A 72089-nucleotide genomic window follows, 5' to 3' on the forward strand; every position below is an offset into this window, starting at 1 on the left:
TCATTAGTCATTATCTTCATTGATGACATATTGATCTACTCGTGTAGTAAGGAGGAGAACGAGCAACATTTGAGGTTAGTGCTTCAAACCTTGCGGGAACAGAAGCTATATGCTAAGTTCTCCAAATGCGTGTTCTGGTTAGATTTCATGGTCTTCTTGGGGCATGTTGTATTAGGTGAGGGTATTAAGGTGGATCCTAAGAAGATCGAGGCAGTTCATAGTCGGCCTCGTCTTACCACAACGACCAAGATCAGGAGTTTCTTGGGGTTAACGGGTTATTATCATCTGTTTGAGGAGGGCTTCTCATCTATTCCAGCTCTTTTGACTAGATTGACCTAGAAGGGTGTTCCGGTCAGATAGTCTGATGATTACGAGGCGAGCTTTCGGAAAATTAAGACTGCATTGACTATAGCTTCGGTGTTAATGTTGCCCTCCACATCAGAGATATATATTGTGTATTGTGATACTTTGCGCGTTGTCTTGGGTTGTGTATTGATGTAGGAGGGGCGAGTTATTTCATATATTCACGTCAGCTGAAGCCTCACGAGATGAATTATCTTGTGCACGATTTGAAGTTGGCCGCGATAGTTCATTCCCTCAAGATCTGTGTCTTGCGAGGTTTACACTGATCATCACAGTTTGCAGCATTTGTTTAAGCAGAGGGATCTTAATCTGAGGCAGTGCAGGTGGCTTAAGTTACTGAAGGATTATTATATTACTCCCTCTATTTCAAATTAGATGAGGTAGTTTAACTTGGCACGGAGTTTAAGAAATAAAAGAAGATTTTTGAAACATGTGGTCTTAAAAACTTAAGGGGTAAAAGGTTTATAAGGCCATGATATTTGTATGGTATAAAAGCTTCTCATTAAGGGTAAAATGGGTATAATGAAAAGTTTAAAGTTGAATTATTTCAAAATTTAGAAATGTGTCATTTATTTTGGAATAGACTAAAAAGGAAAGTACATCATTTAATTTGAACAGAGGGAGTACTATCCGCTATCATCCGGGCAAGGCGAACATGGTCGCGGATGCCTTAAGTAGAAAGGCCGAGAGTATGGTTAGTTTGGCATTTATTTCAGCAGAGGAGACGCCATTGGCTTTAGACATCCATTCCTTATCTAATCGACTTGTGAGGTTGGATATTTTGAGCCCAGTCGAGTTCTTGCATGTGTTGTGGCTCAGTCTTCTTTATTCAAGCAGATCAAGTCTTGCTAGTATGATGATCCGCACTTGTTGTTCCTTAGATAGACGGTGCTACGGGGTGATGCCAAGGAGGGTACTATCGGCGATGATGGTGTTTTGTGACTGGAGGGTTGCTTATGTGTTCCTAATGTTGATGGCCTAGGGAGACGATTCTAGAGGAAGCATACAGTTTCATCCAGGTGCTATGAAGATGTATTATGAACTAAAGCAGTATTACTGGTGGCGGCGGATGAAGAAGGACATAGTTCAGTATGTGGTAAGGTGTCTAAATTGCCATCATGTTAAGTAAGAGCACTAGAGACCAGGTGGTTCACTTCAGCAGATGGTTATAACGGAGTGGAAGTAGGAGTGCATCACTATGAATTTTGTAGTTGGGTTGCCGCATACGTTGAGGAAGTTTGATATTGTTTGGGTGATTGTCGATAGACTACCAAGTCTCCACACTTTATTCTGGTGGTGACTACGTACTCTTCAGAGAGGTTGGCCCTGATTTATATTTAAGAGATTGTCCGGTCACATGGTGCGCTTATTTCTATCATTTCAGATAAAGGCCCTCAGTTCACTTCACATTTCTATAGAGCATTTCAGAGTGAGTTGGGTACCAGGGTAGAGCTCAGTACAACCTTTCATCTGCAGACCGATGGGCAGACGGAGTGGACAGTTTATATTCTGGAAGATATGCACAGAGCATGTGTTATTGACTTCGGAGGGTTGGTCGAGTTTGCTTATGATAACAATTATCAGTCCAGCATCGAGATGGCTCCATTTGAGGCTTTATATAGTCGGCGGTGTCGTTCTCCCGTCAATTGGTTTGACCCCGGCGAGGCTAGGTTATATGGTACTGATTTGGTAATGGATGGCTTGGATAAGGTGAAGTTGATTCAGGAGGGACTTCGTATAACACAGTCCGGATAGAAGAGTTACACGGATCAAAAAGTATGTGATTTATCATTTATGGTGGGTGAGAAAGTTCTCTTTAAAGTCTCGCCGATGAAGGGTATCATGAGGTTCTCAGGAATTCTCAGAGATTGGTAGAACTCACTTGGAATTGAAGACAAAAATACTTTTCTTACTTTCCAAGATTTTGCCTTTAATATCAGGATCCTACATGAAGTTTGTTGCGGAGATACTGGCCAAAGACAGGAGAAAATGTGAAGATAACTCTTCCAGATGAAGTGTGTGTCATTCGACAGAAATGACATTGACATGCATTTTCAAAAAATGGCAAAGATACTCTTCGAGATTGGTGGAGACATCAATATAAAGCAAGCCTTTGTCTTTTCCCTTCCAAAATTGTTGGCAAGCCGAACCATAACCATCATTGAAGAAAAGTTTCAGTCTATAACAATCCCGCGAATTGGTTACATCAGGCAAGCTATTTTCATCGCATTGGATGACATTTGTACGAAGCGTTATGCCCTAAAACAAATTATCCAACACAATCCAGCGCTTGACAAAGCATGCCGCAAATCTGATCTAATCACCGGATCAGGATGTTCCTGCCACACATCTAGGCGACGGAGAGAATTCAGGAGGTTCAGATGGCCAAGAATTCCAAACGGGAAATTAAGGTCCAAGAGACGCACAAAATATTTCAGACGTAGAAGGCCAGGAAATTTTGATGAGAGCATGAGTCCGAGGTTTATTGGCCAATTTGAGGTATTGAAGTAGGTTGGGGAGGTTGCTTACGAGCTTGCCTTGTCTCCCAGTCTATCAAGAATTCATCCTATTTTGCATGTGTCTATGCTCCGGAAGTACCATGCCGACAGGTCGCATGTGTTAGATTACAACACAGTTCAGCTATATAAGAGTTTGGGTTATGAGAAGGAGCCAGTTGCCATTGTTGCCAAGCAGGTCCGCTAGTTGAGGTCTAAGAAGATTTCAGCAGTGAAGGTATAATGGAGGGGTCAACTAGTCAAGGAGGAGACTTGGGAGATCGAGGAGGACATGCAAAGAAAATATTCATACTTATTCGGTACTCTAGGTATGATTCTAGACTTGTTCGAGGACGAACGTTTGTTTAAGCGGTGGAGAATGTAACGATCTGACCGGTCGTTTTGCTTTATAGGTCCTTGTTCCCCTATTTAAGACTTCCCATATGTTCTTTTACTATTTTATAACTTTCGGGGATGGTTGGTTTGGTTTTGGAAGGGTTCAGATTGAATTCGGAACACTTAGTTCTATAATATTAGACTAAGGTTGCCAAGTTTGACTTGAGTCAACATTTTTAGTAAACCACCTCGGAATCGGAATTTGAGTCCAATAGGTTCGTATGATGATTTTGGGTTTGGGCTTATGTTCGGATTGAGTTTCGGGTGGACCGGGAGCGTTTCAACGTTTATTATTGAAAGTTGGCATTTTGATGGTTTTAGAATGATAATTCCTTTGAGCTATTTACTGTTACTGTCATCATTATATCTTGTGTTGTCATTGATATTGGTCTCTGACTGTTTTATCTAATCTTGTCATTGTTTTCAGCCCAAGGTTAGATTTGCTACATATTGAGTACATGAGGTCGGTTGTACTCATACTACACTCTGTACTTGGTATGCAGATCCACGTACTCTGGACGTGTTGATTGCTAGAGTTGTGTTGGTACCAATACTTGAGAGACTGCAAGGTAGATGATATTACGTCTGCAGACCTTGAAGTTCTCTTTCGTTTATTTCCTTTGTTAATGTTTTATTGTCCAAACACTTTATTGAGGAATTTGCTTTGTATTTTAATATTTAGTAGCACTCATGTACTCGTTGACACCAGTATTTAGGATGATTATAGCAGTATTGTTGTTGTTCATGAGACATTTCATGAGATTTCCGTTGTTGAGTTTATTAAACCATGTTTTATTCAAATTCGTTGTTATTGTATGGCTATTGGCTTGCCTAGTAAGTAGTATTAGGTGTCGTCGCGGCTCGCGTAGGAGTTGGCTCGTGACAGTGATGGTCGGTGGTAGTTAAGTATGATGGTATTGGGTGGTGCACAGCGGTCGGTGATAATGGTGGGAGATGGTGATGGTTAGTAGTGAATGTTGATGATAGCATCTTAATGAAATTAAATCCTTGTTACAGATCTTAATTATAAAAAATATACTTAATGATTAAAATTTGAATAAAATTCAAAGTTAAAAAATAAAATTAAGAAAACAAATGAGAGCTAAATGGTTAGGACCGAAATGTAGGATAAAATAGACCAATTAGTCAGTCAGCCTTTTGGTCATTGATACTTCCATCTTTTATTGGCTTTCACAGACAATTAGATAAGAGATTAGGTAAGCTTCTTATCTATTGAAAGAATAAAAAGAGAGAAGAAAGAGAGCAAATTGCTTTGTTAGCTGCAGGACACTGGTTTCCGTTTCTAGGGATTTGAGGACTTCCATCACTGTACAAGTTAAATTTCTATCGGTACGAAAGTAAGCTGTAGTAGCAACAGATTTTATTGTTCAGTTTTCTGCAGTAATGGCATTGCACTGTACCTAGTACTGCGATAGTGTATGAATTTTGATCAAACCACAAGTAGATGTTGACTTTGTTCTTTCAATGCTAGGAAAGAGAAAAGTATTGAGTTATTATTATCCTGCAATATTCTCCTTTAGCTGATTAGCATCTTTGGTTCATAGCAACTAGTAAATGGGTCTCATAAATTTAGAAGAAAATAACGATGTTCAACTCTTCTACTTGTTTTTTTCCTAGCAAAAAACGTTTGAAAACAAATAATGAAAGATCAGATGAAAGGAAATAAATTATTTCATTATTTCATTTCAGCCGCCCATCTGTCGTCCATTACAGGAAAAACAGGAAAAAGATGAATTAATATGGTCATTGTTTATTAGTACTACTAACTTTTGTTCTTTCACATGAAAAGAAGTTCAATCAGAAATGAACAAAGAACATTATTAAATGAGGTAGGAAAATACCAATTAATCAGTCTAGCTACCTTTTAATCATTGCTTATATCTCTCACATTGAAAGGAATGCAATCGTTGAGACCATTCAATCCTTGAGAAACTAGGCTAAAGACTAAACTGATCAACTTTCTTCATCACTCCTCCAAACGGTGTGTTCTGATTCTCCTTCTTATAACATTTGCAAAATACATTCTTAGCTTACTTAATTCTTATGCTTTGTTAGTTGCAGGAATAGCTGGTTGGCGTTTGAGGACTTCGTTCACTGTATTAAGGTGTTTGCCGTTGGAGTTTGTTTGAAGTTAGATTTCAACCAATACGAAACTAAGGTGTCCCTCTTTTGTTTTTGTTCGTCTTATTAGTTCTTTTTCATATGTATAGTGATGTTAAAGACTCAAACACCACAATGAAACATCAAATTTTGAACTGAAAAGCTGTTCAAATCAACAGGTTCAGTGATGATAGAATTCAACATCAAACCTAGCAGCATACATGTTTGCAAAGTACGACTAGAGTCTTGAAATTTTGTAAACGCTTTCACATGGTTGAAAATCCAAACCGTACAGTATTTCAAAGTTATAGAAAGAGTTCACGGCTGTGACAACACACTTCTTTGACCATATTTTAGATTCTAATGGAAGTTTCATCCCTCATTAGCTCTTTGGAAATTGGAAAACAGATAACTGTGAAGCTATCCATCTTTGTTTGGTGTATGGTTGCAACATTTAGGTCATTGATGCACTTGTAAAGAATAAGATTGGCGAAACTAGAAATACTGGACTATTCGATGGTTAGGGGGTAATGGAATCAGTAAAATGCCTGAAATATGTTTGAGTCAAGCGCTGATTTAAGATAATAATTTATCACTTGCAGGATTTATTAACTATTAGAGGAAACTGAAAAGGTGGAAAGGAGATGGCCGAGGAGTGTCGCAATGTGATAGGTGCCATAAACCTTGTGAAGGGCCAGCATTTAGGTAGACCGACCATTAATCAATTGGACGATGCTACAAAGCACCTAACGCATGTAGCTGTATTTCTCACGAATCTGGAGAAGTGCTACCCTGGGAATGGGATATCTGGACAACTTAGGTCCCTATTTCTAGAAGCTCGTGATGGCTTTTCTGAGATGTGTTCTCGTTTTCCCCGTTTCAACCTTACCAATAAAATGGGGAACATTGCTGAGAAATTCAAAGCTTCAAAGGCATCAAGATCAACTAGCCAAATGATTTCCGAGGTGCTGACAATAATTGAACATGAGACTATTGCTAAGCGAATCAGAGCTTCAAAGCCATCAAGATCATCTAGTCGAATCACTATGGAGATGGTGGGGTTTGTTGAATCTTTGCTTGGTTCTGTTCATCGCGCTCTGTTCTTTATTAGTGTAGGGCCTGCAGCGTCTTTGCTTGACAAGAAGCTCCGACATCTACGAGTCTTCTTCACATTAATTGCAAAGCGGTGCATTGAGCATGAGAGTATGAAGGATCTCTTCACCCATGTTGAGGATGTAGCTTACACTGCAGCATACCTATGTTTCTTGGGGTCGAACTGCAATATGGATGGTGAGTTCTCTAAATTGCTGGAAAGGGTAAGTCGTCCCTTTAGCCCGAATTGAGGCAGATTTATCAGAGTGCCTTGATAGGGTTAAAGTCATCAAGCTCTGAGACTACTACAATATTGAATGCCAAATATATGCTGGATTTTGTTAGTGCTTTCCGGGAGGATCTAAGACTTAGATGTGATGGTCGAATTAGGTGGCCCCAAAGGGGACTTTCTTACCTTTCTCGATTTTTCAGGGACATAGAATCTTATCCCCTTCCATGTGAAGAAGTGATTTCTCTTCGATTAAATATGGAAGCTCTGGCCATTGGGGCAGCAAATGCTATCTACTCCTCCTATGATGAGGAAATGCACAACACTACTGAAATAGACGATGTGCTTTTTCATTTGCAACTGAAGTTTAATTATGTCAAGGTGGAAGTCGATCTGATTCAGCTACTAACCCGTCAAGTCGCCATCACAATAGGTCCTATGAAATCTCTGATTGACTATGTTTGGAGTGAGCTGATATTCTTTAGAAATTATTTCATGAATGGATTAAAGCAGTGTAAAGAGAAGACTAAGATAACTGTTATTTTGACCTCTATTCAATCTGCGATTAGCCAAGCATGGTCAGTCTGTGATTCTCTTTGTCATGACTTGGAGCAAGAAAACTTTTTTTCTTATGATACGCATCAAGAAGACTCTTTTTCTTATGATACGCATCACGAAGACTCTTTTTCTAATGATACGGAGCAAGAAGACTTGGTCAGAGAAATGATTAATTGCTTGCATTTTCAGTTGCTTCTTAAATTCAAGTTTATTAAGGCAGCGATTAGACAGATGTATCCCAGCATTTCTGCATCATCAACATTAGACCATCCCACAATAAGTCTGCTGAACTTTCTTCCTATGAACTTTGAGGTCATTGATTCCTATTTCAGCATGCTAAAATCCTCCAATACATCATCTTCACATAGGCCCATGATGGATGAGGTTTCATGAATATATTCTCGAAAATCTGCTACTGAAGGATGAAACCAATTTGACGTTTACTATTGCAGATGAGGTCAAAAGGTTTTATGGTGGGTTATTGCTCCTGGTAACATATCTTATTGAACCTCTAGTTCCTCAAATTGAACGTAGGAAGCAAAATAATCTCTCGACGGGATTTGGAACCATCGCAATTGAGGCGCAATCTGCTATGTGTTTATCTTATGAGGATATTATGAATAGCAACAACTGTAGGGAGGTCAATCTTGTTCTTCAATTTTTGACTGTGGCTTTCTGGCTTATCAAATCTGAGGGAAGCTTGATGGATATACTAAAGTACAAAGCCACTTTGGAATATCAAGTTCTGGATCTGATTGAGGGTGCTCGTGAAGAGCTTATTTTCATTAGATCTATTCTCATGGATCTTCTCAGGCCACACAGAACTTAACAGATTGGATGATATCTTAATGCATGCTGAAGTGACTGTGAAAAGGTTAGCAATACTCAGTGATTCTTGTTATGAAATTTTCCAGGACGGAAGCAGCACTGACATAATGAGGCTTTGGTTATCTGATGCTCTACGAGAGATTGAGTCTATCAAGGTAGAGTTCAGAAAAGTATGCTTGCAAGTTCTGGATGTATCACCTTTGACCATGACAGATGGAGAAGGCCTTATTAATTTCTTATTAAACCACCAGGACAAGGTGCCGAACAATGATGCTGCTTCTTTTAACGAAAGTTTCATGGATGGAAGCAGCAGTGAGAATATGGAACTTTCATCATCTAATTTTCTAGGGGAGATTGAATCTGTCAAGGTAGAGGAGGTAAAAAATGCATGCAATCAAGTTGTGGATGCATCACCCTATGAGATGCATAAGACAGATGGAGAAGGCTTTATCAATCTTCTGTTAACCCAACAGGACAAGGTGCTGGACTATGATACTGGTTCAATCTCTTTTCTGCATAATCAAATCTCCGTAGTTAAAGACAAACTATTGGACATGGGATCTTTACTTGTAGATATTGTACAGTACCGCAATATGCATCTTGAACTCAAAGATCTTGCTAAACGCGTTCAAGATAAAAACTACATTTGTTTCTTCTCCATCAAGGGGTATATTCCTGCTTGGTATTACACATTATATCTCTCTGATGTCAAGCAGTTGCTTAAGTTTGTTGAGGCAGAGGTAAAGACGGTTTGTCTGAAAGTTCCAGATTCTTCAAGTTATAGCTTCCCCAAGACAAATGGACTAGGATTTCTCAATTGCTTTTTGGGCAAATTGGAGGAGCTTTCATGTTCTAAGCTTGATTTGGCTGTTGACTTAAATCATCAGATTGGATCAGTCAAGGAGGGCTTACTGTATCTAACATCATTGATTGATCATTTTTCAGAACACTATGATGAGCATGATGAAGTTTATGGTCTTATAACAAGTGTTACTGTAATGGCATACAAGGCCGAGTATGTCATTGACTCGTGCTTGTCCTATTCTTATCCACTCTGGTACAAAGTTCTTTGGATTTCTGAAGTTGTTGAGAATATTAAGATTGTAAATAAAGTTGTTGGGGAGACTTGTGAAAGAAAGAAGATTGAAGTGACAGCGCATGAAGTTGCAAAAACCTCCACTAATCTTGCACCGTCATTTTCGGATAATACTCGAAGAACAAACAAAGAAATGGAGGGTTTCCAGGATACAATGGACGAATTAAAGGAGCAGCTACTTGGAGGATCACCTCAACTAGATGTCATCTCAATCGTTGGCATGCCAGGATTGGGCAAGACTACAATTGCAAAGAAGATTTACAATGATCCAACAGTCACCTCTCACTTTGATGCCCATGCTCAATGTCTTGTGACTCAAATATATTCATGGAGGGAGTTGTTGCTGACCATCTTGAATGATGTTCTTGAGCCTGCTGATCTCAATGTAAAAGAAGATGGTGAATTAGCTGATGAGCTACGCCGATTTTTGTTGACTAAGAGATTCTTGATTCTCATTGATGATGTGTGGGACAACAAAGTGTGGGACAATTTACATCTGTGCTTCAGAGATGTTCGGAGTGGGAGTAGAATTATTCTAACAACCCGGTTGAGTGACATTGCCAATTATGTTAAATGTGAAAGTGATCCCCATCATCTTCATTTGTTCAGAGATGATGAGAGTTGGACATTGTTACAGAAAGAGGTATTTCAAGGGGAGACCTGTCCACCGGAACTTGCAGATGTGGGATCTCGGATAGCAAGGCGTTGTAGAGGGTTGCCTCTCTCAGTGGTGTTAGTAGCTGGTGTTCTGAAACAGAAAAAGAAGAAACTAGATTTGTGGAAAGTAGTAGAAGAAAGTCTAGGTTCCCAGAGCATTGGCAGCTTAGAAGAGAGCATGTCTATAATTGGATTCAGTTACAAGAATTTACCACACTATCTTAAGCCTTGTTTTCTCTATTTTGGAGGATTTTTGCAGGGCAAGGATATTCATGTCTCAAAATTGACTCGGTTGTGGGAAGCCGAAGGGTTTGTACAAGCAAACAAGGAAAAAGGACAGGAAGATGCCGCACAAGGTTTCTTGGAAGATCTTATTCGTAGAAATCTAGTAATGGGCATGGAGAAGAGACCCAATGCCAAGGTAAAAACGTGCCGCATTCATGATTTGTTGCATAAATTCTGCGTGGAAAAGGCCAAACAAGAGAATTTCCTTCTCCAGATCAATAGGTAAAAATAACTATACTAATATAATCGTATTATGTTTTAATGTTTATCCCAACTCTAATTTTCATGTGTTTTCTTTTATTTGGCTCAGTGGAGAGGATGTGTTCCATGAACAGCTGAAGGAATACCGATTGTTCATTCACTCTTACCAAGATGAAATTGATTTGTGGCGGCCATCTCGCTCAAATATCCGCTCTTTACTATTCAATGCAATTGATCTGGATAACTTGTTATGGCCGTGTGATATCTCCTTCATCTTTGACAGTTTCAAACTTGTTAAAGTGTTGGATTTAGAATCTTTCAACATTGGTGGTACTTTTCCCAGTGAAATACAATATCTAATTCAGATGAGGTACTTCGCTGCTCAAACTGATGCAAATTCAATTCCTTCATCTATAGCTAAGCTTGGGAATCTTGAGACTTTTGTGGTTAGAGGATTGGGAGGCGAGATGATTTTACCTTGTTCACTTCTAAAGATGGTGAAATTGAGGCATATACATGTAAACCATCGGGTTTCATTTGGTTTGCATGAGAACATGGATGAATCCCTTTCTCACTCTCAATTAGCTATGTTGGAAACCTTTTCTACTCCACGGCTCTCTTATGGTGAAGATGCAGAGAAGATTTTGAGGAAGATGCCAAAACTGAGAAAGTTGAGTTGCATATTTTCGGGGACATTTGGTTATTCAAGGAAAGTGATGGGTAGGTGCGTTCGTTTTCCCAGATTAGAGTTTCTAAGCCACCTTGAGTCCCTCAAGCTGGTTTCCAACAGCTATCCAGCTAAACTTCCTCACAAGTTCAATTTCCCCTCGCAACTAAGGGAATTGACATTGTCCAAGTTTCGTTTACCTTGGAACCAAATTTCGACCATTGCAGAACTGCCCAACTTGGTGATTCTTAAGTTATCTCTCAGAGCTTTTGAAGGGGATCACTGGGAAGTGAAAGATTCAGACTTCCCTGAACTCAAATATTTAAAACTGGATAACCTCAAAGTTGCACAATGGTCTGTCTCTTATGATGCTTTTCCTAAGCTTGAACATTTGGTTTTAACGAAATGTAAGCATCTTGAGAAAATCCCTTCTCATTTTGATGATGCTGTATCTCTAAAAAGCATTGAGGTAAACTGGTGCAACTGGTCTGTTGCCAATTCAGCCCAAGAAATTCAAACAACACAACGTGAAGATATGGCAAATGATTCATTCACAGTTACCATACAGCCTCCAGATTGGGCTAAAAGATCATCTCCTTGACTCATATCTGGTATGTTCTTGCCGTTTCATCTGAGTACGTTTACACTTATTCATTTTTCTTTTACGCCAGAACATATTTGTTTTGCTAGTATTATGCTTAGTACTAGTATTACTTAATACATGTATCAAATAATTAAGAAATCGAACTCATAACTTCTGATGCAATCTTAACTTTTTCTTGGGCTTATTTGAGATCAAAAGTAGATCTATGGTTCCTGTAACTTTTAATTCACGTTTTGATTCAATTGCCCTGGCACAGTTGTCAAAATGATAATATGTTATCCCTAGCCTAACTTATTATGTTTCCTTTTAAGTGAAAGCGATGTCTATGTTTCTATGAAGTGTTTTTGAAATTTTTGCTATAAAACTGATGAATGGCAGGCTTTGGTTTTTGTCAGCTCAACTCTTGTGTTAACTGCAAGTATGTTTAGGGGACAGTTATATCTTATTCAGACCACAAGTGGCTGAAGGAGAAGCTTAAGTAGTTGAACACATGCACTAGAAGTCGTATTTAGAATTACTGTGGTTCTAGAAAAGAGTTCTGCAGAAATTTTATGCTTTTTCAGAAATCTTAAGTTTCTAGTTTGAAACAGCAGAATGGGAGCAGAAATTTTTGCTCTATGAAACAGGGATGGCAGCATTTTCAAAATGGGAGAGTTTGATCCAAATCTTATGTTGTACGACTACCACACTATCAATGTAAAAAAATGAGATTCTAAGAGTGGTACATGTCAGATTTCTGTGGACACAAGAGGTTCCAAGATTAAGACCATCCATGTCCAAGGCATTGCAGATGCTAGTAAAGAAAGTAGGAAGAGTTACCTGTACCAACTAATCCTCCCTTTATAAATGAGAAAACGGCGGAGAAGGTGATTCAGCTTCAATTTTCCACGATTTCTCACAGTTCTTCTAGACGATGCTTCAGTGGCCTCAAACTGAGACGTAACATAAATCTGTGATAGAGTGAATCTGTGCATCTCAAGTATCTTCTTGCCTCTTGTTCCTCTTTGCACACTCTGGAAGCAGATGTTTCGTTTGCAACAAGTTGCTTTTATCATTGTAATAGTGAAGTGTTTGACAAATCCTTGGGCAGTTTATTGTTGTTACATAAGTAGATGGACATTACCAGGAGAGAAATCAGAGAGAGTAGACTGCACAATTAGAAGATATACAGAGTGCTATTTTTGAAGAATGAAGGTGTTGATTTTTGCTCATTCTGAATCATCTCTGTATAATCTTCTTCTGTAATTGTTGATTCTGGTTTATCCATTAGTCATTTCACTGAGCTTTTTCCTATTTTGATTCATGAAGATTCTTGGAAGTATCTGCTTTTGGCTTGAAAATTACACCAAATCTTTACTAGAACCCCGAAGTTCACTAAAATCCGTTACTGCTTCTCATTCAGTTTTGGATGTTCTATCAAAGAATAAAAAGAAACAAGTGTGGCAAATCAGTTATCACCTAAGCTATTGACCATTTGGTGTTCTGATTCTAATTATGCCATCTTGGTTTAAGAATGAAGCTGCTGTTGTTGTTGCGAGATACATAGGCTTGGGCAATCATAATCCAACTCCACATATGTCTTAATCTAACAACTATATTTTAGTTTCCCAAACAGATACAGAATTCCATGCCAGAAGGAGATGACAGCTCATTGAGTCTGAAGATTGACTAGTGTTCCAAAGCCTAATTGATTTTTTGCATAAACAAAGCACACCACAGGAAATAATGGAGTGTTCTCTGTAGCCTTTTATTAAGAAAAGCTTCAGTGAAAAAGAGAAGCTGATAAACCTGTTAACACCAGCCAACTCGTAATCATGTATGACATCTAGAAGCTACCTGCTCGAGATGCTGTAACTTTTCACGAGTTTCTCCTTGATCATATGCGTCCACCTCTTGTCCATCGTAGAATTGAAGTACCTTCTCAGTCAATTAGGTGCTAAAGTACATGTGCTCGCCCTTCATATTTGGCTTCTATTTTAGTGTTCCTTTATGTGGTATTTCTTTCATATTGATGAAGAAGAAGAATCAAAATGTTGCAGGTTTGTAGGATGACTGGAGTGCTGACAGTTGCTAAAAACAAATTCCCATATTAATGGATCCTTGACAAACAAACAAACGTCCAAAAGGATGCAGCTTCACTGTCTCAAACCTATAACTTGTTAGGAGTAACATTTCATGAGAATGGGAAATTATATTTGCACCATTAATACTGTGTAATTGAAAGAGAAAGTATCAAAATAAATTAACCATATTACCGAACTAACTCTGCCATCCCTATTGCCAATTAATGGGAAAAAAGGGAACCAAAGAGGCTTTGATGTTACATTTTACTTTATTTCCCAGCCAGCAATTCTGCAGTATCTCAAACATATAAAACATCCAGAGAAATGTGAGGGCCCATCATCTCAGAAGAGGTATGCAATGCCAACTTCCTTTTGCCTGTTTACAAGAAGAAAATGGATTACCATGCTTTGGTTGCGACATCATGAGGGAACGTTAAAGAATTATGTTATCAGGTCGTCCCGAAGGCTGCAAATTGTTCCATGTTTTTAAAAGACTTTTCAGTGACATAGTATTAATGGAATGACTTCATATGTATGAAGGAATTCTTAGAAACCATATACAACATGTGAAACAACCGGACACACCCAATAAAATGAAAAGAGGATCTACAGAAACTCGCAGACTAAACTGTTATGAAAACAAAAAAATCAATCTTCATATGATACATGAATAGAAGTGGAATTAACAAACACCTAAGGACAGTATGTACCATTTTCACTTAGTTATCTACCGTAGGACTTGACCAATTGCGAGAAAACCCTACTCATCATCAGAAAGATCATCCGAATTTGATGAGATCATCCAGATATTAGAAGCAGAAGCACTGGCATCAATATGACTGAAATCATTGACTTGCGGAGAGAGCTCGCCAATCCGGATGGTACTGTTTTCTTCAGGATTATCATGAATGGTAGCCTCTTGGAGATGAAGTGCATACTCCAGACTCCACAGCACATCACCCATGGATGGCCTATCTTCACCAAACTCAGCTAAGCATTTCTCTGCTGTTTCTCCAAACTTCCTCAGGGAATCTGGTCTTATTTTGCCCGCAAGTTTGGGATCTATGATTTGTTCCAGTTGTCCTTTCTTCTGCCACTTCATTGCCCATTCAGTTAAGTTGACCATCTCCCTCGGAAGAGATGGAGCTATGACAGTCCTAGCACAAAGAACTTCTATAAACAACACCAAAAGAATAAACATCAGATTTTTCTGTCAGCTGTTGCCTTCTAAAATATTCAGGATCAAGGTAGCCAAAAGTGCCTTTCACGACTGTGCTAGTATGGGTTTGATCAAGCTCAAGCCGTGTCTTGGATAGTCCAAAATCAGTAACTTTTGCCACTAAATTCTCATCAAGCAATATGTTTGCGGACTTGACATCACGATGTATAGCTGCATTGGCATAGCCAGTATGAAGGTAGTGCAGACCTCTGGCTGCCCCGATGCATATCTCCAGCCTCTGCTCCCAACCCGTACTGGGTAGATCTGACCCATACAAATGACTCTTGAGGGTCCCATTCTCCATGTACTCAAAAACTAGAATCATCTCGTCGTTTTCATCACAATATCCAATCAATGAAACCAGATGTGGATGGCAGAACCGAGAGAGCATCACAATTTCTGTTTGGAACTCTACAAGACCTTGTTGGGATGCAGAATTAAGCCTTTTCAGGGCCACCTTTGTGCCATCACACAAAACACCCCTGTAAACATTTCCAAAGCCACCTTTTCCAATGACCAAACTCTCATCAAAGTCGTTAGTTGCTTCCTGCAAAGCTGCAAAAGGAACTCGATAATTTTCAATAGGAATGAGATGACTCCAGGTTGAAGCAGCACTTATGGACGTTGTCCCCTTTGAATGCTTGCTTCCCATGGTATGTGTGGACTATGGAGTGCCACCATTAATAGATAAAGGAATCCATGTCTTTGACTGGGCAAGCTACTCCTGTTTTCTTCTTCTATGAATGCAAATAAGTTGCCAACCATCGCAAAGCAATTGGTACACCTACCCTCATACCCAGGGCGGATGCAAATATATGTGTAAATAACATGCAAAAAAGAAAATACAGTACAACTAGAATAAAATGACACCGCTTGTCATCACCCTCCCCTTGGCCTGCGGGTGAAGACCGTCTATCCTCTTAGAGAGGTCGAGTGTTCGATCCTTGGTGTATGACGTGTTTTAACTTTTTGAGCCTTTTGTTTAACTGCATAAAAGAGATGTCAGCGAGGCTTGAAATGCTGACCTCATAGCAAGAGTTAAACAACTAAAACAATGGACCAAGAGCCCCTTTCGTCCGCAAAACTAATATTTGAAAAAAAAAATCAAACTGGGTTAACTTTGAAAAACCAAATCATTCTCCTCTTCAACTTTGCAGTTTTTGGGACCAAGTGTGCTACTTCCTGCCATTTCCATCGTGAGATTTTTTTTTCCTTCTTACTAGTTGGAATGTTTTGAAGACATCCATTGTTCTCTATTAGAGTGGGTTAGAGTCCGACATTGGGTGGGGAATGGACTGGTTGTCTCATTATATAGACTTGGGCAATCCTCCCCTATGAGCTAGCTTCTGGGCCTGAGTTAGGCTCAAGGGCCATATCTATATCAGACCCAAGTCCGTCCCTAGACCCCCATGTTATATTGTCCATGTTCTAGTTGGCAGGTATGGGTGTGCGAGGGATGGAGTGGGTTAGAGTCCCACATTAGTTGGGGAATGAACTGGTTGTCTTCTTATATGGACTTAGGCAATCATTTACTCGTGAACAGCTTTTGAGTTGAACTATGCCCAAAGGCCATATTTTCACATTTTCCTTTGTGGGTTGAACTATATGAAAATTATTTAAGATTTTTCTAAGTTGATATCTTAATTAGTCATTCAACTTAAATATCAACGGAGAGATATTTTTCTAAAGCATCTTCCAAGCTTCCGAATCCAGGTTCAACCTCTCAAAATTCATCCTAACATGGAAGAAGATCAATGAGTTGGAACAATTTCGACAAAGCAAAGGAGTTGACTCAAATTACTAAAAAGCTGAATTTGGGAAAAGATTAGCAATTCGAAAATATCATCCTAATGACCATGATGCAATAAAGAGAGCATATCTTCAAAATGTCATTTTCTACCGCGCAATCACAATATTTTTCAAAGAAAATTGTATGGTCAATTGCCTGGCTTTATTCCTCGATGATTTTGTTGGAGTATAGAGCAACAAGTGATTTGTTCACTTGTCACTTCCTTAAATGTCGAATACTGCTTAGAGAAAAATCTCACGCCACTGCTCACACCCACAATAACTCCGATATTTTTCTTTGCGCTTGAGCTAGGATTAGTAAGAACAGAAGCTACCTGTAAGGCTGCCCCAAGAATTATTCAACTTTCAGAAGTTCCAGTCCATTTAGAAAGGCGTCAAGATTAGCACTCCTTGGAGATGGGCCAAGACTAATGTTAAGCCTATTACTTTTAGAGGGTAGAGCAACATAAATATTATTGTAACAAGCAAAATCGAAAAATCAGAAGTAACATTGAACTCATGATCGGAAGGTTTCAAAGTTCAAAACAGAGATTATAAATAAATTAATAAAAATTAACCCTAAGAAGATGGTTGCAACTATAATTGAAGCTTTGAGATGAAAACGCAAATACGTAAACAAAATAGATGCTTGAGTAAGTGGATTTTACCAGAACAGTCGAGATTGGAGAAGACGAAAGAGTGCGAAGTGTTACTGTGATTGCGTCTCTCTCTCTCTCTCTATAAGAGATCTATGCTCTTTACTTATTAATTCTTACATATTTATACATTTGGAAAAAATCAACTTCGAACTTGTTAATTTTACTTTTATATTCATATATAATTATAGCATATTTAAGATCAAAATTTTAAAAATATTTCTTTCTTTCTTGAACTTCCTATTAATTCAATTTATGCCAAAGAAACAAATTATAACAAAAAGTGTACTCCCTATATGTCTGTAGTTTTTAAAAATAGCCGTCTCAAATTAATTATCATTTTAGAAGTTCAAAATTAAATTAATTATTTTTTCCTATTTTACCCTTAATATTAATTATTCTTGAATATTACAAACATCTCAATTATTAATAAATATTAAATAAAGAGAGATTATATCTTAATACATAAATAAGGGTAAAACAATTAAAAATCTCTCTTATTTAATATTTTCTTAAGGGACGTGTAAAAGAGAAACACAACAGATAATTTGAGATAGCGGGATTAATAACAAATAGAAACCAACAAACAAATAATGATATTAGGAAAAGGTGAAAGGAGTTTTTACCTTCCTATATACTATATGAAACCTTATTACCCTCCCTACTAAAGTTTCAATTTAATTATATGAACATATATAATTTACCAATTATATACATTTTAGGACTTAAATGAGATATCAATTAACTCCTTTAATCTCGCTAATGTACATAACCCACTCCCCCCCCCCCACCCACGTTTCTCTGTCCACAACCCCTCACGATTCTGAAAATCTCCCTACAGTAACGCTTTCTTCTATTTCTGTTCAAAAATCTTTTACAATTTCTCTCTCAAATTTTCTGATTTCTCTCTCAAAATCCATACAAAATCGGTATTGCTTCAAATTTTCCTTTCCTTACGATGAAGAAGAAAGGAACTCCGAAGAAAAGCTCTAAAAAAGCTACTGATAATGATATTCCTACTTTTGATTTGAGTGCTTTCTCACAGGATTCACCCAAAAAAATGGTGAAATCCAGACATGCAACACTAGAGAGAAAGTCCAAGTTTTCTCTTCGTGAAGCTAGGGCAGAGGCGTGAACAAAACTCAAGCATGATAGGGATGTTGTTGAAGCTTCGACATTTGTTAAATCAATAAAACGGAAAGGCAAATAAATTGCTCATGTTGATGATTTTGTCGAAGAAGAAGTTATTCCGAAACCTGCAAAAAAATCAATGTTTCCCCTACTAGCAAACCTTCAAAAAGTAAAAAGGTTCAAAAATCTCCTAAAAACATACCCCAACAGTCACTAGAGAGGGTAAAATTGTAGTGCTTATAATTTTTGTTTTTATTTTTGTTTAAAAGATTGTTTTCATTCTCATCCTTATACCTATTTTTTGTTGTTATGTAATTGTAAAATTTTTGTCTACATTGTGTATATATCTTATTGTTTATCATTTTTTCTACATATTGTCACACCTTCTTTTTCACCTACACCCGCAAGGGTGTAAAGGAGTTTTTCCGTTTAAAGGACAATCAGAACGGGATTTAATTATTAAATATTCAGAGTCGCCACTTGAGAGATTAATGGTGTCCCAGGTCACCGGTTGTATCCCGAACCGAGGAAACATATGACTCTGTTAACAGTCTGCGAACCAAAAATCCGAGTAAGGAATTCTATTAACTTGGGAGAAGGTGTTAGGCATTCCCGAGTTCCGTGATTTTAGCACGGTCGCTTAACTGTTGCATTTGATTTTATCTGATTTTAATACCTGCTAGCTTAGGTTCCTTTTATTCGTAAACCGCTTTTTATCATTATTTATTTTAAAAGAATTGTGACGTCGTGAAAACGCGTTTCGAACCACGTCAATCAATGCACTTGTGGTTGTCAACACATTTCGACTTCGTCGAGATTTGGATTTGGGTCGCATCAATGCGCACCCGAGTTTAAGAAGGTAAATTATTAAAATACGCGCCTAAAGAGACTAACGCATTATTATCTTCGGGGAGGGCCGTGAAATTCACTAAACAACCCTCCCAAATTTTAAGGTTTTTATCACAGATATTTATTGAGGGCCCCGCAATTTATGTATTTTGTTTGACGGGGCTTATCTCATTTATTAATTAAAGGACAAACCTAAAAGTAATTATGATTCTCTACTTTATTTGTCTCTAATAATAAAATAAAGGTCCTAATTGATTAATATTATTTAAGCTACTATTTCTTTTTTAAGATCGCAGGCTTCCACATGGTTCAGACCTTCAGCATTTTTGGGCTTCTGCGTTTGGTCTAGGCAACAAGCGAGTGTGGCCTTCGAGTTTGTCCAAGTTTGGTCCTCTGATATTGTCCTTGGGACCAAACCTCCCATTATGGTATTTGAGGCGTCAAATCAATTAAATTAAAAGGGAAGAAGGCTCAGATACTTTCAGCAGGCCATTGTTGGCCCAAACTTTCAATTTCAACCAATGTGAGTCAAGATTCAAACAATATTCACAGTTAAACAAACTCCGAGAAAGCTAATGAACTAATTCTAGCAAAACGGGACACTAATGGAGCATGCATTACTATTAACGAATCAACTAAGGAATTTAAGACTAAATGGTGATGATCGTCAATTTAAACTACCAATAAACCACTTATTAGTCCTAATTCGATTTCCAACACTGACCTCTAACAGTTCGTCAATTAATAAGGCTTAAGAACAAATTCGAGGTGACTGGAACATTCGGACACAATTGCATCTCAACTATTTTAGTTCCTGATTCGAATTAACCCACAATAATATGAACACTAATCATAATCAGTTTCCAGTTATTAGTACCAATAAGAATCGTGACTTCCTAAATCACTTTTATGTTCTAGTTAGATTCTGATTTCAAAATTACGCTACAAAATGAAACTAAGCTAAGAAGGCTAATGAATAATTGCTATTCTAACAATCCAGTAAGTCCATTATACATTAACAATCCAAACAGTCTACTACAAATAAGCTACAACAGTGAATTCATCAAAAAAAATCCTAGAATTAGTTGTAATGCAATTAGCTAATAGAACAGTGAAAGCCTCAATGAAGATCAACAACAACTGCATTTCCATTTCATGAAGGAATTACATTAAATCAGTCTCGAGCTTGTACCTGGAATTCGAATAAAACGTGAAGGAGAAGAGGTCAAGCTAAGGCAAATAGACGAGCAGCAATAGCAATAACAACTTCCAACAGTATAGAACGACGAGCAGCCCAGGAATGGATTCAGAAATCCAGAAATATTCAACAATCAGACTGAAACTAACAAATCAACCCAAAGACCACTTGAAATGCACTCAAATAAGCTCGAAATGCCCTAGAATACTTCAGCAAATCCAAAACTCATCCAAAACTAGTTCAAACAGACCCAAAATTGCTCGAAATTAAACAGGAGAACATTTGAAGTTTCAAAATCCAAGTATTGAACTAGAAGAATGGTGATCAACAACTAAAAGTCAAAATTAACCTGACTTGTCTAATGGAACAATACTTTTTTGGATTTTTGAAGGTTTTCTATTTATTTTTTTGGGGTTTTTTTTTTCTTTTCTCTTTTGAAGAAAGCTAAGCTAAAGGGGTTTTGGATCTGAAATTCTAAATTTCAGATCTATGAGGCTAGAGGAGTATTTTTGGGGAGGAATTTTTAGAGATCAAAACTTGGGAATGAAGGCATTGAACATGCCCTTTTATAGGCACAAATGAGGTGCAAGTCAGATTTTCAGATTTTAAATTCAGTCCCTAGTTTATTTCAGATTAATCCCTCATTTCTTGACTTCTTTCCCAATCTAGTATCCTAAGTTGGCTGAAATCTACACTAAAGTCCTATTCTAGAAGGCCCTAGGGTGTTCTTCTACCTATACAGTACCTATACTACCCTTGTTATATTTTGAAATTACTGTTCCTAAAGAAACTACCCTTTTCTATGCCTAAAATGCCCTTGAAAACTTCTCAAAGTTACTGGTTCTACCTACATTCTCAACAGCTATAACCAATCCCCTAAATTAATTCAAAACTAACTAGGACTGATTAATTAGAACTCAGAAATTAACTAATTGAACTAACCAATCCCAATTGTTCAATCACCCAAACTCAAACAAACTAGAAAAACCAAGAGACCATGATCAATCAACATTAAATTAAACTAACTTTTAACTAATAAGTTCTCAATTGACCATTCGAACATTAAATTCAGAACTAAAAAGCAATTGAAATCAACCTAAACATCTAGCTAACATTAATGGACAAAATGGTATTGAATCCAAACTAATTAATTATGCCGATTCTGCAATTAAAATTATGATTAACTAATAAATGACACATGCATCAAACTAAACTAAAAATGCGAAGATACTTTACTGATTAAAACAAATGGAACAAGGAACAAGGAACAAGGAACAAAGAAGATTTAAACTATACTAATACACAAAATAAATCGTAAAATTAACAGAACACTTTAATGAAATCAAAACTATAACTAAAACTTCGACTATGCAAGTAAAAAGAAACAAGAAAGCTCACTGAAGCACGAGAAACTCCGGCCAGTTGCTATCGTCCGAATCTTTTCCAGATTTTTGACACATAACATCCCTAACCATGCGTTTTTACAAGAGAACACATGGTTAAGGATATTACGGTCCAAAATCACAAAGATTTTGGGTTAGGGTTTTGGCCAGAAATTCTTAGATCTGAAATTCGAGCCGCTTCCCCGAGATTCGAAGGAAGATGGTCATGGATTTGGGTTGAGGGAAGTCTGGGGATGGTGTGGTATGATTTTGGGCCGGTTTGAATGAGTTATGGTTTTTTACCGGATTTTCGATCTAAGATTCTAGGAGATGGGTTGTGATTCGAAAGAAATTGAGCTTGGATATAGGAAGGGGAGGAGGATAGGAGTATATGGTAAAATTTTGGGTGTATTTGGAGCTCGAACGCCGCCGTAAGGCGATTTCCGGCGGCGGTTTAGGGCAGAGCCGGTGGCCTCGTCTCTGAGGTGAGAGGGTGAGGAAGACGAGGGACTGGGGTGGGCTTCTCCGACCATTTTAAATCAAGAACCTCGTTAGTTCCGGACCGTTGGATTGATGAGATCCGACGGTCCTAATTCGGAGACCACGAAACGACGTCGTTTCGATTAGAAGGGGGAACAGACCGGGTTAGCATTTTTGGGCTCGAACTAGTCCGGATTTGTTTGGGCTATGGAGACTAATGAATTGGGCCAAGCAAATTTGACCAAGAACGGCCCAATTCTGGTTTTTTTTGCACAAGACCCTCTTTTCCCTTGTAACTTCTTTTATTTTCCTCCTTCAATTATTTTCTCTCTTTATTTTGATTTTCCCCCAATTAATTCCTCCTTATTTTCCACCTTAATTTTTTACTAATTTTCTGATTTATAAAGATTGAAAATAAAATATTAAACTAAACTAATTGATGCCTAAAATTACTTTAAAACTATTTTGTGACAATTTCACAATTAAAATAATAAAAATGCTGAAGTGAACTATTTTTGTAATTTTTCATGTTTGGTTCTAAAATAAACCAACCCCTAATTGATCCTAAGAGTATGAAATTATATCCTAAATGCAAATGCATATTTTGTATGAATTAACATGCACACATAAAACGCAACCAATATCAGAAAAATGATGCCAAAATGCACGAAAATTATTTTGTTTGAATTTTTGGGAATTATTCATATATAGGGCAAAAATCACGTGCTCACAACTGCCCCTCTTTGCTCGGAAACACGACGAGTTTTCGTGAAAAGATAAGTGAGAAAATACGAGCGATTTTTTGCCCGTTCAAATATTCCGTTATGAAGCATTTTGAACAGTTTGACCGCACCATGCTTCAGAAGTTGCCTACATATCCTGGGCTAAACAGGAATCAGGTCAGTGTAGTTCGGAAGTGTCCGGTAGCTGGGACTACCGGGAGCTGTGATTTCATTGCGATTGTTGCTGCTGCTACTGCTTTCTAACCTTCCTTATTACACCATGACAAAATAAAAGAAGCTAAATTAAAATATGAACTACGAATTTTCAAAAAAAATCCTATCTAAAGTCTTCAAACTTGCATCTTAAACTTCCTTGTTGCCATGTTGTCTTGTTGTGAAACTCACTATTATTACTTCAAATCGTGAACTGAGATGTTATTCTTTCTCTCCAAACTGCTAAACTTGAATAAACTTGAACCTGAATGTATTCCTCGATTATCCAGGCGGGCTCCTGACTGCTGACCTTGAAATTGAAAGTATTCCTCTACTATCCACGCGGGCTCCTGACTTCATAACTTGAATGTATTCCTCTGTTCTCCAGGTAGGCTCCTGACTCCAAAATAGACAAAAGAAGTTGATTGAAAACTAAAATTTGAATTGTATCACCTCTGTTCTTCAGGCGGGCTCCTGATTGCTTAAAATTTGAATTGTATGTCTCTGTTCTCCAAGCGGACTCCTAACTTCTGAATTTTGAAATTGAATGTCTCTATTCTCCAGGCAGACGCCCTGATTGCTAAAATTTGAAATGCATGTCCCTGTTATCCAGGCGGACTCCTGACTTCTGAATTTTGAATTCTGTACCTCTGTTCTCCAGGCGGGTTCCTGACTCCAAAATGAACAAAGAAATTGATTGAAAACTAAAATTAGAATTGTGTCACCTCTGTTCTTCAGGCGGGCTCCTGATTGCTAAAAATTTGAATTGTATGTCTCTATTCTCCAGGCGGACTCCTGATTGCCGAAATTCGAAATGCGTATCTCTATTCTCCAGGTGGACTCCTAACTTCAACAAAATAATCAACCAACGGAAATTTTTCTGCCCCAGTTTGGAAGCTGGGTGTATGGGTGAGTGTTAAACTGAATCATATTATCACATATTACTAAGAATTGAAAGCTAAATCCTATTATCCAGGGAGGTTCTGACAACTACATCATGTTATCTACAAGGGTTTAAACTACATCCCTTTATCCAGGAAGATCCTGTCAACTCCAAACAATTATGAACCTAAGGTGTTACTTCTCACTATACCATGTTATCTTATCCGGGTATTTGAATTATGTCCTATTATCTATTATCCAGGAAGGTCCTGACAACTTGCATTTTATCCTAAACATGCAAACTTTGCAACCAAATTATATTCCCCTACGCTATTCATGTTTATCTTGTATTTAATCAAACCACACTTTGCGGTCAAACCTGATTACTGCTTGCTTTCCCTTTTATGGAGAATTCCATCTGTACCACCAACTTTCTGCCCCTGTTCCAATCAAAGAAAATTCCGTTAGTTTAAGATGGATGGTTAGTTGATGGCATTTTTGCTAAAAAATCCTTCCCCTGCATTGCTTTGTGTTGACTGACTTCCACGCACCGACCCTGAACCGTTTGATTTTCTGACCAACTTTTAAATTCCCCAACCTCTGGCGACCTAAATGTTTTACACCCGTGTTGTTATTTCACTTTTCTGACCCTTTTGTTTGAACTTTTGCATTTCCCACGATATTTCCTAATCATTCCACCGATGAAATTTCCGTTAATTCCTTGTATTCCGCTTGTCATCATATTATTTTTGACATGTTCTGACCACGTTGTGCTTTTATGATCTCGGAAGCTGGTAGTGAGCCTTGAAATCCTTTCCCACTTGATTTTGAACATAACTGACATTAGAACATTTAGACAAACCAAACCCCCAAAAGAAAATGAAATGTAATGGTTTTACGGGTTAGGGATAAGAAGAATCCAAAACCGGATGACTACTAAAAATGAAGTAAAGAAAAGAAACTTATTTGACCGGAACAGCTGGCACCAATAGTCATGACATGCATTTCGAACTAATCGTCCCAACCGATCCAACTAAACAACTCTCAATTGCCATACCTCATTGCCCAGAACTTCCATCACTTGTTTGATTTACCCAGACCTTAACCTTGTTTTCCTGCGGTATCACGAAACGGTTTCCATCAACAGACCTTTCTCAGTTTGCCATTTCTCATCTCACCTTCGCCTTGAGGTGCATGTGAAGGTTTTCACCAACAAGACTCTCTCATTTATTTTTCTCTCAGCTCCCATCGCCTTACGGTGCCCGTGAGGGTTTTCACCCATAAGACTCTCTCATTTCTATCTTTTGTTCTTCTTGCTTGAACCAGAGTGTTGCCCCTATCGTGAGTTATTCCTACCTGTTCAACTTGGAACTTCTCAAAACTGATCAGAAGGTCTTTCTTTGGACCATAATGTAGGCTTTTGGATTGGGTTAGAAAGAAAGGTATAAAAGGCTCAAAACAATTCAAATGGGTTCCAATTACAACTTTCGGAATCCAACTGTTCACAACAATCACAACTTTTTCCCCAGTTTCTTGCTTGGGGATTTTTGGATTTTTATTTTGGTATGACTGAACCTCGGAGTAAGGCTGCCTACGTACCCTTTCGGGATCAAGTCAAACGTAGTTCACTGTATCATAATTACCTTTGTTGTTGTGTGTTTTTTTTTCTTTCCTTTTTTTCTTTTCTTTTTTTTTTTTCTTTCTTTTCCCCTCTTTTTCTCCTTTTCTTTTCTTCTTTTATTTTCTTCTCTTTCTTTTTCCTTCACTTTTCATTCTTTCTTTTTTTTTCTTCTTTTTCCCTTCTTCTTTCTTTTTTCCTTTTCTTTTATTTTTCCTTTGCTTTTCCTTTCTTTCTTTTATGTTCGGCACCTGTGTTCCTTGATAGTGTCATTGATTCCGAAAGAGGGGTATGAAAAATAAATAGGGCTCAAAGGGGATGACAAGGGATAAAAGAGTTTGGATAGCAGGACAAATGCCTTCGTCATTTCAATCTTTAAGATATGCCAAATACAAACAGATACATTCAGAAATAAAGAAATCATACATAATATCTCTTGACTGCATCGGAATTGATGGCCATTTCTATACATTTTCCTTCTACATCTGTCAAATACAATGCCCCGTTAGACAACACTTTGGTTACTACAAATGGTCCCTACCAGTTTGGGGCAAATTTTCCTTTTGCTTCAGCCCATTGAGGCAAAATTCGCCTTAGTACTAACTGTCCGACTTCGAATTTCCTTGGATGCACTTTCTTGTTGTATGCTCTTGCCATTCTTCATTGGTACAGTTGACCATGACACACTGATGCCAATCTCTTCTCGTCAATCAAACTCAACTGCTCAAGGCGGCTTTTCACCCATTCATCATCATCGATCTCAGCCTCCGCAATAATTCGCAGAGACGGGATTTCCACATCTGCAGGTATTACTGCCTCGGTGCCATACACCAATGAATAAGGAGTCGCCCCCACCGAGGTACGAACGGTGGTGTAGTACCCTAACAATGCAAAAGGTAATTTCTCATGCCACTGTCTAGACCCTTCAACCATCTTCCGGAGTATTTTCTTTATATTCTTATTGGCTGCTTCAACCGTACCATTTGCCTTGGGACGGTATGGAGTAGAATGCCTATGGGTAATCTTGAACTGCTCACATGTCTCCTTCATCAAATGACTATTAAGATTATCCCCATTATCCGTGATGATTACCTTCGAAATCCCAAACCGACAGATGATATTTGAGTGCACGAAGTCGACCACAGCTTTCTTAGTCACAGACTTGAACGTCTTAGCTTCCACCCATTTGGTAAAATAGTCTATAGCTACCAGAATATACCTGTGTCCATTTGATGCTGCTGGATCAATTGGCCCAAGAACATCCATGCCCCATGCAACAAAAGGCCATGGTGCGGACATCGTATGTAGTTCTGATGGTGGAGAATGAATCAAATCTCCATGCACTTGGCACTGATTTACGCACAAAACTGATACAATCCCGCTCCATAGTGAGCCAATAATAATCTGCTCAGAGAATCTTTTTTGCTAGAACGTACCCACTCATATGCGGTCCACAAACTCCGGAATGTACCTCAGTCATGATAGATGTGGCCTGTCTTGCATCCATGCATCTCAACAACCCGAGGTCTGGAGTTCTTTTGTACAACACTCCTCCACTAAAGAAAAACCCGCTTGCCAATCGCCGAATCATTCTTTTCTGATCACTGGTGGCCTGTACCTGATATACTCCCATCCTAATGTACTCTTTGATATCATGGAACCACGGCTCGCCGTCAATTTCCTCTTCTATTATATTATAATAAGCATGCTGATCAAGGACCTGAATCTGCAACGGATCAACATAAGCCTTGTCTGGATGGTGCAACATCGACGCCAAAGTAGTCAAAGCGTCGGAAACCTCATTATGAATCCTTGGAATGTGCTTGAATTCTATAGCCTGAAACCGCTGACAAAGCTCATGCAGACATTGTCGGTACGGTATAAGCTTTAAATCCCGTGTTTCCCATTCTCCTTGAATTTGGTGTATCAATAGGTCCGTGTCACCCATGACCAAGACTTCCCGTACACCCATATATACAGCTAATCTCAATCCCAATATACACGCCTCATATTCTGCCATGTTGTTTGTACAACGAAGCCGAGCTATAACAGGGTAATGCTGACCTGTTTCAGAAATAAGTACTGCTCCTATTCCCACTCCTTTCATATTTGCAGCCCCATCAAAGAAAAGTTTCCATTCCGGCTTCTCAACTTGTTCCAATTCGTCAATGTGCATCACCTCTTCATCAGGGAAATAAGTTTTCAAATGTTCGTAATCTTCATTGACGGGGTTCTTAGCCAAATGATCGGCTAGTGCCTGTGCTTTCATCGCAGTCCGTGTCACATAGATAATGTCAAACTCTGTAAGCATGATCTGCCCCTTTGCAAGCCTCCTTGTGGGCATAGGATTCTGAAAAATATACTTCAGTAGGTCCAAGCGAGATATGAGGTAAGTACTATAGGATGACAAATAATGTTTCAACTTCTATGCTACCCAAGTTAGGGCGCAACATGTCCTCTCCAGATGAGTATACTTAACCTCGTAAGATGTGAACTTCTTGCTGAGATAGTAGATAGCCTGCTCCTTTCTACCCGTAACATCATGCTGCCCCAGTACACAGCCGAATGAATTATCCAAAACCGTCAGATATAGAATCAAAGGCCTCCCTGGTTCTGGCGGGACCAACACAGGTGGGTTGGACAAATACCCCTTTATCTTATCAAAAGCTTCCTGACATTCATCAGTCCATTTGACCGCGGCGTCTTTCTTCAACAATTTGAAAATCGGCTCACAAGTTGTCGTGAGCTGAGCAATGAACCTACTGATATAGTTCAATCTTCCTAACAAACTCATCACCTCAGTTTTGTTTCTTGGAGGTGGCAATTCCTGAATAGCTTTGATCTTCGACGGGTCTAATTCAATACCCCGCCGGCTGACTATAAACCCCAACAACTTCCCAGATGGCACCCCGAAAGCACACTTTGCAGGATTGAGCTTAAGATTGTACCTGCGAATCCTTTGAAAGAACTTTCTCAAATCTCTGACATGGGTTGACTACTGTCTAGACTTCACGATCACATCATCTATGTACACCTCGATTTATTTGTGTATCATATCATGGAATATTGTTGTCATGGCCCTCATATAAGTTGTCCCAGCATTTATCAAACCGAATGGCATGACCCGATAACAATACGTTCCCCACGGCGTGATGAATGCTGACTTTTCCGCATCTTCCTTGTCCATTAAAATTTGATGATAACCCGTGTAACAATCCACAAAAGAACCAATATCATGTTTGGCGCAATTGTCAATAAGTATATGGATGTTGGGCAGTGGGAAATTGTCTTTTGGACTCGCCTTGTTAAGATCTCGATAATCGACACACACCCTGGTCTTGCCATCTTTCTTCGGCACAGGCACAACATTAGCTAACCAAGTGGCATACCGTGTAACCCGAATGACCTTTGCCTCAAACTGCTTGGTAATCTCTTCTTTGATCTTCACACTTATGTCCGTTTTGAACTTTCTCAACTTCTGCTTGACAGGAGGGAGTGCCGAATCAGTGGGTAATTTATGAACCACTAAATCGGTGCTTAGTCCCGACATATCATCATACGACCATGCAAAACATCTTTGTACTTATGCAATACTTTAATTATCTCCTCCTTGAGTTGTGGCTCCAAATGAACACTTATTTTAGTTTCCCGCACATTGTCTTGGTCCCCTAGATTAACTGCTTCTGTGTCATTTAGGTTAGGTTTGGGTTTTTCTTCAAAGTGACTTAATTCTTTACTAATTTCCTCATAAGCCTCATCGTCGTTACAATCCACCCCATTATCATACTCGATTTCTTGTATTATTATTTCTGAGCTAGATTGGCTTTTTAAACTGGGCCGAAGATTCCTCATGCATGTCATATCATTGATATCAACACAAAAAGAACTTTACAAAAGAAAAGAAAAAATGGAAACAAAATTAGGAATGAAGAAAGAATAAAATTGCATTTCATTGAATGTAAAGATAACATGGTTTTAACTCATCCAAACGGACGGAACATAGAAACTGAATTACAAACCCTGGAATAATCCAGGTGACAAAAGGAAAACAAAACCCACTACCACGGCTCCCTCCGAATTGGAAGAGGAGTAGCTTCCCAATTGTTGATGTTAGCATGCGGTCCGATGTACCGTATATCTTCTCCGCTTGACCCTTCCCCGGCCTCAACCATGTTCACTTCAGCAAATACCCTCTCGAACACCTTATCCAAGTTCCCCTATGCACCAATCAGTGGACCCGACACCTTTGCCAATGACTGCTTCTTGCCACCCGGCCTGACGAAGGACCTGGACAAGCGTGGAATCGATTTAGGAAGAACCCAAGCTTTCTTTTTCAATTTACGAGCCCTTCTAACATCTGCCGCTGTTGGTTTGAACCCCAGTCCGAAGGTGTCCAGATTTTTGGGCAGAGAAACAGGTTGAACAATGCCCTGAAGCTCAGCCCCCAGACCTTTTCCTGGCACGAACCCATTACTCAGCATTTCTGACACTACCATGACGGTCGCAGCTGCCACCCTGGGACATGGAATGCTTTTACCCTCGGGCACTCTGTTCACCGGGACCGTGTCAAAAACCTGATAAACCCATGGTCCCTTATCATCTTCGGCTTCTATAAAGGGCACAATGGCATCATTCATGGCGCATGTGGGATCTTCCCCATATAACACGATTTCTTGTCTGTCCCACTCGAACTTGACCATTTGGTGCAGTGTGGAAGGCACTGCTTTGACCGCGTGGATCCATGGTCGACCCAACAAAAGATTGTAGGACACTGCAGCATCCAACACCTGAAATTCCATAGTGAACTCGACTGGGCCAATAGTCAATTCGAGTATAATATCCCCCACTGTGTTTGTTCCCCCTCCGTCGAACCCTCGAACACAAACACTATTTTTGCGGATTCTATCATCATCAATCTTCAACTTGTTCAATGTGGACAACGTACAAATATTAGCACTCGACCCGTTATCGATCAACGCCTGAGTAACCATTGAATCTTCACACTTTACCGTCAAGTAGAGAGCTTTATTGTGTTCTGTGCCTTCCACAGGCAATTCATCATCAGAAAATGTTACCCTGTTTACCTCAAAGATTTTGTTGGCAATTGTCTCCAGATGGTTCACTAAAATTTTGTCGTGAACATGAGCTTCATTCAATATCTTCATCAAAGCTCGGCAATGCTCGTCAGAATGGATCAATAATGACAACAACGAGATCTGGGCCGGTGTTTTTCTAAACTGTTCAACAATGGAATAATCTTGCACTTTCATCTTTTTCAGAAATTCTTTAGCCTCTTCTTCTGTCACAGCTTTTTTGACTAGCATCGGATTGTCTTTAGCGCCCCTAGCCTTTTTCAACTCTTCGGGAGCAAAACAACGTCCCGACCGAGTTAGTCCTTGTGCTTCACAACTCTCTTCCTCAATTTCCTTTCCTTTGTATGTCACCACTACCTTGTCATATTTCCACGGTACGGCTTTGCTATCAACCACGGGTAATTGGACTACCGGCTTTATGACAACTGGTTCTATGTAGGCCCCTTTCACAACACCCACGAGTGCAGATGATGACCCCGATACCACTAACTTGATTGGCTCTGGCTTTTTTGCAGCAACAAATGGTCCTTTTCCCATTACCAACACTGGCTTATCTTTTATCGCTTTTAGCTGAACCGTTGGCCTCGTGCTAACTGTCTTTTCTTTGACCTTGGCTTCCGTAGAACGGATCACCATGACCGTCTGCGAGGGTTTTTTAGGATCTGCTCCCTTATGTATCAGTTCAATCATGTTAGCTTCATAATGCGCTGGTAACGGGTTTTGATTGATGTTTGGGGCCTCTGGAGCCTGTACTTCAATACGGCGATTATCAATGAGTTCTTGTACCGCATTTTTCAACTTCCAACATTTTTCAGTATCGTGCCCTGGCATCCCTGAGCAATACTCTCAGCTAACAGAATGGTCCAGGTTTCTGGGAAGGGGGTTTGGTGCTTTGGACTCAATTGGGGTCAATATTCCCAACTGTTTCAATCTATGGAAGAGAGTGGTGTAAGATTCTCCCAGCGGAGTAAATGTTTTTCTGTTTGGGGCCTTCTCACTTCTAAAAGCTTGGTTTAGGCGGAAGCTAGTTCCTGGTCTGTTTGCCCTGGGGGTGGATAGGTGTTTTGCGGGGGTGGATATGTGTTTTGGGGAGTCGGTGCACGCCATTGCGAGTGCACCGGAGGCTGAGTGTATGTCTGGGCGTGGTGGATATAATAGTGTGGTTCTGGTGGTGGATAGTAGTGTTGCAGCAGGACATATGGGGTATATTGGTAGTTTGGGTGGTGAGGTCTGGGTTGGTTGTAGTAGGGTGGAGGGTTATTGGGCTTGGACCAAGTACTAGTTTCAACCGTAGCAACTTCTTCCTTCTTCTTCTTTCCAAGCACACCACCAGTACCGCTTTGGATGGCCTGGGTGGTTGCTTTTAATGCCGAGTAGCTCAAGATCTTGTTAGACTTCAATCCCTCTTCAATCATGGCTCCCATCTTTACCACTTCATTAAACGACTTTCCGACAGATGTCACTAGATGACCAAAATAGGTAGGCTCCAATGTTTGCAAGAAGTAATCTACCATTTCACTCTCCCTCATCGGAGGATCAACCCTTGCTGCTTGTTCCCTCCAGCGGAAACTAAACTCTCTAAAACTTTCCCCGGGCTTCTTTTCCAACTTCAACAATGACAGACGATCAGAGACTATCTTAAGGTTATACAGAAAATGGCCAATGAATGCTTGTGTCAAATCATCCCATGTATACCATCGGCCGGGGTCCTGTCTCGTATACCATTCTAGCGCGGACCCGCTCAAGCTTTGACCGAAATAGGCTATCAACAATTCGTCCTTCCCCCCAGCACCTCTCATTTTGCTACAAAAGCCACGCAGATGGGCTACTGGGTCACCGTGCCCCTCATACAAGTCAAACTTCGGCATTTTAAACCCCGCAGGCAACTGAACATCAGGGAAAGGGCACAAATCTTTGTATGCGACGCTGACTTGGTTGCCTAAACCATGCATGCTCCTGAAGGATTGCTCCAGGCTTTTGACTTTACGAATCACTTCCTCCTGTTCTGCATTCTTAACCGGTTTCTCAACTTCTCCCGGGATTTCAAAATGGGGAGTATAGGTATATGGCTCAGGTGCTTTGAAAGTGGGTTCGGGAGGGTAATATTGGGTGTCGTGAGCTTGGAATAGCGGCTCACTGGAAGATCTATGTAATGGGGCTGGGGGAGGTGCCACAAAGACTGGAACCATGGGTGGGGGAGGGTTCTGTTTGGGTGGTGGAGCTGGAGGAGCATATGAAGTAGTACCATAGCCCTGGTTGTGATAGGGGAAAGCTAAAGATGCGTGGGGAGTGGTGGGCTCCTGAGCCTGATCCAGAGGTGGGATGTAAGATGGATTAATGGAGTATAGTGGTGTCGGATGTCCCTGAGACCATACCCGACGCATTTCGGCCATTTGCGCTTTTAGTTTCCTCATCTCTTCTTTCATAGCGCCCACATCTGTTACCTCAACTTCATTTGAAGGGTCTACGATGCTGATTTCCGAGTCCTGTCCTGTTCTGTTTACTTTATCTTTCGACCGGGTGTTGTACGGGTGAGTTGCCAGAACTGGCAATCAACTAACCACCTGCCTGGACTCACACATTTAGACAACCACTTTGTTAGCGATTAAGTCTTAACAGATTTGACAACCGCACGTTGGCATGAATGCACTTATACAGTTAATCATTTCTATTATGCGTTTGCTCGATTGCATGCGTCATCCCGACATTTCGTTCCTTGTTTCCTTTTACCTTTCTTTCAAATTTCATCACCTCATCCTTTTCTTGTGCTCTTTTCTTTCTTTTATTTCTTTCTCTTTTGTGTTCTCGCTCATTTCTTGCTTTCTCTTTCTCTTTTTGTTTTTCCGCTCTTTTCTTTCTTTCTCTCTTTCTTTGTTTTTTCTTTTTTTTTCTTATGATTACGGTCGAATCCTATGGAGATTGCCTACGTATCGTGACCCCGCACGAATCAGACCAAGCGTAGTTCGTGACAATAAATGCAAAAATAAAGGGTGGAAATCAGAATTATATATATATATATTGAAATTTTCAATTTTCATTACTAAAACAAACTATTACAAACTAAACATTTTTCGGAATGAAACTAACAGACGCAAATTAAAAGCAAACCCAGACTCTAAGACTGCAAACATACTTGACCTGAAAAGATAACGGACAGACTAAAGACAGACTCAAAAGGTAGAAAACTATAGACACGGACTATGCATACTCTAGTGCTTCAAACTTAGGTGTCCGCGGGGCGTCGTTCGGCCTCGCCGCGAGCCTAGGGTCCAAATCCCTTTCAAGCTGCTCTAATTCATTCATGGTTTGCTTCACATAGATCATTACTACTGAGACAAAAGTAGTAGAGGTCATGTCTTCACAAACCCGGCATCTCCTGAAATGGCATGAGCAATCGCTCTAATCCTGTCTTTTGTTTGCTTCTTTTCTATAAGCAAGCGTCTTATCTGATCGCTGCACATCTTTAAAGCTCGAGAATCCTGCAGGTGTTGATCTTGCAACTGCTGCACTTCTTCCTCCATTTGGGCCAACAAGTCGTAACAATGTCCGCTTTCAATTCCAAAATCTCTAGCCTGTCTAACCGTTTTACCCTCAAGGGCAACCACTTCTGTCTTTAAATCGGCAACAATTTTCTCATGGTCCTTTTTCAACTAATTCAAGTACTAGCGACGCTCCTCTATTCTTGTAGCCCACTGCGCTTTAAGCTCTGCCCTGATATTCTCGGATTTTTCTAATTCATCTCGCCATTCCCTGACTTCATTTTCCAGCCTTTTTATCAGTTGCTCATCTGATCGGCTCCTTGGTTGTTTATCGACGGTTATCCTCAATTGCCAGATTTGGGCCCTAAGCGCTTCATTTTCTCGAGCCAGTCTGTTCTTCTCACCTTGATCCGCAGCAACCTGTACACTGCTCTCGAATTTCAGACTCTCAACTTGCTGCTTCAGTTTACCAATCTCAACTCGATAGCCTTCTTCCTTTGCTAACCAGTCCCACTGCTTTTGGGACGACTCAGCGAAATCTTCGAGATGAGGTCTTTTAGCCGGTCTCCCGCACGCCACATCACCTCTGAACCAATCATGATACCCCGGGGCAACTTTCCCTTTAGCTCTATCTGACACACAAGTATTCGCCATTAAATGTTGACACTCACTCTAGATTTGGCGAACTTCTTCTTCGGGGAACCGACCGTCAGGACTAATTTCGACCACTTGGGTACTCAGATCTTTATCTCTCGGTACTACTTGATACCTCCTGAGCTGCCTCAGAACCCGATATGGCGCATAGGGCTGGATGCTTTTGAGTCCCATCAACAGAAAATGCGGCTTGGCTGCTGGTATATATATGACTTCTTCGACAGGCAACCATCCGAGCACCCACTGTATCTGGCTGGCAGTGAGGGTCCGAAATAATGATGTCCAAGCCGTGACTCCTTCAGGTAGACTAGCCCCTTTGATCCTTGTGTAAAATTCTCCTATACAAGTTTTCTCAAATGAACCATAACTCAAGAGCTGAGAGCGGGGGCACAAATGCTCAGTCATCTACATTTGTAACAACAAGTTACATCCCTCAAAAAAATTGCCCCCAACTTTGCAAGCAGTGAGAGCCCGGAAGATGTCAGCCACGATCATAGGTGCTAAAGTGCTTTTCCCCATGGTTTACAAGGTACTGACGACCCCCGCTACTTTCAAATCAATATTACCATCTTTCCTTGGGAATACTATGAGGCCCAAAAAGGCTATCATAAAAGCCACCCGTCTGTGTTCCTCCCATTTTTGTCGGTTACTTCTACTGCATAGCTTAAAGTCTGGATTATTGAATCCGCCCACGTGGCCATATCTATCATATATGAAGCGGAAACTGCAGAAACCCTTTGCAAAATCTGGATGATGAACTGTTCGGGGTATTTTCAAAGAATCCAAAAACCGGTGTACGGTAATGGCCCTGGGAGCAATTAAGTATTTGAACCGTAACGGAGCTTGATCACTTCCGATGTACCCTGCTATTTCTTCCAATGTCGGGGTGAGCTCAAAGTCCAAGAAATGAAATACATTATGTGTCGAATCCCAATGCACGACCAATGCCCTGATAATATCCCCCCGAGGCTGAATGTCTAATAAATCCGGGAGATCTTTCAAATACTTTTTCACTTCGTCTTAACCTTCTTTGCCTAAATCATTCCACTATAATCGCAACTCAAAAGGGATTTTGGTCATTATTTAAAAGGGTTCATTCAGCATAGTGCTCATCCTGCATATTTATTAAGGCGATTAAACAAAAGAAAAACTTTTATTCGACTCAAAAAAGAACTATCTATATTTTTGACTCAGAATTACCTTTATATTTTCAAATTTTAAAAATGAAGAACTCGATTCTCAAACGTGGCCTTTCAGCACTTCGGGAACAAAGATTTTAAGGCTGCGAAAGTCAACCAGTCAAAAATAAAAAATTGACCAAGATGGTTGTTTTGCAAAGTCAGCCTTCCAGCGTCTTTTTTGGGTATATTCGGCTATTTATGACAAGACGGCCCTACTTGACTTATTTACGACGAAAAATAAAAATTTTGACATTTTCTGGCTATTTTGACAAAAGAAAGGTTGGACCCGATGAGGGTTGCCTATGTATCCCACACCCTGTGAGAATCAAACCGGCATAGTTCGGGCGAATTAACCGAACCATTTTAAAATAAGACTCTTTTTTATTTTCATTTTTCGTGGCAAGACAAACTATTTTCCTTTTCTATTTTTGAAAACAAGACAAAATAACGACGACCTTTTTTTTCATTTTCAACAAACAATAAAACGAACTATTTTTCCAAACTAAAATAAAGACTCTTTTCCATTTTCTTTTCAACAAACAACTGTCTGAAAATAAAAGACTCTTTTTCCTATTTTCCTTTTTTCGTTTTCTCAAAATTTCGCAAGAGTTTCGACAGTACTTGGTTTTTCTGTTTTTTCTCTTCTTTTTTCCCTCGATTTTTCAACTTTCCCGAGATTCAGAAACCGGTCAACATGCAGGTTCGAAACAAATATATGTACAAAGCAAGTAGGATGCATCAGGATGGTCCTTTCATTTCAGGTTGCTAGCCCTAGACGGACCCAACCCCTGTGTTGAGTCCCCTAAGTCAAATGCATCATGATGCAAATAACCTTTCCTACTAGGGATCCGGCATGAAGTCATATTATTCTATGTTCAAATCCTGAGTCGGTGTTCTAGATTGTGTACCCGAGTGGACAACTCAAGTCGAGGAGGGGGCAACTTACCGGGAACCAAAAGGTCATCCGGCTTCGTAACTTGTCCGGCCTCTTTCTTATTTCAAGGTATGACACTAACAGAATAGGGAGTCTCAACCAGTAAGCACATCCCCGGAGGTGAAGAGAGAAGGGTGTCGGCATAGTTTATGTACAGTTCAGATAATATAAAAGCGGTAACATTTAGCACATTCAGCACAAAACATGTAGGAAAATCAGATACAACCAAATACAACAATTTATCTAAGCCCGAATTCTGAACCCAGAACCAGATATTCTGGGTTCGGTCCCCAACAGAGTCGTCAGAGCTGTCACACCTCCTTTTTCACCTACACCCGCAAGGGTGTAAAGGATTTTTTCCGTTTAAAGGAAAATCGGAACGAGATTTAATTATTAAATATTCAGAGTCGCCACTTGAGAGATTAATGGTGCCCCAGGTCACCGGTTGTATCCCGAACCGAGGAAACATATGACTCTGTTAACAGTCTGCGAACTAGAAATCCGAGTAAGGAATTCTGTTAACCCGGGAGAAGGTGTTAGGCATTCCCGGGTTCCGTGGTTTTAGCACGGTCGCTTAACTGTTGCAATTGATTTTATCTGATTTTAATACCTGCTAGCTTAGGTGCCTTTTATTCTTAAACCGCTTTTTATCATTATTTATTTTAAAAGAATTGCGGCGTCGTGAAAACGCGTTTCGAACCACGTCGCAATCAATGCACCCATGGTTGTCAACACATTCGACTTCGTCGAGATTTGGATTTGGGTCGCATCAATGCGCACCCGAGTTTAAGAAGGTAAATTATTAAAATACGCGCCTAAAGAGACTAACGCATTATTATCTTCGGGGAGGGCCGTGAAATTCACTAAACAATCCACCCAAATTTTAAGGTTTTTATCACAGATATTTATTGAGGGCCCCACAATTTATGTATTTTGTTTGACGGGGCTTATCTCATTTATTAATTAAAGGGCAAACCTAAAAGTAATTATGATTCTCTACTTTATTTGTCTCTAATAATAAAATAAAGGTCCTAATTGATTAATATTATTTAAGCTACTATTTCTTTTTTAAGATCGCAGGCTTCCACATGGTTTAGACCTTCAGCATTTTTGGGCTTCTGCGTTCGGTCTAGGCAACAAGCGAGTGTGGCCTTCGAGTTTGTCCAAGTTTGGTCCTCTGATATTGTCCTTGGGCCCAAACCTCCCATTATGGTATTTGAGGCATCAAATCAATTAAATTAAAAGGGAAGAGGGCTCAGATACTTTCAGCAGGCCATTGTTGGCCCAAACTTTCAATTTCAACCAATGTGAGTCAAGATTCAAACAATATTCACAGTTAAACAAACTCCGAGAAAGCTAATGAACTAATTCTAGCAAAACGGGACACTAATGGAGCATGCATTACTATTAACGAATCAACTAAGGTATTTAAGACTAAATGGTGATGATCGTCAATTTAAACTACCAATAAACCACTTATTAGTCCTAATTCGATTTCCAACACTGACCTCTAACAGTTCGTCAATTAATAAGGCTTAAGAACAAATTCGAGGTGACTGGAACATTCGGACACAATTGCATCTCAACTATTTTAGTTCCTGATTCGAATTAACCCACAATAATATGAACACTAATCATAATCAGTTTCCAGTTATTAGTACCAATAAGAATCGTGACTTCCTAAATCACTTTTATGTTCTAGTTAGATTCTGATTTCAAAATTACGCTACAAAATGAAACTAAGCTAAGAAGGCTAATGAATAATTGCTATTCTAACAATCCAGTAAGTCCATTATACATTAACAATCCAAACAGTCTACTACAAATAAGCTACAACAGTGAATTCATCAAAACAAATCCTAGAATTAGTTGTAATGCAATTAGCTAATAAAACAGAGAAAGCCTCAATGAAGATCAACAGCAACTGCATTTCCATTTCATGAAGGAATTACATTAAATCAGTCTCGAGCTTGTACCTGGAATTCGAATAAAAAGTGAAGGAGAAGAGGTTAAGCTAAGGCAAATAGACGAGCAGCAACAGCAATAACAACTTCCAACAGTATAGAATGACGAGCAGCCCAGGAATGGATTTAGAAATCCAGAAATATTCAACAATCAGACTGAAACTAACAAATCAACCCAAAGACCACTTGAAATGCACTCAAATAAGCTCGAAATGCCCCAGAATACTTCAGCAAATCCAAAACTCATCCAAAACCAGTTCAAACAGACTCAAAATTGCTCGAAATTAAACAGGAGAACATTTGAAGTTTCAAAATCCAAGTATTGAACTAGAAGAATGGTGATCAACAACTAAAAGTCAAAATTAACCTGACTTGTCTAATGGAACAATACTTTTTTGGATTTTTGAAGGTTTTCTATTGTTTTTTTTGGTTTTTTTTTCTTTTCTCTTTTGAAGAAAGCTAAGCTAAAGGGGTTTTGGATATGAAATTCTAAATTTCAGATCTGTGAGGCTAGAGGAGTATTTTTGGGGAGGAATTTTTAGAGATCAAAACTTGGGAATGAAGGCATTGAACATGCCCTTTTATAGGCACAAATGAGGTGCAAGTCAGATTTTCAGATTTTAAATTCAGTCCCTAGTTTATTTAAGATTAATCCCTCATTTCTTGACTTGTTTCCCAAGCTAGTATCCTAAGTTGGCTGAAATCTACACTAAAGTCTTATTCTAGAAGGCCCTAGGGTGTTCTTATACCTATACAGTACCTATACTACCCTTGTTATATTCTGAAATTACTGTTCCTAAAGAAACTACCCTTTTCTATGCCTAAAATGCCTTTGAAAACTTCTCAAAGTTACTGGTTCTACCTAGATTCTCAACAGCTATAACCAATCCCCTAAATTAATTCAAAACTAACTAGAACTGATTAATTAGAACTCAAAAATTAACTAATTCAACTAACCAATCACAATTGTTCAATCACCCAAACTCAAACAAACTAGAAAAACCAAGAGACCAGGATCGATCAACATTAAATTAAACTAACTTTTAACTAATAAGCTCTTAATTGACCATTCGAACATTAAATTCAGAACTAAAAAGCAATTGAAATCAACCTAAACATCTAGCTAACATTAATGGACAAAATGGTATTGAATCCAAACTAATTAATTATGCCGATTCTGCAATTAAAATTATGATTAACTAATAAATGACACATGCATCAAACTAAACTAAAAATGCGAAGATGCTTTACTAATTAAAACAGATGGAACAAGGAACAAGGAACAAAGAAGATTTAAACTATACTAATACACAAAATAAATCGTAAAATTAACAGAACACTTTAATGAAATCAAAACTATAACTAAAACTTCAACTATGCAAGTAAAAAGAAACAAGAAAGCTCACTGAAGCATGAGAAACTCCGGCCAGTTGCTATCGTCCGAATCTTTCCAGATTTTTGACACATAACATCCCTAACCATGTGTTTTTACAAGAGAACACATGGTTAAGGATATTACGGTCCAAAATCACAAAGATTTTGGGTTAGGGTTTTGGCCAGAAATTCTTAGATCTGAAATTCGAGCCGCTTCCTCGAGATTCGAAGGAATATGGTCATGGATTTGGGTTGAGGGAAGTCTGGGGATGGTGTGGTATGATTTTGGGCCGGTTTGGATGAGTTATGGTTTTTTTACCGGATTTTCGATCTAAGATTCGAGGAGATGGGTTGTGATTCGAAAGAAATTGAGCTTGGATATAGGAAGGGGAGGAGGAGAGGAGTATATGGTGAAATTTTGGGTATATTTGGAGCTCGAACGCCGTTGTAAGGCGATTTCCGGCGGCGGTTTAGGGCGGAGCCGGTGGCCTCGTCTCTGAGTGAGAGCGTGAGGTGAGAGAGACGATTGAGGGGGTGGGGGGTTTTTCCGACCATTTTAAATCAAGAACCTCATTAGTTTCGGACCGTTGGATTGATGAGATCCAACGGTCCTGATTCGGAGACCACGAAACGACGTCGCTTCGCTTAGAAGGGGGAACGAACCGGGTTAGCATTTTTGGGCTCGAACTAGTCCGAATTTGTTTGGGCTATGGAGACTAATGAATTGGGCCAAGCAAATTTGACCAAGAACAACCCAATTCTGGTTTTTTGGCACAAGACCCTCCTTTCCCGTGTAACTTCTTTTATTTTCCTCCTTCAATTATTTTCTCTCTTCATTTTGATTTTTCCCCAATTAATTCCTCCTTATTTTCCACCTTATTTTGTTACTAATTTTCTGATTTATAAAGATTGAAAATAAAATATTAAACTAAACTAATTGATGCCTAAAATTACTTTAAAACTATTTTGTGACAATTTCACAATTAAAACAATAAAAATGCTGAAGTGAACTATTTTTGTAATTTTTCATATTTGGTTCTAAAATAAACCAACCCCTAATTGATCCTAAGAGTATGAAATTATATTCTAAATGCAAATGCATATTTTGTATGAATTAACATGCACACATAAAACGCAACCAATATCAGAAAAATGATGCCAAAATGCACAAAAATTATTTTGTTTGAATTTTTGGGAATTATTCATATATAGGGCAAAAATCACGTGCTCACAATAAGGAATATATAAAGATTTATTGTATTATATTTGAAATAATTTTGTTAGGGTATGTATTACATGATTTAGTTGATTTTGTTGGTTGATTTTTGCTATATTTGTAGATGTTAATTTCATTTTCTGTAAACAAATTGTATATATTATGTCGAGATGTTAGTTTTTTCCCACATACATTTGTTAGTTTTTCTCCCAATTTTTTAAATGTAGGTTACTTTCTAGTTTCTTGCTCTAAACATAAACTTGTCGGTTTATTTGTAGCTTCACTGTAGTTCAGTTGTTTCATTTGTTTATTAATTTTGTAATTTATTTGTATGCATTGTATTACTGTATTTCTGGCTGTAGATAAAGTGTAGCATAATTGTTATATCTTTTTGTCTTTAAACATGTTTTATTAACTTTTTTTTTGGTGTAGAATCAGATATTTTTTGCACTATATGATGTTGATTATGGCATCACTAGGTTTCGAACATTATCCGACCCTACCGTCCTTACCCCAAATCAAGGTATTATTGTCTGAAAATGGGATAAAATTATTTAAGAAGACAAGTTTGGGGCACTTTCTTCGCATGCCCAAAATATGTATCCAAAATCAGGCAATTCACCTTCTAATGAAGTATGAATTGAACACTGTGAACACGTAATTTTTTCCCTATGAGAATTACTCCCAAAAAAATTCAAAATAAAATGGTTTGGTGTTGTTTGTGATTTATTTGTATTTTTGTCTGTACATGTTTATTTCTACTTTAATTAAGAAAAATACAAAAAAATATGTGTTGCATGTGCATTTTGGATTTAATTTTAAAATTTAGGAATTAATTAAACAAACAAGTTTGTTTTACAAAATGAAAAAAAATAATTTACTTTGCATTTTAGCATTTAATGTCAAATTGTGTGATTTTATTTTTAATTGATTTTCATTTGTGTGTGATAATTATTATTAAGGGTTGATTAGTATTTTCTAGGTTAATTTTGGCTTTACAATTTATTTTAGAATTTTGGGGTAATGAGAAATTAAAGAAAGTAAAAAGGAAAAGAGGAAACAAGAGAGGAAGGGTAAAGAATTTCGGACTGGGCCAGTTTTAAAAGGAAAAGGTCCAGGCCCAATGTCACCCCCAAGTCAGCCCAATGCCCGCCCCAATCCAGCCCGTCTCCAGCCTCAACCAAACGACGTCGTTTCAGGCATTTCAATCGGGCTGTATCGTCTCCAAGTTCAGAGACCAAATCCCCTCCGAAACCCTAGCCGCCCCTCCACTCCTTCGCCGTAAACCCGGCAGCTCCGGCTCCGATGACCGCCAAAATAACACCCCTGAACCTCCTAACCACCCTCAACCTGAATCCCCACTCCGTTTGCCTCGAATCAACCTCCAGCTTCTCGAATCTTCAATCGAAGATTCGAGTAGAACTCGAACCTACCCCAACCAAGACCAAATTCATACTCTGGCACCCCATGACCTCCCTCGTTCCCGAACCACCTTTGGTTTGAATCGAATCTGGCTAGAAACACTCGAACCCCAAATCAAAACGTAAGAACCCTAGAAAACCAAAACTGGTTTATGTCCTAAGTTTAAGGGAATTTGGGTGTTTAACTGACCTTAGTCGAAGTGTTCTCAGTTGAGAACACTCGATTAAGGTCTATTCAACCTCAAAAAGGTTCGAATCAGAGTCCAAGTCAGGATCGTCTAGGGTCTGAATATTTGAGGTATTTTTCCTGTCTTGTTGGTTCCATTTTTTGTATGTGTTTATATATATTTATTTGTTTAGTTTAGTTCTAATGACTTTTCATTTCTTTTGTCAATTAATTTTGTCCGTCTTCAATGACCCTTTATTTGGTCGAACTTTTTCTGGTCATGGTTAATGAATGTGATAAAACTATATAATCGATTTGAATGAGTGTCGTCGATTAGTTAAGTTTTGTTATGAATCCCTGTTTTCTATCAATACAATTCGAATCACCTATGTGCCTGTTCGATTCTTATTTGCTATTGATTGTATGTGTTGTAATTCGTGTAGTTGATTGAATAAGTGTCGTCGATTAGTTTTACATGCTTCAATTCTGATTAAATAACCTGATAACAATGTGATTCGTACTACTTCAATTCTGATTGAATCATTGTTTGAATTTGATTGTGAATTGGTTATAGCTGTAGTACTTTAATGATCAGTTAAAAATCAGTTGTTAGGTTTGTAACTTAGAAAACAGATCGATTGAAGTTTAGGGCATGGCAGTAATACACAGGGGTTAAGGGGGTATTTTGGGGATTGAAAAGTTCAGAAATTGGCTAGTTTAAGTGGGCTGATAGTAGGGTACTAAAATACCATTAAACTAATATAATTGTTTAGTGCTAATGGGGAACAAGACATAATGATGGGGGAAAGGTTTAAAGAAAATGGATTAAGAAATAGGTGCCCATACCTATTTGAATTTAAATAAAGAAAAGACAAATGTAGTGGGGAACAAAACATATACTAGTGGAATTAAAAGGAGATGATGGGCAGAATTAGTGGGAAAATTTTGCCCAAAGTGCTTTTGAAAGTTGAGGGGCAGGGTCAGTGTTTGGTGATAAATAGAGTCACTTAGGATAGATTTGGGGAGGGTTTTTTACACAGGATTAATTCTGAAAATATCTGGAGAGAGGCATTGAGAGGACCTTTTTTTTTTAATGGGCAGTAAGGGTTGAGGGTAAAAAATAAATAGAAAAGTCCAAATATAGGCACACACTGCCTGACTTTGAAAAAGATTGAGAAAACCTACAGTTGCATTAGTTTCCTGAAGTCAAATTAGAATTCAAGTTGATGAGTTGCATGTTTCTAGCTTGATTTCTGATTGTGAGAGTCTCAGAGGTTCCCTAGTTGGTTTTCTAGTGACTTTGGGTTTATTCAGGCTGGTTTTGAGTCAGTTCTGGTAATTCTGTTGGGTTTTAAATACTTCTGGATTTCTGGTTTATCGCTTGGGTCTGCTGCATATGTCACTAGCTGTTGGTACCTGCTGCTTGGTACTCGTAGTGTTTGTTTGATGTTCTGATGTGTTGTATTGCTACTGCTGCTTATCCTCTTCTCCTTCTTCTTGTCCTGTTTTTTCCAATCCAGGTACACTTTTCGAATCGCCTTAATGTAGCTCCTTGAAGTTGAAAAATGGAAATATTTACAGATTTGTGTTCATTTGTAGGCTGCCTGTTGTTTACAATTGGATGAGTTGTTAGTTAATTATATCTAGTCGATATTGATTATGTGTTTAGTATGTGAATAGTGGATACACACGGATTGTAATAAGAGCTACTGAACTGCTATGTTCCTGTTGACATGCTGTTAGTTTACAAATTTGAGCTGCTAGATTGTCAGTTGCTTTACCATAAACAATTAGTACTAGATGAAGTTATTTGAACTCTTGATTTGTTTTGCTATAAGGGATTCATGTCAAAGTGGGCAACTAGTTAGGGACAATAATTTAATTAGAAACGGAAGCATCAGAATGTTCGAATGTGCGCTGGTTTGATTTGGGACTACTTGAATTCATGGTTATCTAGCAACCGCTTTAGTATAGATAGTGCTCACTTTAGTATAGCACTATTCTGTTGAAAAATCAAATTCAGAAACATGATTGGGGTTGAAAAATGTATGATGGGTCATCAAGTTTGATTTCGAGTTAAACCTAATATCAGTAGGCATCAACAGTTTAGGCTAGTAATATCTGTAGGCATCATCAGTAACTTGTTTAAAATAAGCAGGCTCAGTTAGCACTGACTAAACAAATTGGTCATGATAATTGGATATGAATAAGTAATTAATTTGAACGAGCGTACGCCGTAGTATTTTATTACAATTTGGTAAACACACTCTGGAGAGTTGGAGTAATTGTGGTGTGCAAATTCTTATCCCGCGATCTTCTCAGCCTGATCCTATTCATTTGAACTAGGCTAGTCCTAGGCCCACTTTGGGCCACTTAAAAATTCACGGTTGGCCTGCACGAATTTTATGGCTTGGGCTCTTTGGGCCCAAGACTGATATGGCATGTTGGCACTTAAGGATAGAATGGGCTTTTAAGTTAGGTAGTGGATTCACATTAAAAGGTTCGTCCTTTCGTTTGGATCCGGAATTGAACTATGAGGCCCGATTTTGTAATGTTAATTAATTAGGACTTTTCTTATTTTAGAGACAAATAAAGTAGAAAATTATAGATTGCTTTAGGTTTGCCCTTTTAAAATAAGAATGAGATGCGCCTCGCCAAATAAAATACCTAGATTGCGGGGCCCTCGATAATTGTACATATTAAAATACTTAGATTTTGGGAGAGGCCGTTTAGCGAGTTTCACGGCCATTTCTCAAAATAACAACGCGTTAGTCTCTTTAAAGCGCGTACTTTAAATAATATTACCTTCTTAAACCCGGGTGCACATTTATGTGACCCAAATCCAAATCTCAACGAAGTTGACATATGTCGACAATCACGGGTACATTGATTGTGACGTGGTTCGAGATGCATTTCCACGACGCTGAAAATTCCTTTAAAAAAATAATGAAGTAGACGAGCCTCGACAAACAAGAATACACAAACTGCGGGGCCCTCAACGGATAGTTATTTCAAATGCTTAGATTTCGAGACAGGCCGCATAGCGAACTTTATGGCTTTTCTCAAAATAACAACGCGTTAGTATCTTTAGGCACGTATTTAATAATGTTATCTTCCTAAACTCGGGTGCACATTTATGTGACCCAAATCCAAATCTCAATGAATTTGGAACGTATCGAAAATTGCGGGTACATTTATGTGGCGCAGTTCGAGATGCATTCTCACGACATTGCAATTCTTTGAATAAATAATAATAAAAGCGGTAAACAGTTAAAATTCGCACATAGGTTCAACATGTATTAAAATCAGATAAAAAGACGATGACAGTTGAGCGACCGTGCTAGAACCACGGAACTCGGGAATGCCTAACGCCTTCTCCCGGGTTAATAGAATTCCTTACCCGGATTTCTAGTTCGCGGACTGTAATACAGAGTTAATCTTTTTCTCGATTCGGGATTCAACCGGTGACTTGGGACACTATAAATCTCCCAAGTGGCGACTCTGAATTAAATAATAAATCCCGTTTCGATTGTCCTTTAAATGGAAAAACTCCCTCTGCGCCCCTGCGGGCGCGGGCGAAAAGGAGGTGTGACAGCTTTGGCGACTCTGCTGGGGATCGAACCCAGAATCTCTGGTTCAGGGTTCAGAATTCGAGCTTAGATAAATTGTTATATTTGGCTTTTGTTATTATCTGATTTTTACATGTTTGGGCCTAATGTTTAAATGCTGCTTTTACCGCTTTGATACTATCTGAACTGTATATAAACTGTGTTGAAACCCTTCTCTTCTTACCTCCGGGGATGATCTTGTTGGTCGAGACTCCCTATTCTGTTAGTGTCAATACCTGAAATAAGAAAGAGGCCGGACAAGTTACTAAGCCGGATGGCTTTTTGGTTCCCGGTACGTAGCCACCTCCTCGACTCGAGTTGTCCGCTCGGGTACACAGTCTAGAACAAATACCCAAGTTATGAACCTAGAATAACTCAGCTTCATGCCGGATCCCTAGTAGGAACGTTTGTTTGCATCACGTGCATTTGACTTTGGAGGCTCAACACAGGGGTTGGGTATGTCTAGGACAGGTGTACCAAAAATAAAAATGACTATCCTGATGCATCTTACTTGCTTCTACTTGTGCATTTATTTGCTTCGGGCTTGCATGCTGACCGACTTTGGAGGAAAGAGAAATAGCAGTGTGAGGGTTAAAGATAGTTAATCGTTTGTTTTGAAAAAAAAAACAATGTCCAAATAGTGTCGAAACTCTGCCGAATTTTTGAAAAAGCAAAATATATAAGTTTTATTTGCCAATGAAAAGAGTCTGGATTTCAAAAAGAAGTTTGTTTTATCTGCCCGAACTACGCCGGTTTTATTCTCACAAGGTGCGGGATACGTAGGCAACCCTCATCGGGTCCAACCTCCCCTTTACAAAAATAGCCAAAAAAATTGTCAAATTTTAATTGTCAACATAAATAAGTTGGGTGATGCCGTTTTTGGCAAGAATAGTTGAATGTTCCCGAAAGGGATGCCGGAAGGCTGACTTTGCATAAACGGCCACTTTTAGTCATTTTGGATTTTTGACCGGTTGACTCACCCAGCTTCAAAATCTTCGTTCCCGAAGTGCTGAAAAGCCATGTGCGGAGCCCGGTCTTCCTTTTAATCTGTGAAAAATTAAAAAAATAGTCAAATAATCACCTTAATAAATGTGCAGGATGAGCACGATGCAAAATGAACCTTTTTCAATAATGATTAAAATCCCTTTCAAGTTGCGGCTATGGTGGGATGATTTGGGTGGTGAAGGACAAGATGAGGTCAAGAAATATCTAAAAGGTCTTACGAGTTTATTGGGAATCCAGCCTCGGAGGGATATCATAAGAGCTTTGGTCACCTGCTGGGACCCGGCACACAATGTCTTCCACTTCTCCGATTTCGAACTCACTCCGACTTTGGAAGAAATAGCTGGGTACATCGGAAATGTTGAAGTTCCGTTGAGGCAAAAGTACCTGGTTGCTCCAAGAGCTGTCACTGTGCATCGGTTTATAGATTCGTTAAAAATACCCAGGACGGCCCATAACCCAGATTTGGCCGCAGGTTTTTGTAATCCACACTTCATATACGACAGATACGGTCATGTTGGAGGGTTCAACAACCCGGGTAACAAGTTATGCAACAAAAGTAACCGTCAGAAATGGGACGAGCATAGACGAGTAGCTTTTATGATAACCTTTTTGGGCCTTTTGGTATTTCCAAGAAAAGACGGAAACATTGATCTGAAAATAGTCGGAGTCGTCAGTACATTGCTCACTCAAGATAAAAGCACTCTTGCGCCTATGATAGTATCTGATATCTTTTGAGCTCTCACAACCTGCAAAGCCGGAGGGAACTTTTTCGAGGGGTGTAACTTGTTGATACAAATATGGATGACTGAGCATCTCTGCCACCGTTCCCAGCTCTTGAGTTATGGTTCCTCGAAGAAAACTTGCATAGATAAGTTCTACACAAGAATCAAGGGGGTCAGTCTACCCGAGGGAGTTATGGCGTGGACATCATTCTTTCGGACCCTCACCGCTAGCCAAATGCAGTGGACACTAGGATGGTTGCCTGTGGATGGAATCATATATATGCCAGCCACTGGACCCCATTTCCTTTTGATGGGACTCCGGAGTATTCAGCCCTATGCCCCGTATCGAGTCTTGAGACAGTTGGGGAGATGCCAAATAGTTCCGAAAGATGAAGATCTTAGTGGCAAAATAGTCGAGATTGGGCCCAATGGACAATTTCCTGAAGCAACAGTCTGACAAATTTGGAGCGAGTGTCAATACTTAACAGCAATACATGTGTACGCGATCGGGCCAAGGGTGAAGTTTCGCCGGGATACCTTGCTTGGTTTATGAAATAAATCGAGTTTGGGAGACCGGCCAAAAGGCCCCATCTCTAGGAGTTCGTTCAGGCGTCGCAAAAACAGTGGGATTGGTTGGCTGAAGAAGAGAGTTACAGGGCAGAAATAGGCAAGCTGAGGCAACAGATTAGAGACCTGGAATTTGAAAATAGTCTACAAGTTGATACCGATCCGGGAGAAAAGAGCAAATTAGCCCAAGAAAACGAGGCGCTGAAAGCCCAAATCCGACAGATTAGGAGAAATGCTGACAAACAACAAAGGAGTCGGTCGGATGAGCAGTTAATAAAAGGTTTGAAAAAGGAAATCGGTGAGTGTCGGGATGATTTGAAGAAATCTGAGGATACCATAGCACAACTCTGGACACAATGGGCAAAAAGAATGAAAGAGCGCACACAACACTTACAGCAGGCAAGGAAAGATCATGAAAAGACCCTTGTCAGTCTAAAAAGGAAGGTGACTACCCTAGAGAGCGAGGTGGCTAAACAAGCCAAGGCTTTTGAAACCGAGAGTAAACACTGCCATAATCTGATGGCCTCGATGGAAGAGAAAATACAGCAGTTGCGGAAACAACGTCTGCATGATTCTTGGGTTTTGAAGGCTAGAGGAAATCAGATAGGACGCTTACTCCTAGAGAAAGACCGAACCAGGAACAAGATTCTGACTATTGCTCGTGCTATTACCAGGAGATGTCGGGAGTGTGAAAACATGAAGTGCACTACCTTCTTCTCAGCGGTGATGATATTTGTGAAGCAAACCATGTATGAATTGGAATAGTTGGAAAGGAACCTCACACCTAAACCCGTGGCGAGGCCGAATGACGCCCCGCGGACACCCAAATTTAAAACTTTAATGTGTTCATAGTTTGAATCTGCATTTTTCTTTCTTTCCTAGAGTCTGTTGTCTGTTAGAGTCTGTCTTTCTTTCGCGTCAGAGTCTGTCAGTAGTTATCGAGTTCGTACTTGGTTTGGTTTCGAGTCTGTTATTTTCCTTTCCAAAAAGTGTCTGGTTTGTAATAGAATGTTTATTAATGAAAATTCGAAAATTTCCAAAAAATTATCTCTTTGTTTTTCGCACTTATAGGGCAGAACTACACCCGGTCTAATTTATGCGGGGACATGATACGTAGGCAATCTCTATAGGATTCGACCACCACTAAAAAGAAAAAGAAGGGAAAATAAAAATAAATAAAGAAGGATAGAATAAAGGAAGCTTAAAAAAGGGGCACAATTATGAGAGGTCGGAATGACGCACGCAACCGAAGTAAATGCATAATAGAAATGGTTAATTGCCTAGGTGCATTGCATCCCAACATGTAATTGCATATATGTTGAACTCCAAAAATTAACAAGTTTGTTGATTTTCAGAGAATTCAAGCAGTTAGTTTATTTAGAGGATACTGGCACATTACCATTACCAAACCAGATCGAAGGGACCAATACCGAAAATCATGTCTATTCCAGATGTCGACACTAGTGTTGAGGTAGAAGAGTTGGACGTCTACAAAATGAAAGAGGAGATGCTCAAGCTTAAGCAACAAATGGCCAAAATGTACCAAGCCTGGTCCAAAGGGCAATCACCGCCAGCTTACCGTGCTAACCCTGCTTTTACCCCACCATTAGCTCAGTCTCAGGATCATCCCACCACCGATCCAGGTTTTCCTATTTATCAACACTACCATGGCACTACTTCTCATATGCCACGAGCTCCACCACCAAAGTCAATTCCACACCCTCCTCCGCCAATCACCCCTGTCTTTGTGGCATCTCCACTAGCCGCACTCCATAAATCCCCGAGCGAACCTGTGCGCCAAGCTCAGGACAACCAGTATTATCCCCCGGAGCTCACCTTCAAAGCACCCGAAGCCTATCCATATGATCCACATCCTGACCTACCGGAAAAGCAGAAAAAACGGCCAGAAATCCTGAACAGGAAGAGATGTTCAAAAAAATGAAAAGCATAGAGCAATCCTTCAGGGATATGAGAGGTCTAGGAGGTCAGGTAAGCGTGGCTTACAAAGATCTGTGTTTATTCCCGAATGTACAACTACCGGAAGGGTTTAAAATGCCCAAGTTCGACTTGTACAACGGACATGGCGATCCGGTGGCTCATCTGAGAGGTTTTGTAGCAAGATAAGGGGAGCGGGCGGAAGAGATGAATTACTGATGGCGTATTTCAGCCAAAGTTTGAGTGGATCGGCGCTAAAATGGTACACCAGGCAAGATCATAACATGTGGTACAGCTGGGACGATTTGGCCCAAGCATTCGCTTGTCACTTTCAATATAATCTTGAGATCATTCCAGACCGACTGTCCTTGACCAAACTGGAAAAGAAGCACAGTGAAAGTTTTAGAGAGTATGGGTTCCGGTGTAGGGAGCAAACAGCAAGGGTATATCCCCCAATGAAAGAGAGCGAGATGGTTGATTACTCTTTGCAGGATCTGGAGCCAACTTACTTTGGTCATTTGGTGTCCGCAATTGGCAAATCTTTTAATGAGGTTGTAAAAATGGGAGGCATGGTCGATGAGGGGCTTAAGTCCAACAAAATCATGAGCTATTCAGCGATCAAGGCAACCACTCAGGCCATCCAAAGCGGCACTGGAGGTGTACTTGGGAAGAAGAAGAAAGAAGATGTCACGACTGTTGAGTCCGGAGCCTGGTTCGGATCTAGAGGCCTATCACCCTACTATAGCCAATCACGACCCTACCACCAAAATTACCCCCATACTCCATATAGCCCTCCACAACATTACTACCCACCGCCAGATCCCCATTTTTCCGTCCATCATGCACAAACCTATACCCAAACTCCGACACACGCATAATGGTGTGCGCCATCCCTACAAAATCCCTACCCAGCTCAACAAAACACAAATCCACCCCCAAGGGCCTACACAAATCCCCCCAGGACAGGTTTCCGACCAAACCCAGCCCTCGAGAATGAGAGGTCACAGAAGCAAAAGACTTTCACTCCATTGGGGGAATCATATGCCAGTCTTTTTCACAGGTTGAGGTAGTTGGGCATGCTGAATCCAATTGAGCCTAAAATGCCAAATCCCCCCTAGAAATATTGACCATTCGGTGAGTTGTGAGTATTGTTCAGGGGCCCCAGGGCACGATACAGAGAAATGTTGGAAGCTAAAAACAGCCGTGCAAAAGCTTATCGATACTCATCGGATCGAGGTTCAAGCGCTAGAAGCACCAAATATTAATCAGAATCCACTGCCAGCTCACCATGAGACACACACGATTGAGTTGATACACAAAGAGGGGGAGCCCATGAAGCCCTCACAAACGGTAATGATGATCCGTTCCAGCGAAACCAACTCAAAAGAAAAAGTAACCAGTGGGAAATTAGTGGCCCAATTGATAGGGGTAGATGATAAGCCAGTTGTGGTAGCCGAGAGAGGGTCGTCAAACATTGTTGCAGTGAAACCAGAGAAAGCTAAAGTGGTAGTGCCAGGGGTTGCAAGTAAACCTGTTGTGGTTGTGAAGGGTGCTCGCACAGAGCCTGTCATTATAAAACCGGTAACTCAGCTTCCAGTGATCAACAGCAAGGCTGTTCCTTGGAATTATAAACGAGCGACGTTGATTTAAAAAGGGAAAGAAGTCAAAGGAGAAGTGTGTGAAGCCCAAGGGCTAACTCATTCGGGGAGGGTTTTTTCTCCCGCAGAGTTAAGAAGGGCCAATCCAGTAGCAACAAAGAATCCAGTTACCGAGGAAGAGGAGGAAGAATTTTTAAAGAAAATGAAGGTGCAAGATTACTCCATTGTGGAGCAGTTGAGGAAGACCCCATCACAGATCTCATTGTTATCCTTGTTGATCCATTTAGATGAGCATCGCCAGGTATTGATGAAAATTCTGAACGAAGCCCATGTTCCAGATAAGATCTCTGTGAACCATCTGGAGAAAATAGCAAACAAGATTTTTGAGGTCAACAGGGTCACTTTTTCGGACGATGAGTTGCCCGTGGAGGGTACAGAACATAATAGGGCCCTCTATTTAACTATGAAGTGTGAAGACTCGGTAGTCACTCGAGTACTGATTGATAATGGTTCCAGTGCCAATATATGTCCGTTGATCACCTTGAACAAACTGAAGGTCGATGGTGACAGAATTCACAAGAACAACATCTATGTTCGAGGGTTTGATGGTGGTGGTACAGACACAGTGGGTGACATCGTGCTTGAATTAACAATTGGTCCGGTCGAATTCACCATGGAGTTTCAAGTGTTAGACGTGGCAGTGTCATATAATCTTCTGTTGGGGCGACCCTAGATCCACGCCGCCAAAGCAGTGCCTTCTACATTACATCAGATGGTCAAATTCGAATGGGATAGTCAAGAGAGTGTAGTACATGGGGAAGACAATACAAGCACCGTAAGTGATGCCATCGTACCCTTCATAGAGACTGACGATGACAAGGGGCCGTGGGTTTACAAGGTTTTCGATACGGTTTTAGTGGACAAAGTTCCCGAGGGTGAAAGCATCCCACTTCCCAAAATAGCAGCTGCAACTGTCATGGTAGCCTCGGAGATGTTGAAAAACGAGTTTGTGCCAGGTAAAGGTTTAGGGGCTGATCTTCAGGGTATTGTCCAACCGGTTTATTTTCCCAAAAATCTGGATACCTTTGGTTTGGGGTTCAAGCCTATAGTTGCGGATGTAAGACGGGCCCGCGAATTGAAGAAAAGAGTCTGGGTCCTTCCCAAGCCAATCCCACGCCTGTCCAGATCTTTTGCCAGGCCAAGCATCAAAAAGCAATTGATATCCAAAGTTACAGGGCCTTGGATTGGTGCGGATGGAGACTTAAATGAAAGCTTTGAAAGATTATTCACCGAAATCAACATGGTAGAAGCTGGGGAGGGGTCTAGCAAGGCGGATGTGCAGTTTGTGGGGCCAAAGGCAAAAATCAACAATTGGATGGCTACTCATTTTCCCATTCGGAGGGAGTCTTGGTAGTTGGCTCTGATTTTCCTTCCTGTTGTCTCGATTATTCCAAGGTTGTAGTCCAGATTCCTTTCATTTTGTTGTGTTCATCAAAGTGTGAAACCTTGTTATCCCGTAATTCAATAAAATAAAAAAAAGTTTCTTCTTCATTCCTTATTTTATTTTAATTTTGTTTTCTTATTTTCTTTTTGTACAGTTCTCTTTATACTGGTCTTAATGACATGGCGCACATAAGGAACTCTCAGCCCAGTCTTAAAAATCAATCTGATTCTGAAATGATAGTTCAAGAAGTAGATTGTGATTACGAATCAGAATATGATGATGAGAATGAAGCCTTCGAAGAAATTAGTAAGGAGTTAATTCACTTCGAAGAAAAACCCAAACCTAATTTGAATGACACAGAAGCTGTCAATTTAGGGGACACAGATAACGTCCGAGAAACTAAAATAAGTGTCCACCTCGAGCCAAAAATCCGGGAGGAGTTAATCAAAGCACTCATTGAGTACAAAGATGTTTTTGCGTGGTCGTATGACGACATGCCAGGGTTAAGCACTGATTTAATGGTCCATAAATTGCCCACTGATCCAACATTCCCTCCTGTCAAGCAAAAGTTGAGGAAATTCAAAACTGATATGAGTGTGAAGATTAAAGAAGAGGTTCTCAAACAGTTAGATGCAAAGGTTATCCGGGTCACTCGATATCATGTTTGGTTGGCTAACGTTGTGCCTGTGCCGAAAAAGGATGGCAAGATCAGAGTATGCGTCGATTACCGCAATCTCAACAAAGCAAGTCCGAAGGATAACTTCCCACTACCCAACATCCACATTTTGATCGATAATTGTGCCAAGCGTGAGATCGGATCTTTTGTGGATTGCTATGTCGGATATCATCAAATTCTAATGGAAGAAGAGGATGCAGAAAATACGACATTCATCACACCCTGGGGAACTTATTGCTACCGGGTAATGCCATTTGGTTTGAAGAATGTCGGGGCAACTTATATGAGGGCAATGACTACTGCATTTCATGATATGATACACAAGGAGATTGAAGTATATGTAGATGATGTGATCATAAAATCAAAGCATCAGGCCGACCACGTCGAGGATTTGAGGAAATTCTTCCAGAGGCTTCGCAGGTACAACCTCAAGCTTAACCCCGCCAAGTGTGCATTTGGTGTTCCATCCGGAAAGCTGTTAGGATTCATAGTCAGTCGGCGAGGCATCGAGTTGGACCCATCAAAGATCAAAGCCATACAAGATTTGCCCCCTCCGAGGAACAAGACTGAAGTGATGAGTCTGTTAGGAAGGCCGAACTACATCAGCAGGTTTATTTCTCAGCTCACGACAACTTGTGAGCCTATTTTCAAGTTGTTAAGGAAGGACGATGTGATCAAGTGGACTGATGAGTGTCAAGAAGCGTTTGACAAGATAAAAGGTTACTTGACAAACCCACTTGTGCTGGTTCCGCCAGAACCGGGGAGACCTTTGATTCTTTACTTGATAGTCTTGGAAAATTCATTTGGATGTGTACTGGGGCAGCATGACGTCACCGACAGGAAGGAGCAAGCCATCTATTATCTTAGCAAGAAGTTCACAGCTTATGAGGTTAAGTACACTCACCTAGAAAGGACATGTTGCGCCTTAACTTGGGTGGCACAGAAGTTGAAGCATTATTTGTCATCCTACACTACTTACCTTATTTCACGCTTGGATCCATTGAAGTATATCTTTCAAAAGCCTATGCCGACAGGAAGACTTGCAAAATGGCAGATTTTGCTCACAGAGTTTGACATAATCTATGTGACTCGGGCTGCGATGAAAGCCCAGGCATTGGCCGATCATTTGGCCGAGAACCCGGTCGATGAAGAATATGAGCCACTGAGGACTTATTTTCCCGATGAAGAGGTGATGCATATTGATGAACTAGAACAAGCCGAAAAACCAAGCTGGAAACTTTTCTTTGATGGGGCTGCTAACATGAAAGGAGTCGGAATATGAGCTGTGCTTATTTCTGAAACAGGGCATTACTATCCTGTTACGGCTCAATTTCGTTTTTATTGTACCAACAATATGGCTAAATACGAAGCATGCATTTTGGGTTTAAGGTTAGCTGCAGACATGGATGTCCAGAACGTCTTGGTCATGGGAGACTCGGACCTCCTGGTGCATCAAATTCAGGACGAATGGGAAACAAGGGATTTGAAGCTCATACCATACTGACAATGCTTGTTTTGAGTAAACGATTTCGATCAGTGGAGTTTAGACACATCCCAAGAGTTCATAATGAGGTTGTCGATGCTTTGGCCACTTTAGCATCAATGTTGCACCACCCAGACAAAATTCATGTTGATCCATTGCATATCCAGGTTCGTGATCAGCATGCTTATTTCAACATGATAGAGGAAGAAATGGATGGCGAGCCATGGTTTTATGATGTCAAGGCATACCTCAAGATGGAGATATACTTGGAGCAGGCCACCGGAGATCAAAAGAGAGCCATTCGGCGACTGGCAAATGGGTTCTTCCTCAGTGGAGGATTGTTGTACAAAAGAACACCAAATTTGGGATTGCTGAGATGCATAGATGCTAGTCAAGCCACGACAGTTATGACAGAGGTACATGCTGGAGTTTGTGGTCCACATATAAGCGGATATGTATTGGCGAAGAAGATTCTTCGAGCAGGGTACTATTGGCTCACTATGGAGCGTGATTGTATCAGTTTTGTGCGGAAATGACATCAGTGTTAGATACACGGAGATCTGATTCATTCTCCACCGACAAAATTGCATACAATGTCAGCACCATGGCCATTTGTTGCCTGGGGCATGGATGTCATTGGACCTATTGAGCCGGCAGTTACCAACGGTCATAGGTTCATTCTGGTGACCATCGATTATTTCACTAAGTGGGTTGAAGCTAAGACTTTTAAGTCGGTAACCAAGAAGGCAGTGGTAGATTTTGTTCATTCCCATATCATCTGTAGATTTGGGATCCCCAAAGTGATCATCACGGACAATAGCGCTAATCTTAATAGGATTACACACCATAATTCCACCCCGTATCGTCCCAAGGCGAATGGAGCGGTTGAGGCATCCAACAAGAACGTAAAGAATATATTGAGGAAGATGGTAGAAGGTTCCAGTCAATGGTACGAAAAGTTGCCATCTGCATTATTGGGATATCGTACTACTGTTCGCACTTTAGTAGGTGCAACTCCTTATTTGTTGGTATACGGAACTGAAGCAGTGATACTTGTAGAAGTAGAAATTCCGTCCCTCCGGATTATCGCTAAGGCTAGGATTGATGATGATGAATGGGTCAAAGCCCGATTGGAGCAGTTGAGCTTGATTGATGAAAAGAAATTGGCAGCGGTATGTCATGGCCAGTTGTATCAAAAGAGGATGGCAAGAGCATATAATAAGAAGGTGCGTCCCAGGAAATTTGAAGTAGGACAGCAGGTGCTGAAACGCATCCTCCCACATCAGGCTGAGGCAAAGGGAAAGTTCGCCCCGAATTGGCAAGGGTCATTCATTGTAACCAGAGTGTTGTCCAATGGCGCTTTATGTTTAACAGATATCGAAGGGAAATGCATCGACATAGCTATCAATTCGGACGCAGTTAAGAGATATTATGTATGATTTCTTTTGATTGTAATTGTTGTTTGTTTGTACTTGGCATTTATCGGTGAATGAAATGACGGAGGCAATTTTTTCTTCTATCCAAACACTTTAATCTTTGCTTCCCCATTTTGAGCCTTATTTATTCTTTCATACCCCTCTTTTGGAATTAGTGATGAAAATGAAAGAAAAAGAGAAGATAAAAATAATGATAATAAAGACAAAAGAAAAGTCACAAGAAAAACAAAGGAATTGGGAACTACGTTTGACCTGATTCCTCAAAGAAGGATACGTAGGCGCCTCACGGCTCGGTCATAGTGTAGCAAAAAATAAAAATCCCCAAGCACGAAAACTGGGGCAGAAGTTGTGTTATAGTTTTGGGAAAAGAAAGTTGATTCCAAGGGTTGTAATGTTTTACCCATCAAAATTATTTTGAACCTTTTACCCTTTTTCTTTTAGCCATACACAAAAACCTATATTGATGTCCAAAAAAGACCTCCCGATCAGTATCCGAGAAGTTCCAAGTCACGCAAACGGAAGTCGGGAATAACACTCTGATCCCCAACAGAGAAGAGGATCATAAGATGGAAATGAATTGATAGCCAAAAGAATCCCAGTAGAGAGAGTCATATCTGTAGCACTCCAATCCTCAGCTGAAAAAATAAAATAAAATGAGAGAGTATTATCAGTGAAAACCTCCACAGGCACCATAAGGCGACGCAAGTTGAGAGAAATAAAACGAAAGTGTCTTATCGATAAAAACCTTCACAGGTACCATAAGGCAACGAGAGTTGAGAGAAATGAGAGTCTTATTAGTGAAAACCCCTCGATGGGCGCTATGAGGCGACAAGACCAGATTGGCGGAAAGGTCCCACATTTGGCAAAGAGTGAGTGCCTGTTTATCCACAGCAAGATGAGGTCGTCCGAAAGATTGATTGATACAAATAGACTGGGTTGATTAATCCGGAATGCACGACATGATCGTTGGGATCGGTTATATCATTCAGATAAGTTCTTTTCTTTCCTTTTCCCCAGCATTTATTGAGAAAGATTTCTTCTTTTTCTATCTTTTGAAATCATCACTTTGTCATTTCTTGGTCTAAAGACTCTATCTCCCCAGCAATTTGTTTTTGAAAAGGATTTTCAGAGCTTATTACTAGTTGCCAAGATGGTACAAAAACACAATGTGGATAGGATGGGCCAAAGATAAGGCGAATAAGCGAAAAGAAGTTTGTCGCAAGACCAAATGATGAATGGGTCTAGATTCCAAGAGGACCCAATTTCCAGGGAAAGTTGGAGAAAAACAGAAAAACAACAGTTGAAAAGTTATGGATCAAATTCCAAGAGGATCCCCAGCAGATTTGCGAGATGCAGGAATAACTCCGACAGATTATCGACCAAGTTCCGCAATGGTCAGACAACACAGAGCGGGGAAGGAAGAGAAAATAAAACCATCCCCTGCAGGAATATCATCCCCAGCAAATAATATCATCCTCAGCAAGTTTTGTAATAAAGCGCAAAGCATGGAAAGGAAAAAGGGAAAAACCATCCCCAGCAGGAGTGGCACGACCACTCACCACGTTTTAAACTAACAAATTTTTCTTTGATTTGAAGCAGGGAAAATAAATGTTATTGACAGCAGGAAGACATGGCCACAAAGAAGATTATCAAACTGGGGTATAAAATTTTCTCTCATTGCGAAAATTTTCTTGAAATCAGATAACCACTTGGGGGAAGATGGAAGATAACACAAGTTTAGAAGGAAGTGGAATCCCCAGCAGTTTACGGGAGAAGGCAATACAAGTTTTAATGAAAGCAATCTTGGAAGAAGCAAGTAACCCATGTTTTAAGGGTAGTGGTCTTTGAATTAGTATCATCTCCACCATTGTTAAAGGGAGGAAAGTAACTAGTCTTAAAGAAGGAAGATAATTCCCCAGCCGTATTATCCTCGACAGGTTTCAGAGAAGTGAAAGTACCAGCTTTAAAGGAAGTAGTCTTTGAAGAAGGAAAATAACATATTTGTGAATAAAATATTGGTGTTATCCCCAGCAGTTTTAAGAGGAATAAAACACCAGTTTTGAGGGAAGCAGTTCTGGAAAGAGGATGATTCAAGTTAGAAGGAAAATGGTTCGGGAGGTAGGAAGGAACAACAGTAATAAAATGCATTATTTAAGAAGTTATTGAAGTCAGGAGCCCGCCTGGAGAATAGAGGTGTTATTTTTATAAGAAGTTGTTGAAGTTAGGAGCCCGCCTAGAGAATAGAGGTGTTATTTTTAAGAAGTTGTTGAAGTCAGGAGCCCGCCTGGAGAATAGAGGTGTTATATTTTTAAGAAGTTGTTGAAGTCAGGAGCCCGCCTGGAGAATAGAGGTGTTATATTTTTAAGAAGTTGTTGAAGTCAGGAGCCCGCCTGGAGAATAGAGGTGTTATATTTTTAAGAAGTTGTCGAAGTCAGGAGCCCACCTGGAGAATAGAGGTGTTATCTTTAAGAAGTTATATTTTAAGAAGTAATTGGTGTTAAAGTCAGTAAAGCAGAGGAATATAACCAAAATCCCCAGCGGGAAACAACAAAAAATCCCCAGCGGAGGAAGGTAGTTCAAGATTCGATGGAAAAATAATGTGAAGCTAACAAGAAGGAAATAAGCAGTTCGAGATCGGCAATCAAGGGAGAATACAAGACAAATCAGAAGTAAAGAAATACCAGAGGAAACACGAGGCAACAAAGGCAGCAACAGTCACATGACCAAGTTTGAGGATAAATTTTTGTAATTCATGGATCATAGCTTAGTATAACTTCTTTATCTTTCATCAAGGTGTAATAAGGAGGTCAGTAAGCGGTAACATTAGCAGTAACAGCAAAATAACAGCTCCATGGTAGTCTCAGCTACCGAAACTTTCCGAACTACATTAACCTGATTCCCTTCTAGCCAAGGATATGTAGGAAACCTTTGAAGCAAGGGTTCGGTTAAATCTTTTCAAAAAGCTTCACACGGAGTATTCCAACGGGCAAAAATCGCTCGTATCCGCTCACTTTATCTTTGCACGAAAACTCTTTGTGTTTTCGGACAAAGAGGGGCAGCTGTGAGCACGTGATTTTTGCCCTATGAGAATTACTCCCAAAAAATTCAAAATAAAATGGTTTGGTGTTGTTTGTGATTTATTTGTATTTTTGTCTGTACATGTTTATTTCTACTTTAATTAAGAAAAATACAAAAAAAATATGTGTTGCATGTGCATTTAGGATTTAATTTTACAATTTAGGAATTAATTAAACAAACAAGTTTGTTTTACAAAATGAAAAAAAAAATTACTTTGCATTTTAGCATTTAATGTCAAATTGTGTGATTTTATTTTTAATTGATATTCAATTGTGTGATATAATTATTATTAAGGGTTGATTAGTATTTTCTAGGTTAATTTTGGCTTTACAATTTATTTTAGAATTTTGGGGTAATGAGAAATTAAAGAAAGTAAAAGGGAAAAGAGGAAACAAGAGAGGAAGGGTAAAGAATTTCGGACTGGGCCAGATTTAAAAGGAAAAAGTCCAGGCCCAATGTCACCCCCAAGTCAGCCCAATGCCCGCCCCAATCCAGCCCATCTCCAACCTCAACCAAACGACGTTGTTTCAGGAATTTCAATCGGGGCCGTTGAAATTAACTTGATCAACGGTCCTAAAGCCTTGACCCAACCCGACCCCGATGGGGGAAAGGTTTAAAGAAAATGGATTAAGAAATAGGTGTTCATACCTATTTGAATTAAAATAAAGAAAAGACAAGTGTAGTGGGGAACAAAACATATATTAGTGGAATTAAAAGGAGATCATGGGCAGAATTAGTGGAAAAATTCTGCCCAAAGTGGTTTTGAAAGTTGAGGGGCAGGGTCAGTGTTTGGTGATAAATAGAGTCACGTAGGACAAATTTGGGGAGGGTTTTTTACACGGGATTAATTCTGAAAAAATCTGGAGAGAGACATTGAGAGGACCTTTTTTTTGAATGGGCAGTAAGGGTTGAGGGTCAAAAACAAATAGAAAAGTCCAAAGATAGGCACACACTGCCTGACTTTGAAAAATATTGAGAAAACCTACTGTTGCATTAGTTTCCTGAAGTCAAATTAGAATTCCAGTTGATGAGTTGCATGTTTCTAGCTTGATTTCTGATTGTGAGAGTCTCAGAGGTTCCCTGGTTGGTTTTCTAGTGACTTTAGGTTTATTCAGGCTGGTTTTGAGTCAGTTCTGGTAATTCTGTTGGGTTTTAAACACTTCTGGATTTCTGGTTTATCGCTTGGGTCTGTTGCATATGTCACTAGCTGTTGGTACCTGTTGCTTGGTACTCGCAATGTTTGTTTGATGTTCTACTGTGTTGTATTGCTACTGTTGCTGATCCTCTTCTCCTTCTTCTTGTCCTGTTTTTTCCAATCCATGTACACTTTTTGAATCGCCTTGATGTAGCTCCTTGAAGTTGAAAAATGGAAATATTCACAGATTTGTGTTCATTTGTAGGTTGCCTGTTGTTTACAATTGGATGAGTTGTTAGTTAATTATATCTAGTCGATATTGATTATGTGTTTAGTATGTGAATAGTGGATACACAGAGATTGTAATTAAGAGCTATTGAACTGTTATGTTCCTGTTGACATGCTGTTAGTTTACAAATTTGAGCTGCTAGGTTGTCAGTTTCTTTATCATAAACAATTAGTACTAGATGAAGTTATTTGAACTCGTGATTCGTTTTGCTATAAGGAATTCATGTCAAAGTGGACAACTAGTTAGGGACAATAATTTAATTAGAAACGGAAGCATCAGAATGTTCGAATGTGCGCTGGTTTGATTTGGGACTACTTGAATTCATTGTTATCTAGTAACCGCTTTAGTATAGATAGTGCTCACTTTAGTATAGCACTATTCTGTTGAAAAATCAAATTCAGAAACATGATTGGGGTTGCAAAATGTATGATGGGTCATCAAGTTTGATTTCGAGTTAAACCTAATATCAGTAGGCATCAACAGTTTAGGCTAGTAATATCAGTAGGTATCATCAGTAACTTGTTTAAAATAAGCAGGCACCATTAGCACTGACTAAACAAATTGGTCATGATAATTGGATATGAATAAGTAGTTAATTTGAACGAGCGTACGTCGTAGCATTTTATTACTATTTGGTAAACACACTCTCGAGAGTTGGAGTAATTGTGGTATGCAAATTCTTATCCCGCGATCTTCTCGGCCTGATCTTGTTCATTTGAACTAGGCTAGTCCTAGGCCCACTTTGGGCCACTGAAAAATTCACGGTTGGCCTGCACGAATTTTATGGCTTGGGCTCTTTGGGGCCCAAGACTGATATGGCATGTTGGCACTTAAGGAAGTACTGGGCTTTTAAATTAGGTAGTGGATTCACATTAAAAGGTTCGCCCTTTCGTTTGGATCCGGACTTGAACTATGAGGCCCGATTTTGTAATGTTAATTAATTAGGACTTTTCTTTTTTTTTAGAGACAAATAAAGTAGAAAATTATAGATTGCTTTAGGTTTGCCCTTTTAAAATAAGAATGATATGCGCCTCGCCAAATAAAACACCTAGATTGCGGGGCTTTCGATAATTGTACATATTAAAATACTTAGATTTTGGGAGAGGCCGTTTAGCGAGTTTCACGGCCATTTCCCAAAATAACAACGCGTTAGTCTCTTTAAAGCGCGTACTTTAAATAATATTACCTTCTTAAACCCGGGTGCACATTTATGTGACCCAAATCCAAATCTCAACGAAGTCGAAATATGTCGACAATCACGGGTACATTGATTGTGACGTGGTTCGAGATGCATTTCCATGACGCTGCAAATTCCTTAAAAAATAATGAAGGAGACGAGCCTCGACAAACAAGAATACACAAACTGCGGGGCCCTCAACGGACAGTTATTTCAAATGCTTAGATTTTGAGACAGGCCACATAGCGAACTTTACGGCTTTTCTCAAAATAACAACGCGTTAGTATCTTTAGGCGCGTATTTAATAATGCTATCTTCCTAAACTCGGGTGCACATTTATGTGACCCAAATCCAAATCTCAACGAAGTTGGAACGTATCGAAAATTGCGGGTACATTTATGTGGCGCAGTTCGAGATGCATTGTCACGATGTTGTAATTCTTTGAATAAATAATAATAAAAGCGGTAAACAGTTAAAATTCGCACATAGGTTCAACATGTATTAAAATCAGATAAAAAAGATGAATATGACAGTTGAGAGACCGTGCTAGAACCACGGAACTCGGGAATGCCTAACGCCTTCTCTCGGGTTAACAGAATTCCTTACCCGAATTTCTGGTTCGTGAACTGTAATACAGAGTTAATCTTTTCCTCGATTCGGAATTCAACCGGTGACTTAGGACACCATAAATCTCCCAAGTGGCGACTCTGAATTAAATAATAAATCTCGTTTCGATTGTCCTTTAAATGAAAAAACTCTCTCTGCGCCCCTGCGGGCGCGGGCGAAAAGGAGGTGTGATAAACACCTCTGGGTCTATTTTTTTACAGTAAAGATAAAGGGTGAGAGGCTGAACTTTGGGTTGAGGGAGTTTGCCCTTATTACTGGCCTCAAATATTTTACAGAAGTCACGGACTTTGGTTACACATCTAAGTATGACAATAAAACAATGAGGAGTTATTTTTCGACCAAGAATAATGAGGACTTTGGATATCGAAGCTTATACACGTTTGCTTCAATCTGTTAGGCATAAGCTGAACCCCTTTTTTGTATTTTTATCTCCTTCGAGGTTTTCCACTCGCTATGCAAATCTGATTGTATGAATGTTGCTCTATAGTCAACACAGATATAGCTACAAGGATTGGTAATTTTATCCCCCTCCTTAACTAGATAGCAACAAAGGATAAGATATGGATTTCTGCATTGGAAGAGAGGATGATCAAACCATCATGGATCTAGGTAAATATTTTCAGTTTTGTATAAGGTATCTCAAAATATTGATATACTTAACACAATAAATCTACATATTTATGGTACAGACAATATAACTACAAATTATCTACAAATTTTATACATATGTTGACTAACTCCTTAATATTTTTATTTCACTCAGTTCACTAACATGATTGAAGCCCCAGAAGAGCTTTCTAGAATGAGTTTACCAAACAAAGTTGAATACATCTTCAAGGTGAAACGCAGGCCGAGCATTCGACAAATGCTCCATCTTCATGTGGAAATAAACAATCAATGAGAATAGATGATAAGAAAGATATTATAAAACAACTAAAAATTAAGAAAAGATGTTGATAAGGTAATAAACTATGATATTCCTAGCCGGTCTCTGTAATTTATGTTATGCCAAATATTTCTTTAACTCTTTCAATTTTTATACTTAGGTCGGTTCAGACCTTAAATTGTTCAAGAAAGAAGTATATATAATTCTTGATTTTTAGGCTTCTTTATATGTTTGTAAGCCTCTTATTGTCAGATACATTATAAGTTTTTTTGGTTCTCTAGGATTTTGAAGAACTAGGTAGCATTCGAGTGCTATTCAATGATTCTATCAAGACTATATTACATGCAATAAAAAGTCAACATGATACTAACATCGTTGCTAAGGTTTCATTCAAAATATAGTCATTTTGAAAAATATTTTACCCTGTTTATATTTATATTAGCATTCATCAAAGATATATCCTCAAAACTTTTGCTTGCAGTTTAGTGGCAGTTTTGAAAAAAATGATGAGTATTACAAAGAAAAGAACAAACAACAGTATCATGGCAGTAGTGCTAAACAAGTGTTGGGCAGCAGCACTAAAATATGTATTTAAACAATTTTAACATAATTTGATAACATGTCTTACATAGGTTAAACATATTATTAAATTATTAACAAATAATCTACATTATATTTTCAATTATTGTGTTAGATACATGACACATGTCTGTCATTCAAAAAGAGGAGAATGTTCATATATCATGTCCGATAGTTGTTGACTTATCTTCCCAATTTCAAGAGGCATTCAAGAAAGAAACTACAGGTATGATTTAGTGCTTTTTTTTTTTGATAACACTTAATAACCCTATTGAGGTTTCACCACTTTACCAGTTGCACATTCATACTTTGCGAGACTCCTATTACCCCTACATTTGTTAGAAGTCTAATAAGTACCACCTTTTGAGCTGATGTGGTACTTGCTTTGATTTGCACCTGATAAACCGCACGTGGAAGCTCTATTCTCTTTTTTGTTTACTTTTTCCTTAATACTTCATCCGCCATTTTTACACCCCAGCTTGCTTCTGCCATTTTCTTTTCTTCTTCTTCTTTTTTCTATCTTTTTTTTTTCTTTTCTATCCTTTCTCTGTTAATGTCTTTCTTTCTTTTTTATTTTTACTTTTGTTTTCCTTTCCATATTACTTGCCGGAAAAGTTGATGATTCCGGCGAGAAGCAAACCTTGTTTTGTATGTTTTCTCCTTTTTAATTTTTACTTTTCTTCTTCTTTCCTTTTCTTTATTTTCTTCTTTCTTTTTTCTCTTTTTTTCTTACAATGTTGTTCACCAGAAAAAATGGTGATTCCGGTGATGCCATTTTTTTGCTAAGTCACCTCCACCGTTTATAAGTGGGAGAAAATGGTGAAGAAAAAGAAGGAGAGATAAAGAGAAAGGAAATGTAAGAGAAAAAGAATAAAATAAGACCAAAAAATAAATAAATAGAAGGGTAAATTGAAAATAAATAAATGTTACACGTGGTAAGCAAGGATTGGTACGTGATTTGCATTTTTTCTTTTGAAACTGGGATTAGCCCGAAAATGTTGTACTTATTATACTTCTAAAAGATACAAGAGGGTAATATGACCCTTGTAAAATATGGTGGTGCAACTGGTAAAGTAGGAAAACCCCAATGGAGTAATTATATATTATCTATTTTGTTTTTACATATTTCACAATACATATTATATTTCAGCTACATGACATTATTTTCACAAATTAACTACAATTTATCTACATTTTAATTCTACTTACTACAAATAATCTACAATTCTCTTTACATTTGTTGTCACAGAGAAGAAAATTATGCATGTGCACTCTCTAAATCAGGATGCAAATGTTGACATACAAGAAGAGCATTTCAACGAGGAGAAGGAGACTATGCATTTGCAATCTCCAATTCAATAAGCAAATGTTTCCCAACAAGGAGAAGATTGCAATGAAGATTTCAGTGGTATAATATGTTATAATATAATTGTAGAAAAAAATAACAGCTTTCATATAATTTATAGTTTTTCTAACATTTCTGATGCAAGCAACATACAAAGTTATTCTTTTGTTTTTAACTTTGTAGGTGAACCAGTCGACTTCATCAATGTAATTAACTCGGACAATGATTCTAGGTCTGGAAAAAGGGAAATAACACTTGATGATTTTGAGTTGCCCGAGAACTTCTCACAGATAGTTAAATTCGGCGAAGTTAATGAAGATGAAACAACCCCTGTGCAACGAGGAAGAACAAGGATTCCTAGAAAGCATGTCAGATCCCCTTTTCTCCCTTATTTCAGTTCTGGTGGAAGCACTTCTGTTGGACCTCCTCCAATTTTCAAAATCAAGCATCCATTTAATGGGATTATTGGAGACAATGTTGATCCTGATTTGTTGGAGGAATTCAATAAGTGGTTATATTTAGGTATCGATACGGTTTCAAAGAGGTTAAATTATGCACCTTTTTTCATATTATCAAGTGCATAGAATTTATGAATTTCCAATTGCAACTAGATTTTAATTGTACTTGCTATGTCTTTAAATAGGAAGAAGACGCCTTATACTGTAAAAGATAACCAGCTCAACCCGTGGTTTGATCTTGGAGTGGAGAAAGTTGATAAAAAGGACTGGTTTTATACTTTGCTATATCTCGGGCAAATCCTCAACAACATGGTACATTCATACCCCGGCAGAATTTAATTATAAGCTGAAGTATTCTATTATTTTAGATATTTGTAGATTTTTTATTTGAAAATTGTAGTTAAATTATATGCTGCAATGCGAAATTATATAATTTATTTTTTTGCAGTACATTGATATAATTTTACACTATTTGAGTAAGAGAGGAAAGTATGGTCCTGAAAACAGAACACAGTTTACAACTATTGACTGTATATGTTTATGATTCTATGGTCTCTTCACGTAATCACAAACTTGTTGAATCTGTATGCGCTGTTTTTCCTTCAATTTAACCAATTGTATTTTACATTGAATGCTAAAGCTTTTCCCCTATTATTTGTTGTAGTGATTGGAGTGTATACGTGGCGGCATTTTGCAGAATAAGTCAGTATTGGACAGTTCTGGATTTCAAAGGAAGGCCTTTCTGATATTGATCAACACCGTAGACGTTATGGAGCGCTCTTTTGGGATTATGCTAGTAAAAGCAAGAGCATGGTGAAATTAGTGAACGTGAGGTGACGGGGAGATTAGCAAGAAGAAAAGGTACACCAACTATGAGGGAGAGAACAAGAGTCCAGACCAAAAAGAATTGTTGCCCTTTTCAATAGAAAAATTATGGTGAAAGTATTTAGTTGTAACTGGATTGTATTAAAGTTATAGGGAAATTGTTTATTAAGAACAATTCAACTACAGTTTATTTGTAGCAGATTTGTGCTAAAGTTGTTTTAGCTTTTCTTTTGTTATTTTGTCCAGAATTCTACTACTTACAAATAAAAATATGTGTAGCATATTTTTTTGTTGAAAGTTATTAGTACTTGATCTCCATATTGGTACTATATAATTTCTTTACATCATAACTATAATTATGTCTACAATTGCTATACAAAAATATATAATCTATTCAAATCTAAAAGGATTGTTAGAAAAGGCTTACAATTAATAAATAAACCCAATTATTGAACAAAACAACTGCAAACCAATGGCATTAAGAGTTAAAATCTGTTTACCAAACATTCATTATAGGAGACAATCTTTATTCAAATTAGCAACACAATTACATCACAACTATAATTGTCCAGAACAGAACAAATACAACTGAATATGTCTTAAAGGACAGATTATCATCAACAGTACTCAGTAAAAAAAAATTCTTTATACTATATCAATTCTTATTTTCTTTTGGGAGCATTCCTACAAAAAATTTTGTTATGCCCTTCCTGTCCGCAGTTGTCACATGAAACCTTGTACTTCTTTGCATTTATTTCATCATATAGTTTGTATCTTTGTTTTTTAGGTCTCCCAGGCTCTTTTTCTCAGTAGGTGGTGTGAGCACGTGATTTTTGTCTTATATATGAATTACTCCCATAAATTCAAAACAAAATAATTTCTTTCAGTGTTTGCAATTTTGTGGATTTTCGTGGCATTTTCTGTTAATTGTTTGCATTTTGTTTGTACATTTTAATTAGTGTAAAATACCAAAATATATTGTATTTGCATTTAAGGTTAATTTTATATTTTATGATTAATTAGAAAATTAATTGTTGCATAAAATAGAAAAATCACAAAAAAATTAGTTTAATTTGCACTTTTAATTTTTTTTTAAGTAATCCACTAGGCATAGCCTAGTGTTTATTTTTATTAATATCAATAACGAGAAACAAAGTGTCATGAAATCAAATAAATTTTGAAATAACTTTTTCTTTAAGTAATCCACTAGGCACTTTTAATTTTAGCTTTGATTTTGAGTAATTTTCTTTTATTAATTTATTTTTAATTAATTGTGTTAATTATCATTTTAGGGTTAATTAGTTTTTTTTAATTTTGATTTTAATTAAATTTCAAAAAAAAGAAGGAAAAAGGGAAAAAGGAAAAAGAGTTTTGAATTAAATTTGTTTTGAAAAAAAAATGAAGAGGGATTTCATATTTTGGGCCAGTTTTCAAACTAAACCCCAGGCCCAAATCTTTCAATGCAAACCCAGCCTACCCAGTCCATAACCCGCCCCAAAACCGGCCCATATCCGTGTCCAACCCGTTCCTCCACTTCCCAACCCCAAACGACCTCGTTTCAGTGGCAATAGATCAGGACCGTCGAGGTTTCTTGATCAGATGGTCCTGAAGCCCGGGTCGCCTAATACATAAGTGTCCTAACGACCCCCCCCCCCCCCCAGCCACCCTAAACTTCTCTTCCCCTCCACAATCCCAATCCATAACCAACTTCATTCGAACACACTCAGAATCCCTTGAATCTGAGGGTGAAGTCACAAACCCTAGTGCCGCCCTCATTTCCTCCGGTGCCGGCGCTGCCTCTGTTCACCACCAAATTGACACCATAGAACCACCATGTATCAAATCCCCACTCTGTTCCTCTCGAATCTTGCTAGAGCATCTCGAATCTTAAATCTAAGGTTCGAGCCCTAGAAGTCAAAGCCAAATCTGCACATGCAATGGTGTTTCCCCAGTTTTTATGAGTGTCCTGGGCCAGTTATACCACGGAATAACATTATTCGACAAAGAACAAATAGTTGACGTTATTTGGGGGTTTAAATCGGAAAGTCAGTCGAAAGTTCGAGCCCGAGTTGGCGAGGTTCTTTCTTTCCTTTCGTTTACTCTTGTGATTCTTTCAGCTTTCTCTCCTCTTCTCTTCTTCTCTCTCCCTCCGATTAATTAAACTAAAATTGAACGAGTTTTTGGCTGAGATTGAGTACTGTCCGTTTTGTTCCTTTTCAGTTTTTCTGTTCCAAGTTTGGTTTTGTGATTTTTTTTGTTTGGTATGTTTAGTTCTTTTGTTGATAGCACGATTAATTTCTGATTTCACTTTGTTTGTTTAGCCCTGTTAGCTTAATTATGATTATATGATAATTTAGTACCTTAGTTTAGGTTTTAAGTTTTGTGAAAATTGTTTAGTCGTTTTCCTACTGCTTGCCACAATTTGCTCAATCTTGGTTCATTTTGTTTGGGCTCTAAATTCATTTCAGAAACCACTCCAAAGAATTCGAATTGATTTTTTGAGCCCAGGTCTAGTTTAACCATTGGGTCATTTGACCCATGACCAATTTGAGGTCCTGAATGGTAATTTTCAGGGGTTTGAGGGTAATTTAGGAATTCTGGTTTAGGGAATCTTTGAAAACTGATTGAGGAAGCTTCTAGGAAGCTGGGGTGGGGGCTATTTGGGAATTCTGAGGTTTACACCAGGGATTGCTATGCTAAAATGAAAACTTCAGAAGGTTTTAAGGGCAATTTTGAATTCTTTAAGGCTGCCCTAGTAGCTTGCCTATAAAGGAATTGTTACTTAGAACTCAAGGCAGATTTGGAAGGGCTAAAAAATACAAAAAAAAAAGAGAAACGGCTAAAAGAGAGACAAAAACTACTGTTCCATTGAAATTCATTTGGTGATTTTGAAGTTTTTTCAAGTTCTGAATCAAATCTCTGGTTTATTTGAGTTGAAAATGGTTTAAGCATTCCTGTGGTTAGCATATGAGGTTCTTTTAAAGCTCCTGGGGTTGTTTTGAGTTTTAAACTTGGGCATTCAAGTTTGGTTTGAGCTGATTTCTGATGCTGACTTCTTGCTGATGTTCTACTGATTTCTTCCTCTTTTCTTTGCTCTAACTGCACCAGTTACTCTTCTGAAACCATGTTGGAAATGAAGCATGTTTGAGTTTCATATAAAGATTTGTAAACCGAGCTGAAGTTGAATGAAAAGCATTAGTCCCTGTTGTTGGTTACTGTTTGATTTTGCCATATTCTTATTCATGTTTTAGTCTAGCTTAGTGTGAATACTCCATTTCCTGATATACATTTGGTTTTAAGTGCTGGATTTGGACCTTGTGTGAATACAGCTGATTCAAGAGTGTTTTGGACTTGGTAGAATATATATTAATTAAGGACTATGATTCCTAGTTTAACTAGTTAAGGCTGGCTGATTTGGATGTGTGTTTCATAGCTTTGGTAAATTCTAAGTTCAGATTCTTTATGTTGTTGGTCTAGAAAGCTTGATTTAGGCTTATTTCTCACTGATTATTTTAGATTTACTCCTATATCGCTTGAAATACAGTACAGGGGTTTTAGAGTTGTCATTTTGCTCATGTAAACCTTGAATCTTAAAAAACTTTCGAATGGGATTTGAGTCTGATTTTTGACTTGAAATTTTCAGATTTGGTTTAACTCTTCATATTTAATTTGCTTGGGCACGTGTCGATGTCGTGTGGTCTATTTAAATGTGCTATATTTGAATCAGAATTTAATACGAGTTGGGGGCCTTTGAGTTTTGTTGTTAATTGGTGAATAATTTGTGTAAAGGTCTGTTGTTGCAATTGGGATTGTATCTTCACCTTAGAACCTATGTAGCATTAAAATGTGCTTTGCATTTGGCATTTTAATGCTAACTTATTGATTATTAAATTTTAGCTTAAGCTTTGGCATAACATAAGTAGAAATCTTCCATGTCTATT

The 72089-nt window shown here is 38.9% G+C and overlaps 1 protein-coding gene and 1 pseudogene across 18 annotated transcripts; one reads left to right on the top strand and one right to left on the bottom strand.

Moving 5' to 3' along the window:
* The first annotated feature begins 4421 nt into the window (after positions 1–4421).
* Positions 4422–12874, top strand: LOC107795985 (putative late blight resistance protein homolog R1A-3). Of its 18 annotated transcripts, XM_075241369.1 has the most exons (7): positions 4422–4604; positions 5172–5256; positions 5337–5433; positions 5555–5607; positions 5978–10342; positions 10431–11599; positions 11971–12874. In XM_075241369.1, exons 5-6 carry the CDS (start codon positions 8103–8105, stop codon positions 11587–11589), a joined length of 3399 nt encoding a protein of 1132 aa, XP_075097470.1. In that variant the 5' UTR covers positions 4422–4604; positions 5172–5256; positions 5337–5433; positions 5555–5607; positions 5978–8102; the 3' UTR covers positions 11590–11599; positions 11971–12874. The 18 variants fall into 18 exon arrangements, with proteins under 18 accessions (XP_075097470.1, XP_075097469.1, XP_075097473.1 ...); XM_075241368.1 differs by having other exon boundaries at positions 10431–12874; XM_075241372.1 differs by having other exon boundaries at positions 4436–4604; positions 5555–10342; positions 12186–12874.
* A 1264-nt stretch (positions 12875–14138) lies between these two features.
* LOC107795984 (receptor-like protein kinase HERK 1) lies at positions 14139–17438 on the bottom strand (annotated as a pseudogene).
* Positions 17439–72089: the final 54651 nt, after the last annotated feature.

The sequence above is a fragment of the Nicotiana tabacum genome, chromosome 20, assembly GCF_000715075.1.
Source record: "Nicotiana tabacum cultivar K326 chromosome 20, ASM71507v2, whole genome shotgun sequence".
Classification (NCBI taxonomy): domain Eukaryota; kingdom Viridiplantae; phylum Streptophyta; class Magnoliopsida; order Solanales; family Solanaceae; genus Nicotiana; species Nicotiana tabacum.

Excerpts from the sequence above, each read along its gene's own strand:
- LOC107795985 (XM_075241368.1), top strand. The coding sequence starts at position 8,103 with ATGCATGCTGAAGTGACTGTGAAAAGGTTAGCAATACTCAGTGATTCT. Across the intron at positions 10,343-10,430 it reads TTCCTTCTCCAGATCAATAG|TGGAGAGGATGTGTTCCATG; the intron begins GTAAAAATAACT and ends TATTTGGCTCAG.